The sequence below is a fragment of the Psammomys obesus genome, unplaced genomic scaffold (genome assembly GCF_907164565.1).
Source record: "Psammomys obesus unplaced genomic scaffold, mPsaObe1.curated_primary_1811, whole genome shotgun sequence".
NCBI classification, from domain to species: Eukaryota; Metazoa; Chordata; class Mammalia; order Rodentia; family Muridae; genus Psammomys; species Psammomys obesus.
In genome coordinates, this window is record NW_026589137.1 from 518,714 (window position 1) to 589,763 (window position 71,050).

General features: G+C 39.7%; 2 protein-coding genes across 2 annotated transcripts; one reads left to right on the forward strand and one right to left on the reverse strand.

The window, feature by feature from the left end:
- Window positions 1-4,389: 4,389 nt before the first annotated feature.
- LOC129674837 (A-kinase anchor protein 17B-like) lies at window positions 4,390-46,641 on the forward strand. Its single transcript, XM_055604929.1, is given in 7 exon segments — window positions 4,390-4,622; window positions 12,695-12,796; window positions 28,163-28,931; window positions 33,492-33,622; window positions 40,323-40,557; window positions 42,323-43,781; window positions 43,784-46,641. Coding segments are annotated over 5 exon segments (2,685 nt in total). The 5' UTR covers window positions 4,390-4,622; window positions 12,695-12,796; window positions 28,163-28,178; the 3' UTR covers window positions 43,891-46,641.
- A 2,071-nt stretch (window positions 46,642-48,712) lies between these two features.
- Pgrmc1 (progesterone receptor membrane component 1) lies at window positions 48,713-56,855 on the reverse strand. The gene is made up of 3 exons (XM_055604922.1): window positions 56,434-56,855; window positions 52,807-52,962; window positions 48,713-49,988 (listed from the first exon to the last, which is right to left on the reverse strand). Exons 1-3 carry the CDS (start codon window positions 56,759-56,761, stop codon window positions 49,885-49,887), a joined length of 588 nt encoding a protein of 195 aa, XP_055460897.1. The 5' UTR covers window positions 56,762-56,855; the 3' UTR covers window positions 48,713-49,884.
- Window positions 56,856-71,050: the final 14,195 nt, after the last annotated feature.

Sequence of the window (71,050 nt, forward strand, 5' to 3'; positions counted from 1 at the left end):
GATTCAAAAGTATCCAGTGGTTTTCCACCTTCCTAATGCTGCGACCCCTTAATACAGGTCCTTATGTTGTGACTCCCAACCCTATTTTTTGTTGCTACATCACAACTGTAATTTTGTGACTGTCATGAATCATAACATAAATACCTGTTATGCAGCTGGGATATACAGGTGGTCTTAGTCCACCATGTATGTGAAAAGGTCCTTCAACCCCAAAGAGGTCTCAACCCACAGGCTAAGAATCATAGTTATTGACTCAATTCTCCCTCATTGTACAGATAGAGAAAATGAGCCCAGGGAAGTTAAATTAATCACTGTATGTTACACAGCCTCTGAAGGCAGAACCTTAACCAAAATGTGACTCTCCAGAGTTCTAGGCCACTGTTAAAGAAGACTTGTGAAACCCTTAATATTAATTAAGTAAATCTTGTAAAAACTCAGTGAAGTAGGTTAGCATTATTTATTCTGACTTTAGAGCCATTTACTGCAAAGTGATTAAATGTGTGTAAGCCGGAACTGATTCCACTATAATTAAATGTTTTTAATCACTCTCAAAAGAACAGACTATTAAGTAGGGTTATTATTTCAGGAATTAGCTTTCAGTTTCTAGTCCAACCAGTCTGAAGATCACTTCTCACCTGGTAGCATGGATTCCTTTTATATCAGGCAGAAAGCCTTTTTTTTTTTTAAGATTAAGCAAATACATTGTGTTTGATTAGCTGCATCTTAGAGCTCATACACCCTTCTCAGTAAATGAATGAATGTGGAAAAGGAAGTGCCTATCACTTGGAGACTTACATAAAGTAATATTGACCTACTGATATTCCTGCCAAATGAAGACTTTAGGCTGCAATGCCCTTCTTTTTCTCCTTTCTTTCTTTCTTTCTTTCTTTCTTTCTTTCTTTCTTTCTTTCTTTCATTCTTTCTTTCTTTCTTCTTCAACATTTTCTTGTGTGTGTGTGTGTGTGTGTGTGTGTGTGTGTGTAGGTCAAATGACAACTCATGGGAATGGGTTCTCTCCTTCTTCCATGTGAGTCCTAGGATGGAACCAAGGTCTTCAAGCTAAGGCAGCAAGCAGGCATCTTTAACCCACTGAGCCATCTCAGCAGCCACTTAAGTCCTGATTTCTTTAAAGATGTATTTATTTATTATTTATACAGCATTCTGTCTGCATGTGTGCCTGTGCTCCATAGGAAGGCAACAGATCTCACTATAGGTGGTAACGAGCCACCATGTGGTTGCTGGGAATTGAACTCAAGACCTTTGGAAGAACAGCCAGTGTTCTTAACCTCTGAGCCATCTTTCCAGTCTCTAGGCCCCAATTTCTTACCTGTCTGTACTGCTACACAGAATAAGCAGGGGATGCTTAAGAGATAGTTAAATATAATTTATTTTGGTGACTATTGTCTGAATACGGGCAAATAGTTTGCCAAAGCACTCTTTAATCAAAGTGTGCTTAGAAGGCTTTTCAGTCAGTAAGGCAAAAAAGTTATAGTTTTTTGTTCAGCTCTGCAGTGGTACAGGTGAGTTTTGAATTCAGAGTTTCTTGGCTGATATTCCTATTTTCTTTCCTTTTGCTTTTCACTGTTTCTGTGACATCTGCATTGCCATTCTACCAGAACATGTTCTATCTAGAAGTACTGCTGACACCAGAGTGATTTCCTGTCTCCATTAAAATGCCTAACCTCCTCCCCCACATCCTGTATTTCTCTCTCAGGAAGCAAGAGTAAATTGATTATAGACAAACCTGAAAAGATCCTTGCATAGCTACTGTATTCTAGAATAGCATGGTCACCCTTCCTAAGGTTAATGGCAGAATAATAGTTAAAATACCCTAAGGAATGGTCTTACCTACACAAGTGTTAGCTTTTCTCCTTGTAAAACGAAAAGCAAGATATTTGCATTATATATATATATAATATATACATAAATTATTATTATTATTATTATTATTAGGTTATTATGCTAAAAGAAGCGAAAACACTTTGAAAACTGAGATGTGGTATAAGTACCTTTAATTTTTCCCATGAAGCAATGTTTCTTTCTTTATGCTAGATGTTAATAATTAGCAAATGTAGTATGTGATTTTTGTAAGTGGGATTTGCATTTGGAAAGGAAACATACCAAACTATGGAGAAGAAAAGAATGGACAGAGGAACATCCAGGGCACCTCATAAATTACTCCAGATGTGGCACACTCAGCTCTGTAGATTCCATTTGTTTTAAGAGTAACAACAAAGCATGCTTTTAGAGGCCAAAGAACTAAGAACTTTGGTGGAATGTGAAAATCTGCCCACACAGTGATAGTTCAAGCATCTAAGGTTTGATAAAGTTAATTTTGAAATCCTATTTAATACTAAAGCACTGTGATTTAAGGATTGCAATTGATTCATTTTGACAACGTACACTCCTGTTCATGTGCTTGTTCTTTGGACCATTAACAGCTACAGTATGCTATCAATTTCTTATTTGATCTGATTCACAAAATGAAGTGAGGTAATTAACAAAAAAAACCCCAATTTTAATAACTTGGGGTTTCAAATTTTGGCTGAATATGAAGAAAGGCCATAATCTCTAGCCTTCAAATTGCTAAACTTTGTGAAATGAGTTTACTTATCATTCAGTAGTGTTCAACAAGGGAGAAAGAAAAACTAGTTCTTTTTCCTCACTTCTTCGTTCATTTGGTCATATCTGAAGTCCAAAACAATTTCTCCAGTTAGCTGTCTGGTGTGTGTGTGTGTGTGTGTGTGTGTGTGTGTAGTTGAGTGGTTGGCAGGCATGTGTGAAGCCATGTGTTTAATTCAGCCCCCCACTAACCAAAACCAATAAGAAGCCTTCATGTCTGTTTGCCAATGCTAAGGAAACAGGGTTATTACCTATACCCTACTCAGGAGCTCCTTATGGAGTCACCCACTCTTTCACATTTGTATTTGTTTGTATTTTACAAGAAAATCAGTGCACAACCAAAATCATAACTAAACCATGAAGGTACTCAATTCTAAATCTTATACATTATTTTAATCTTATACATTTTATACCTCCAAGGATTTAACACAGTGAGTTGTCATCTCACATATTTGTATATGTGCACCTATTTGCACAGTGAATAAAAAGATATATCTTTGAGTTGTAGGTCAGGCAGAGGAGAATAGGGATCAAGTTATTCTAGACTTTGCATGAGAAAGAATGTAGCTCACTGGAGAAACAATGGGAATGCTAGTTTATCTGAAATATAGACTCTTTTGAGACTGCAGTAGGATAGCTAGGAATGAGACTGGGCAGATGAGAACAGGTTATCAAGTGTTTTACATTGCAGTGCGTTTGCACATTATTCTAAGAGCAGTGGGGGCAAGTAGGAGTGGGAAAACATTAGCAGCTGTGGTGGGCCTTTAAGTTAGGATGCAGTGTGGGGAACCTATTATATTTGAGAACCAGAGTTGTGGGTTCTGCTGTGAAATGGACAAGGAAAGGAGGGTTGAGAGCTTTCCCAGCTAGGAGCATAAAACTGTAGAGGCAAGTTGGCCAGTTAAGAGGCCCTGTGGCAATTTTGTAGAGAGGGTGGGTGTCTGAACATCAAGTAGAGGTGAAGATTTAGTTAGGACAGAATGAGCAGCAAGGGTCTTCACGCTTGCCCCTCCCCAAGTCCACTGATAGCGGAGGTCCCCCTCGCCTTCCTTCTGATCTTAGTTTATCAGATCTCATTAGGAGTGGCTGCATTGTCATCTTCTGTGGCCTGGTAAGGCTGCTCCCCCCTCAGGGGGAGGTGATCAAAGAGCAGGCCAATCAGTTTATGTCAGAGATAGCCCCTCCTCCCATTACTATGTAACCCACTTGGACACTGAACTTTGGCTAGCTTTCTTAAACTAGTTTCTTTGAAAGAAATAACCCATGGAGCCTGCTTCGGATCCAGCCTGGTCTACAAAGCAAGTCTAGGACAGCCAAGACTACAGAGAAAAACTCTTGTCCAAGAAAGGAAGAAAGGAAGGAAGGAAGGAAGGAAGGAAGGAAGGAAGGAAGGAAGGAAGGAAGGAAGGAAGAAAGAAAAAGAGAAATAGCTTGTGGGATGTCTGCGGTGGTGGTAGTGGTGGTGGTGGTGTGTGCAGTCTCTAAATTACATAATTGGGCAGGGAGGTGGGCGGTGAGTAACCCGGACAAAACGTTGGGCAGGTCTAAACCTCGCAATGGTTGTAACTTTGGCCGTAGCTTTGCAGCATAGGAGGGGCGGGGCTGCATTAATGGTGGTTCAGGAGAAGGTGATTGGCCCTGGGGAAACCCAAGGGGTGTGGCTAGGCGACGGTTGCTATTGGTTCCGCAGGCAAGTTGAGGGATGGCAGGGAACGGGGAGGAGCTCACAAGGGGAGGGGGGCGGTTGCTTCCTCAAGAGCCCACTGAGGGAAGCAAGGGTAGGCACTGGAGCCTACACCCCTGTCGTCCCCAGCCCGGATCCAGGAAGCAGCCACCAGGAAGTCCACCGGGCCTGTAGGGGGCGAGGGCCACACGGGGCGTTGGCGGGCGGGAGCACGCACGCCTGCGTCGCCGTCTCAGATGTGGCGAGGACGCGTCCGTGTCGCGACCTGAGCCATTCAACAGCTGGCCTCGCCCGTAGCAGTCGCAGCGAGGCGATCGTGAGTGTTGACGGTTGACACTGCGGCGGTTGGAGGGAGGCGGCGGCGGCGGGAGCTGTGGTGGTTCCTCTATTCCAGCAGAGCCTAACGTGGAGGTACAGAGGCTGCCGAGGCGCCCGGTAAATGGCCCCCGCTCGGTAATCGACCAGGGGGACAGCGTCCTTCGGCGGCCGAGTTGGTCGGCCGCCCTGGCCTACCTGAGGTGTGGGTGCCTGGCAGGCAGGGCCTCGCTGGACCCTGAGTTAGGACTGGGGAAGGGTTTTGACGACGACCTGGGTAGCCGGGCCTGCTCTATCTGGAGTCAGGTTTTCTAGAGATGCCTCTAGGCTTTCCCCCTTGGGTCCATTCGCTGCTCTCCCGGGTTTTGGGGCCGCACTAGGGGGCGCTGTGGCCACTGCTGCAGCTGAAGTCACTGGAAGCTTTTTCCTTAGAGTGCACCGAGGAAAAAGCCAAAGGATGTCCTTCTGGCAGGATGCAAAAGCCGAGGAGTCTGGTTCTCAACCTTGCTCCCCTTTACCAGTTAAGCACTACCAAGGACTCGCTGCCCTTGGCTGCTGTTGACCACCAGGGCATTGCACAGCTCCTAGCATGGATGGAATGAAAATGTTTCTAATTTAACCAAGAAAGCAGGGTCACCCTCAAAGCCTCTGGAATGCATAGTCTTGAGTTTAGGTAGATGGGCAGAAGTTTCAGGGAAGGAAGCAAGTTGGAAGACTCATGCTGTGGTTACTGCTGTCTCTGAGCATATTGGTCACTGGGACTAGTGCCTGTTTTATATTTATCACCTGCTTATTGTGATTTTATTTGAAGCGAGTCCCTACCTAAGCACTTTTGAAAGCTACTAACTCTAAACTTGTGTGGAATAGAACCCTGGATTCCAGCATGGGGACCACCTGGGCCTTTTATTTGCCACAGGGTCTCAAAGATGGTGCCACATTTTGCCTGGTGTTCTACCTGTCTCAGATCTAACTTTGAGACCTCATACCGTTGAAATAATTATGGTTGTGCAGTATTTTTGATAAGGATGACTTTTCATTTGTGAATATAGTTGGGATCGCTCAAAATTAATTTTTATTTTATTTTATTTATTTTTTTTTGCACATAAGATTCTAGCAGCCACATTTTTCTATGCTCCTTTTTTATTTCTGTGTGTGGAGTATGCCCTTTCAAAAAGATGGGGTAACTTTCGTGAAAGTATTTTTTTTTTTTACTTCAGTTCTTGTAAAGCACACAGAAAAGTAGAATAAGCCTCCAGGCATCAGTGCCCAGGGAATACCAGCTGCTACAAGCATAAGAGGATGGATAGGGCTGACTTGAAGAAGAATCATAAGGTAGAGGGTAGGACACACAGGAATCATTTTCTGCAGTTGGTGGATCCAAGATTTTCTATTTATTCTTAACCAGAGATCAAACAGTATAGCCCACTTGACTATTTTTAGTATCATACGGTCAGGTAAAGTGTAACCTTTTACATGCCACATGTATCATCTCCTATATCAGAAGAGATGGTGAGGCTTGGAGCTTAGAGAATGTGGATTTGAAGATCAGGCAATACAAAATGGTGGTGATGGAGAAAGGGGGAGAGAGTGAGAGACTGAGATTGAAGAAGCTCTCTACTTTTATTTTCCTAGCATGCACCCCTGCCTTTGCCAGAGGAAGAAACCTTTGTTTTCTTCCTCTGGATGGAAGAAAAGCAATATTATTTTAATTACAATTATAGAATCCTTCTAAAGAAATGATATTTCTATTAATCCTTTGAGAATGTCATGCATGCATACAAAGTATTTTAATCATATTTACCCTTATTCTTTCCCTTAATTCTTCTCAGAGCACCCCCCCACACACATCATGTCCTCTTTTAAAAAAATAACCCATCTAGTCCAGTTTGTGCTGCCTGTATGTTCATGGGTAGGGGGCCATCCATTGCAGCATGGTAGACTGTTAAAGAAAACTGACTCTCTTCCTCTATCAGAAGCCATTAATTATCAGTAGCTGAAAGAAGAGGTTTTTTTTTTTTTTTTTTTTTTTTGACAGGGTTTCTCTGTGTAGCCTTGGCTGTCCTGGATTCGCTTTGTAGACCATGCTGTCCTCGAACTTACAGATCCACTTGCCTCTGCCTCTCAAGTGCTATGAATTTTGTTAGTGGTAGTAGTTTAAAAATCCCGATTCAGCTGGCTGTGGTGGCACATGCCTGTACTTTCGGAACTCTGGGAGGCAGAGGTAGGATATCACTGTGAGGCCAGCCTGTTCTACAAAATGAGTCCAGGACAGCCAGGGCTACACTGAGAAACCCTGTCTCAAAAAACCAAAACAAACAAACAAATAAATAAAATAAAGAAAGGAAAAAAGAATTCTGGATTCAGCCAGGCGTGGTGGTGGGAGGCAGAGACAGGCGGGTTGTTGTGAGTTCAATTCCAGTCTGTCTCCTAAGCGAGTCCAGGACAGGCAAAGCTACATAGGGAAATGCTGTCCTTGAAAAACAAAACCCAAAACCAAACCAATTCTGATTCAGTGTTCATTGAGAGCTAAAAATTTGTTGTTTTCAATATACCCCTGGCCTTCTAAGAAGCTTAAAAGCTCAGCTTCAGGTAGAGGCACACTAATACCTGGATCACAGTTGGAGCAAACATGGACTGCATGGAATCCAGGGGGTATTTCTCAGAAGGGGCAGTATAAGGACTGGGACACATAAAGGAAGAAGAGTGAAAACTGAATACCCATAGTATTAATAAGAACTTATATTAATTGAATGCTTACTTGGGGCTAAGTACTTTATCATACAATCACTTCATGTGATTCTTCAGAAATCATACACACACACACACACACACACACACACACACACAAGAACAGACTGGGCATGGTGGCTCATGCCTGTTATTCTGGCACTCAGGTAGAGACTCAGAAAGATTAAGGACATCCTTGGCTAGATAGTTAGAAGCTAGCCTGAGCTACATGAAACCCTGTCTTATACACACATAAAAGGCAAGAGGAAAATCCTTGCAGTATTGGTGCTAGTCACTATTAGGGGTTGAATATCTCAAATCCACAAATCGGAAATCTAAGACACCCCAAAATCTGAAACATTTTGAATATTGTCATGATGACACAAATCAAAAAGTCCACATATGCTGTAAAATGAAGCTGCATTGAAGATATTGTATAACATTACCTTGCATAAAACATGCATGTGAACCACAAATAAGCCCTGTGTTTCTACTTGGGTCTTACCCTCAAGATATATCCTTATATAGAGACACTTATGATCTCAAACATTTTGGATAAAGGTCTACATGGATCTTCTACAGTACAAAGAGGGAACAGACCCAGAAAAACCCTTTAGCTACTTTCCATTTAAACCCAGGAATACTTGAGCTTGAAGGCAGTTTTGTTGTTGATTTTTTTTTCTGTCACAATAAAGGTTTCATGAAAGCTTTGACATGTGGATAAGATTTGTATGAGGGGATTATTTGCTGAGGGGGTCTGCATCCTTTAAAGACCTCAAGGAAATGAGCTTAGAGGTATGATACACATTAGGGCTGTTGAGGTGGGGTGGGTCTTTTTTTTTTTTTAAGGGCCTTTAGGGGAATGTGTGAGTTGCTATGTTAATAAATGGAGGATGCTGAGAAATTATTTATCTTGTGTGTGGACATATGTGCATGTCACCGTAAATGTGTGGAGCCCAGAAAACCACCTCAGTTATTTCCTCACCTCCACCTTGTTTGAGATAGGGTCTTTTTGCTGTTTTAAACCTGGGCATGCCAGACTAGCTAGCCTGGGAGCTTCGGGAGATCATCTGACTACAGGGACACTGGAATTACTGATATGTGCTGCCACACCTGGCTTTATGTAGGTTCTGGAGATCTGAACTCAGGTCCTCACACTTGCCTGACAGATGGCTTTACCCACACACTGAGCCTTCTCTTTGGCCTGGCATGTTGAGAATCTTTGAGCAAGAAAGAATATGACAAAATAAAGTCATTTATCTGGTGTGACTTACCTGGATCCTTGAGCCTATGTCTCCTCCTTTTTTGAGGATCTTGTTCAGGTATGAGTGTACTTAATTACTGGTTTTGATATTCCTAAATCCTTAGGGAATGCCAAAAACACGCAATTGAGTAGATTCTTGGGTCTAGTGGCCCAGAAGAGGAAGCTAGGAACCTTGAAAGCCAACTCTAGCCTATCTGACTTGATTTTTCAGACAGGGTATTGAATTCACAGACATCTATCTGCCTCTGCCTTTACGTGTTGGGATTAAGGGTGTGAGCTATCATGCCCAGCAACATATACTACTTGAAAAAGCAATTGAATTTGGGGGGAAGGTCAACATTGGAAAGATGAAGATCTCAGTAAAAACCAATATCTTTAGCTTATCTTGAAATTCTAGAAGGTTGTGGGTTGTTTCACCCACACAAGACTGAGCTTTGCAGAATGGACTCCTTTAGTTGGGGGAGCTGAGTACAGTTTCTCTTGTCCAGTCTGTGTGCCTCATTTTTGGTGGCCCTGTAGTCCATAGACTTTCACCCATGGGGGAGAAAAACCCATCTAGAAGATTCCAATTCTAGGTTCTCTTTTTGTGTTACTGTGTGATCAGGAAATTGTTGGCTCACCTCCCACAGCACTGTATATGTGAAATGAACATAATCCTGGCATGTAGGGATGCTGCAGATATCACTGTGGAAGAGCTGCCTGCCAGGGACTGAGCGTCATCCAAAGGCAACTGCTCCCCTCAGGCCTGGGACTGAAAGCCTGTTATATTATGACACATTTTGTTGAATCTTTATTCTTTTCTTAGAGTCCATTTTTTTTTCTGTCGCATACTGAATGAATATTGGATCTTGTTCAAAATGTTAAAAAACATAGTTTAGAGTAAAAACAGAAGAAAAACAATTAAAATAGCATGCTAGTTTAGAGGGAGGAAAGGGAAGGGGGAATGATGTAATTATAATATCAAAAAACAAATTTAAAGAATAGCATGCTAAAAATTATTAACCTAGAAATCCCTGAAAGCATTTAAATCTTTTGTGTGTGCGTGTATGTATATGATGATATTTACACATTCATGTGTGTGAGAAGAGAGTATGCATGCCACATCACACGTGTGGCAGTCAGAAGACAACTGCAGGTATCAGTCCTCAGCTTTTACCTTTACTACTACTGCTGCTGCTACTACTACTGCTATTATTATTTGTTTGTTTTTGTTTTTTGAGTCAGGGTTTCTCTCTGTAGCCTTGGATATCCTGGATTCGCTTCTACCTTGTTTTAAGACAGTCTCATGTTATTTACTATTGTATTTGTCAGAATGGCTGGTCCTTGAGCTTTTGAGGAGTCTCTTGCCTCTATCTCCCATCTCACTGTAGGAGTACCAGGCTTATACACACATGGTACTATGTCCAGGTATACATGGGTTATGTGGATCTGAACACACATCATCGCACTTGTGTGATTGCTTCTTATGTGCCTTACCCACTGAACCATCTTCTTATTCCTGAAAGCACTCCATGTTCTAGGTAGTTACAAGCCATTTCTCTGTTGGCATTTGATAACATGGTACAAGTCTGTGTTGGAACTGCAGGGCATTTAGTATTAGTTGGCCCTCCACTTACCAAATAGTGAGGATGTGCCTTTTTAGGGCAATTGTTATGATAACTAAAATTGTTCTTAATGCATATACCATTGCTCTTGATATGCCTTTAAAACCTTGATATGCATTTAAAACCTACAAAGCATATTTTCAAGAAATGTAACATTCATTTCATGGGAACAGATATTAATAGTATCATTGCTAGTCTGCTGTGCAAAGTGTTCTAGTCCTCTTATGGCATTTTCTGCATCAAATGCCACTTACCTGTCCTGATTTATGTCTCTTTTTAGACTCAGTTCTTCGAGGGTAAACTCATTACACCACATCACTGCAGCCCCCAACGTATCTAATGGAATAGGTGATTTGCAGGTATACCAGAATTATTCTCAGTGTTCATTAGTGTTAATAGCTCTAGTCTAAAAGAGCATGCTAGCCTACATTACCATTGCACTATTGGCCTTGAAATGCTGTTTAGGAATAACATCTCTGAGGAGGAGACAACATTTGAGTCAAATCTCAAAAGCAAAGAAGGTAGGCAAAAGCTGTAAGCATTGTGCCTAATGCACCTGTGTCCAGTAAAGAAGACAATGGGACTGGGGTGGAGAGGAATTTCAGGAGGGACAAGGAGGTGATATGCATTGAAAGAAGCAGGCAGAAACCATATTTCAAAGGTGAGAAGCTTTGATTCCCTTTAAAGCATGGTTGGAAGCCACTGGAGGGTTTCGAGCATATATCTGACATGATTTGGCTTAGGGTGTTTTAAGTCAGGCATGGTGGCACATACTGGTAATTCCAGCCCTCAAGAGGCATTACTGTGGATATGAGGATTGCTGTGAGTCTGAGGCCAGCCTGGGTTAAATTATGAATTTTAGGCCAACCTGGGCTATGGTGTGCATGCCTGTCTCGAAAAAAAATATGCAAAAGTTTCTTTTAAATCACATTGGCACTTATCTAGGGTAAGGATGGAAGAAGAAAAGGCTAGTTAAGGAAGCTTCTAAAGTGATTCAAGTTAGGGTGATGGAGGATTAGACTTAGGAGGTAGCAACAAAGGGTGAATGGGTTTAGAATATGTATTAGAGGTGAAGGGATTGAAATGGAGAGGGATGGAGGGCTAACTCATAGGTTCAGCTTGATCTCCTGGGTGGAGGTGCCTATACTTAGGGAAATGAAAATTACTGGGTGAGAAGGAGCTAGTGTGAAGTGGAGGGCAGGTTTAGGAGATGGGAATTAAGAGTTCAAAAGCACTTGTTTGGCCGAGATGAGAAGATAAAATTCCACTGGAGGTAATGAATAGGCAGTTGGATATGAATCTCAGGTTGGCAGAGCTTCAGCTCACATAAAATTAAATGCAAATTAAAGGTGCTTCAGGGTTCCAAAATATACTAGCATAGGCATCATACCTAAAATGATAATGATCCAGTATGAGCAGGGCTGCAAAGGAATCAGGAATGGATTTTGCTGATGGCCTGATTCTTTGGCTTAATGTTCCAGGAGACCAATTTAACAATAGGTAATGCGCTGTTATTATTCCTGACCTTTGACATAGTGTATTTTGAAGAAATAATTTTTAAAAGCTCTATATAGAGCTTTTCACGCTAAGTGTTCATTTTTATAATAATAGTCTAGAGTAACACTCCTAAAGGGGGTAGTGAGATATTTCAGGAGAGAAAAAATGGAGCCAGCCATGATGGTTCTGGCCTGTAATTCCAATAGTTATGAGAGTGAGGCAGGAGGATGGTGAGCTCAAAGCCAGGCTGGGCTGCATAGTGAATTCCAGGATAACCAGGGCTACATAGGGATACATACTCTATCAGGGGAAAAGAAATACACACACACACACACACACACACACACACACACACACACCAATCCTTGATGACAAGGAATAGTTAACCATTCTAGTTTCATTCTGTTGCTGTGATAAAACACTATGACAGAAAACAACTTATGGGAAAAAAGTATTTTTTTGGCCTATATTTCCAGGTCACAATCTATTATTAAGAAAAATTAAGGCAGGAACTGGAAACAGAAACCATAAAGGAATAATGCTTCCTAATTCACTCATAAGCTCCTGCTTTTGTATATAACCAATACCTGTTGCCTAGGCATGGTGCTGCCTGCAGTGGGCTGGGCCCTCCTGCATCAATTAATAATTAAGACAAGCCCTCACAGACACACCCATAGGTTAGTATAATCTAGGCAATTCTTCAGTTGAGGCTCAAGTGACTCTAGGTTATATCAAGTTGACAGTCAAAGATAACTAGGACACTGACCAAAGCTATAGTAACCCCCATACAGAATCTCTCTCTATAATTTTTACACATTACTTTCTGGAATTGTTAACAGAGCAGGTGCAAATCTTGGAGAGTGTTGATGTATAGGTACAACCTTACAAGCTGTCCATGGTAAACATGATAAACAGTTGTGTTATTTATTTGTAAATAACGTCATTCACTTTTGACTTTTTGTACCTGTTTCTCTCTGACAGTGTCCCCTTCTTAGGATGCCACAGAACAATGCTCACCATGAAGAGTTCCCATGAACCGTGGTCTTTGTGATATTGTCTTCTTTGACACATTTTCTGCATAAGGTATTGGGTAATATATCCTATCCCTCGATACTTGGATTTAATAAGTTCACCTTGGGGTTTTGGAAAGGTCGGGATACAGTCTCTCAGAAACCCATGAGTACACTCTCATGTAAAGGTGGCTTTTCCCCTGTAGATGGCGACTGGCAAACAGTAATTGCTGGTAATTTTCAGACTGAAGCTAAAAGCTATAGAATATGCTAATGTGATAATAATTTCCCAAGAATAATACTCAAATTATTCAAAGAGTGAAGCAAGAGTCTAGTACTCAGCCACATTCCTTTAAATCCTCGATGGCTTTCTTTTTTCATGTGAAAGCGACAGAGACAGAGAAAGAAAGTAAGTCTGCAGCATTGTGGTGAATTAATCCAAAGTAGCAGCTTTCTTAGCTGGAGGTGTTTGGAAAAGGTGTTTCCCAATAAAGTGCTAAAGAAGGGGAAAAGCAACTAAAGGACTTGTCAGACAGGTCCGCTGGCTTATTTGAGCGTATAGTTTTTAACTAGCTTCCTCCTTCGCTCTCTTGGGTTCGCACTTCTAACAGCATGCTGAGGCATGGAAACACAGCATTTATTTGTTTCTGTTTGATTACTTGTTTATTTACTTATTTATTGGTTATTTTTTGAGAAATGGTGTCATATATCCCAGGCTGGCTGCAAATGGCCTCAGATTTTCTATGTATTGAAGAATGGCCTTAAACTTCTGGACCTCCTGTCTCCATCTGCATGCCTGGTTTATGTGGTGCTAGGGATGAGACCCAGGGCTTTGTACATAGGGAAACAGAAAATTAATTTGTACTGAGGCAAATTAACAGATCTGTTTTTCTCCCATCCTGGGTTCCCTCCTTTCCCATCCCTTCTTATTCCAATTTGTTTGTGTTTGTGTTTTGGTTTAGAGACAGAATCTTGCTTTATAGCCCATGCTGGCCTTGAACTAGAGTTTTTTCTGTGTCTACTTCCAGATCACTGAGATTACGTGGTGTGTGCTACTATGCCTGGTCAGTTTTCTTTGTTCAAAGGTTATAATTTCCCATACTGAAGTCTGCCTTGCAGCTGAGTCTGAATAGTGGTAGAAGAGATTCTCTCTTAATATTTCATTATTGCAAATCTGTCATTCCTGGATGGCTTTGGGGTCTCTAAAATTCTCATATTTTCTTTCCAGAAAGGCTAAGTTTCTTATATGAGTTCTTTCAAACCATCAGAATCTGGGAATTCCACAGAAGGCTATTATTGCAAAACTGAGTGCTGTTTAGATTAATGATGTGATTTTGATATCATTCAAAGATCAGACAGTATAGTCAGCCTCAGTTTGAGTGTGTGTGTGTGTGTGTGTGTGTGAAAGTAGCAGCAGAGATTTATTTTTGTATTTTACTGCACCAAATAGGGAAAACATTAATATGCCAGTCTGCAGGTTTCCAAGCAGCTGCTCATGTAACCTGACAATATAACAACTCTCAGTAAAGTGTATCAAACCTCATAGTTACAAATGTAGCAAACATGCCAATTTCTAGACTAATCCACTATGTTGGCTGACCATTTACCACCATAATTCTTCCTGATTTCCAGTGGCCCAATGAGCTTAATGGCTTACTCTCCTTATATCTTTCTAATGGGTCTCTCTCTGGCCTTGTTCAGCCCCTCCATTCACATTCAGCTAAGACTCTAAAGGCTCAAACTGACCCTGTCCATATCTCCAGAGATCTCTACTCCCTAAACTCTGATCATTTCCCCCTCGTGCACAGACTGATCAACTCTGCTTATATCTCCAAGTCCTTTGGACTAAAGACTGTCCCCTGACTGCTGGAGAAACCACAGGACACATATAGTTTGTTTCTACCCTCAGTACTTACTATCCTCGGGTGCTTATCCAGTGTTTGACACAATTTATTCCTATTATCCAATTTTATGATTTTTCTTTGTGGAAAATCTAGCAGCTTTGCTCCATCTTGGCTGAAACAAGCATTTCTCCATCTCATACAAAGATAGACACAGAAGATGCTGTGTCTAGAAACAGAGATGAAGATCTGTGATTGGGTTGAAAACAATGATAACAAGGAAAGATAGGTCTATGAATTTACTCAAGAGTTTGATGGATTTTTTGATATATGTATGTATGTACTTATTTAAATTTTTAGTATCTTTTTAATTTTTTTTAATTAACAACACTTTATTCACTTTGTATTCCCCTGTAAACTCCTCCCTCCCCCTTCTCCACGCATGCCCCTGCCCAAGTCAGCTGATAGGGGAGGTCTTCCTCTCATTCCTTCTGATCCTAGGCTATCAGATCTCATCAGGAGTGGCTGCATTGTCTTCCTCTGTGGCCTGGTAAGGCTGCTCCCCCCTCAGGGGGAGGTGATCAAAGAGCAGGCCAATCAGTTCATGTCAGAGACAGTCCCTGTTCACCTTACTAGGAAACCCACTTGGACACTGAACTGTCATGGGCTACGTCTGTGCAGGGGTTCTAGGTTATCTCCATCAATGGTCCTTGGTTGGAGTATCAGAAAAGACCACTGTGCCCAGATTTTTTGGTTCTGTTGCTCTCCTTGTGGAGCTTCTGTCCTCTCCAGCACTTACTATTTCCCATTTGTTTCATAAGATTCCCTGCATTCTGCCCAAAGATTGGCCATAAGTCTCAGCATCTGCTTTGATACCCTTCAGGGTAGAGCCTTTCAGAGCCCCTCTGTGGCAGGCTCTTGTCCTGTTCCCTGTTTTCTCCTTCTTCTGATGTCTATCCTCTTTTCCTTTCTGAATGGGATTAAGCATTTTAGCCAGAGTCCTCTTTCTTGATTAGTTTCTTTAGGTGTACAGATTTTAGTAGGTTTATCCTATATTTTATGTCTAATATCCACTTATGAGTGAGTATATGCCGTGTTTGTCTTTCTGCTTCTGGGATACCTCATTGAGGATGATCTTTTCCAGTTTCTACCATTTACCTGCAAATTTCATGATTTCCTTGTTTTTTTTATTGCTGGGTAATATTCCATTTTATAGACGTACCATAATTTCTGTATCCATTCCTCAGTTGAGGGGTATCTGGTTGTTTCCAACTTCTGGCTATTACAACTAAAGCTGCTACAACCATGGTTGAACAAATGTCCTTGTTGTATACTTGAGCATCCTTGTTGTATACTTGAGTGGTATAGCTGGATCTTGAGGAAGCGCTATTCCTAATTGTCTGAGAAATCACCAGATTGATTTCCAGAGTGGTTGTACAAGTTTACATTCCCACCATCAGTAAATGAGGGTTCCCCTTTCTCCACAACCTCTCCCGCATGTGTTGTCACTTGAGCTTTTTTTAAATTTTTTTATTTTTTTTGCATTTTTTTATTTTATTAATTACATTTTATTCATTTTGTATCCCCCCATAAGCCCCTCCCTCCTCCCCTCCTGATCCTACCCTCCCTCCCCTTTCTGCATGCATGCCACTCCCCAAGTCCACTGATAGGGGAGGTTCTCCTCTCCTTTCTGATCTTAGTCTATCAGTTCTCATCAAAATTTTGATCTTAGCTATTCTGATGGGTGGAAGGTGAGATCTCAGTGTCGTTTTGATTTGCATTTCCCTGATGACTAAGGATGCTGAACGTTTCTTTAAGTGTTTTTCGGCCATTCGATATTCCTCTATTGAGAATTCATTGTTTAGCTCTATTCCCCATTTTTTAATTGGATTGCTTCATTTGTTGCTTTTTAACTTCTTGAGTTCTTTATATATACTGGATATTAGCCCTCTGTCAGATATAGGGTTTGTAAAGATCCTTTCCCAATTAGCCCTCTGTCAGATATAGGGTTTTTCCCAATCTGGAGGCTGTTGTTTTGTTTTGATGACAGTGTCCTATGCTTTACAGAAGCTTTTCAGTTTCATGAGGTCCCATTTACTGACTGTTGATCTTAGAGCCTGTGCTGTTGGTGTTCTGTTCAGGAAGTTGTCTCCTGTGCCAATGAGTTCAAGGCTCTTCCCCACTTTTTCTCTTAAGTGGTTTAGTTTGTCTGGTTTTTTATTGAGGTCTTTGATCCACTTGGACTTTAGTTTTGTGCAGGGTGATAAGGTATGGCTCTATTTGCATTTTTCTACATGTAGACCTCTAGTTAGACCAGCACCATTTGTTGAAGATGCTGTCTTTTTTTCCATTGAATGGTTTTGTCAACTTTGTCAAAGAGCCTCAGTTTTTGAAATGATGTTTAGGTTAACTTTTCTAGGTACGTGAGCATCTTGACTGAAAAGCTGTGGAATGTTTCTATTTGATGAAGATTTACTGTCAGAAGATTGGAGGTTGGCTAGGTCGGTTTGACCCAAATAAATGTTGGCTGCCTTGTGGACTTCCATAACGTGTTGGTATAATTTTATATGTCTTAGATGCTTTCAAAATGACAACTTTAAGTTTCAAAAGCCTGGAGAAGAAAGAAAGGCAACAAAGAATTACTTTAAGAGAGGATCTAAGTTGTGTAAATTGTTCTTTTTTTCCCTGCTGTTGCTTTTCTCATGTATTTCATTCAAATGTCCTTGCTGATATTCTTATTGGAAATGACTGAGAGTGAGAAAAAAAACAAGTGCCCGTTGATGGATACTTTTTCTATGACACAAGTGCTTTCAATCTTTCAAAGCCAATTAAAAAATAATCCTTGAAGTGGCCAATTAATTTCTTCACTCTATCCTAAAATTAGAGAAAGTATCGTAGTGAGATTGAATGTTGACTCTACAGAATTTATTGAGTTGGCCTTGCAATTTAAAAACCTTTTTAAGGCTGTGAACATCTCTTATCTGTTTCCTTATCCCTAAGCTCTTATTCTGCTGTTATTTAGGCAGCTTTGCAACAAAGTAGAGAAGCAAGAAAGAGCAAATGATGGAAGATCAGATGGCTTGATGAGTAGAGAAAACAGCCTTGTTTCCTAGGAATCTCTCAGAAACATTTTGACGTTGGAAGCATATTGTGTGAAATATTCTAATAAAGCTCTGGATCCAAGATCCTGGTAACGCCAGGTGGTGGTGGCATACACCTTTAATCCCAGGACTTGGGAGGCAGAGGCAGGAGGATCTCTGTAAGTTTGAGGCCAGCCTAGTCTATATTAGCGAATTCTAGGACAGCTAGAACTACATTGTGAAGCCCTGTCTCAAAACATAAAACAAACAAACAACAAGAAAAGGATACTGGTAGAAAGCATGCTGTGTTAGCAATGTTGAGCAATCAGAAGGGTTTTTTTTATTTTAATAAAATCATTTAATTCTAATTAGCTCACAAATGAAAACATTGTACAGCTGGTTTAAGTTACTGCCCTGACTTCGCTCAATGATGGATTATGACTGGGAAGTGTCAGCAAACAAACTTTTTCCTCCACAAGTTGTTTTGGTTAGTGATTTATCATAGCAACAGAAAAGCAAACTAAAACAGATATTAGTATCAGGAGTTGTATTGTACTCGTTACGAACCTGACCATATCGCATTTTATGCCTTCAGGCTATTTTGTTAGAGTATTGATGAGGATTTGGGCACTTTAAACTGAAAGAAATATTGAGTTCTTAAAGCTTAATGGGTTGCTTTAGTGGGAACTTGGAATATAGAGACATGCAGACAATGGAGGCTTGGATTGTGGGGTTTCAGAAGGAAGAAAGACTATTGAGGCCATTTGTGTGATACTTTGGCTTAAGAATCTGTGATTTTTGGTCAGCTGAGGCTGAGGAGTCAGCTGTAACCAACTAGAGAACAGCATCTCTAAGGGGAAACTTTATGTTCCACTGAGACAATGGATGTTAATCAGCTGGTGCTGGAGAATCAGTTATGATTAATAAGAGATCAGCATAACTTCAGGTGAAATCTTCTGGGAAGTATTTTCTCACACTCAGAACACAAAAACTGTGAATCAGGGGAGCCATGTTGGCATGTCAGTCTGGCAGTTGAACTCGTCAATGTGTGGTTCTGGTTTGAAGGCATGAATGGGCCATGGAGAGGAGTGGAGGCTTGGTGCCTTGTGGCAGGTTTGGAGTTACTCCAGAAAGGCTCTGAGAGGCCACTGGTGAAGGGGAAACCTCAGAGGCAGAGGAGACTCCAGGATTTTAGAGATTCCAGGATTGCAGGGTTTCTACCAAGGACAGTGGAAAGTGTGAAGTGGAGCCTAAGTCTATGAGTCAACGTGTGTGTTCTGCAGACAGCAGAGCTGAAGTGGAGTTACCTAAGCCCTTTGAAGCCCAGACGATGGCGTCCCAGATTTCAGATGTTGAGCTATACTGTGGCTTATAGTATTGCCTAAGCATCATTGCACCCATGCAGTGGTTCTTCCTTTTTGGAATAAGTTTTTAACTTATCTTTAATTTTACGAGAGCACACAGAAGAGAGACCTTGAACTTTTTTAAAAAGATTTTATTTATTTATTTTATGTATATGAATGCACTATCTGCATGTACACCTGCATACCAGAAGAGGGCATCAGATCACGTTATAAATGGTTGTGAGCCACCATGTGGTTGTGGGGAATTGAACTCAGGACCTCTGGAAAAGCAGCCAGTGCTCTTAACTGCTGAGCCATCTCTCCAGCCCCGACCTTGAACTTTTAAAGCATTGGGATTTTTAAAGATTAGGGTACTTTTAAAGTTGTACTGTATTTTATGTTATGATGTTAACATGAGATCTTGGAGACAAACAAGAAGGAACTGTTATGGTCTAACAGTAATGTGTTCATGTGTCAAACTGAACAAGGAGTAGAGTATGCTGAGTAATTTTGATTGTCAGATCATCATAACCTAGAGTCACCTGGAAAGACAGAACCTCCATTAAAGAATTACCTTGATTAGACAGGTCTGTGCATGTGTCTCCAGGGCATTGTCTTGATTACCAATTAATGTAGAAGGGCCAAGACCTCTGTGCACTGTACCATTCCTGGGCTATGTAAACAAAATAAAACAAACAAACAAACAAACAAACAAAAAACCTAGCATAGTATAAGCAAATGAGCAAGCCAGTAAGCACCATTATCCCATGGTTTCTGCTTGAGTTCTTGCTGGAGTTTCTGCCCTGACTTCCCTCAATGATGTACTATGACCTGGAAGTGTAAGCCAAATAAACCCTTTCTGTGTGGTTATATTTTTATCATAACAGCAAAAAAGCAAATTAGAGCAATGAGAATAGTTTAAAAATTTTAAAGTTTGAACTTTTGATAATTTACAGAGACCCTAACTACAGTGTTCTTTGCATGAGTATTTAGTTTATACTATAACCTTTTTTGAGTAAATTGGTTTATGAATATGACAATGAATGATGAAAATAGTTTAATTCTACTGTTACTGTCAATTGAAGCAAGGCTTCTTTTTTGTTCAACAAATTCATTTTTAAATTTAATTTTTATGTTTTACAAAGGTAAATCATCAAGTCTACCCCCATCCTCTATTCCTTTCCCCTCTGATTTCTTCCCCCAAATCTCCCATCAATATTCCCTCCCAACTTCATGTGTTTTTTATAAATTACCTAAGCAACTGAGTCTACCTTGTGCTTTCAGTATGTGCATGGGTTTAGGAGCATCTGTTGGATCATGAGTAACCTCTCAGGAGCTACATCTCTTAAGAAAACTGACTACCATCTCCTAGCAACTATCAATTGCTATTAGCTCCTTAGTAATGGAGTTAATGATAGCTTACTGACAACCTCCCCACTTCATGCAGGGATTTTGTTCGGCTTGGTCTTGTGCAAGTTTTTTGTGTGCTATCACAATGGCTGTGAGTTCATGTGTGCAATAAAACTGCCACGTACAGAAAATACTGTTTCACTGCAAACATCCACTACATCTAGCTTTTGGAGTCTTTCCACTTCCCTTCTATGATTATTCCTGAGCCTTGGGAGAAGGGAATATGAGATAGATACGCCATTTAGAGCTGAACATACAAGTTTCTTCCCTGTGTGTTAACTATTTGTAAGTCTCTGCATTAATCACCATCCACTGCAAAAAGAAGCTTTTCTGATGAGGGTTGAGAGATGCACTATATCTATGGGTATAAACATAAGAACTTAGGCAGTTTATTTTATGGTTATTTAGCAAACAGCAGTAATTCTCCCCCAAGTACTATGATCTACCCAGCTATAGTTTCTTAGTCCAGTTAACACTACCAAGAATGCATTTCATCTTACTGAGCCAATCTTAAATGCAATTGGGAAGCAGTAGAATAATTTTAGAATACTCAGAAGCAGGACCCGCTTAAACACAAAATTGGAAGGCAAATTTGGCTTTTAGAGTCCGTTTTAAACCATAGACAATTAACTTGATCTCAGACTTGTTTTGGTATCTATATTTTGGTTAATATATAACCAACTCTTTCTCATATATGTGTATATATATATATATGTTATACTTAGTTATGCTTATTTGATTTAAACAAGGTTAAAATAGAGATCATCAAATTGGGCGTGATGGCCTTTGATCTCAACACTTGGGAGGGTAGATCCCTGAGTCCCAGCCCAGCCTGGTTTACAAGGCAAGTTCCAGGAAAGCCAGTGCTACACAGAGAAACCCTGCTCAACAAAAACAAAAACAAACAAAAAACGAAAATAAATAAAAATAAATAAATAAGAAAACAAAGCCCAAAACTCACAAAAAATAGAGATTATTAAAAACAAAACAAAACCCAGACCATGTGGAGAGAAAACTAAAAATGTTTTTTAGACCTATTTTCAAGAATAAAGTAGGGTTTTCTAACAGATTTAATTAAATAAGGGTTTGCATATTGCTCTTGATTTAGAAGAAAGCATCTGCTAGTTTATTAATAGATAAGTATTTTTTAGAAATTTCAGTTATTAAATGGGTTGTGAATTAAATGCTTTGCAGATAAATGAGTGATTGCCAGAAGGCAGGAGGTTTAAAAAGAGGCAAAAGAAAATTTGTGAATTTAATGGTTATTTCCACTATCTTGATCATGGTGATAGTTTTTCTGCAGGTGTGTATACATGTGGTAAGACTTATCAAAATGTTCAATGTTGACATTTGTTCAGTTTATCTTATAAGATGGATATTATAGATCAAACATGTCTCAATAAAGCAGTCTCTTTGTTTGGTTTTTTTGAGACAGGGTTTCTCTTTGTAGCATTGACTGTCCTGAACTCACGTTGTAGACCAGGCTGGCCTTGAACTCATAGAGATCCACCTGCTTTTGGCTCCCAGAGGGTTGGAATTACAGGCATGCGCCACCACTGCAGGGTAATAGAAAGCAGTCTTTATGGTACAGGGGATGGAAGCCAGGAACACCTCCATGCTGGACAAGCTTTCTACCACATTTCCAACCCAAATAAATAAATCAATAAAGCAGTTTTCTAAAAATGACCTCTGTAACCTGTGATATAGCTGACACCACAGTTGCCAGGTGAGCCTCTAGTTCTCAAAATTTTATTCCAATCTCCCAGGCTTCAGACATTACTTATATAACCTTCAGTTATGGAGTCAGCTGCTGGTGATGGCACACAGAGGGCTGCATGGGTGGTGCCAGGGGACTGTTGTATTAATTCACTGGGACCCTTGCATAGAAAAGTTTGTGTAAGCAGTTTTCAATTGCTTCTCAGAAATAGCTCTGTGAGGGGTTTGCTTGCCTAGCATGTATGAGATTGTGGGTTGTACTGCTAGCACATATAAATGAACAAATAATAAGTGGATAAAGTATGCAGGGCAAAAAGGGGAAGTTATTTTCTTCTACTCTCAACCGACTTCATAGAGGAAATATTGTTAGCAGTTTGTAGACATACATACGTGTTTACATAATTTTATGAGTTTATTATATTGCTTTTATGAAAATACAAATTATTCTGCAACTTTTTTTCCTCTTAAAAACTGTCATGGGTACTCTTATCAGCAAGTATTCCTTCCTTCTTTCTTTCTTTTTTTCATTCCATCTTCTTTTTGTTTTTTTCTCCCCCCTTCTTGGTTATTTTTCCTTGTTTTTTTATAAAATTAAAGGTTATTTCATACAATATATTTTGATTGTTTATCTCGTTCTTTTTAAAAATTTTTACTTATTATTATCATTTATTACAATTTATTCAATTGTATCCCAGCTGTGGCCTCCTCCCAATCCCACCATTCATCCCTCTTCTCCCCCATGCCCCTCCCCTAGCCCACTGATAGAGGAGGGCCTCCTCCCCTTCTATTTGACCCTAGCCTATCAGGTCTCATCAAGACTGGTTGCATTGTCTTCCTCTGTGGCCTGGCAAGGCTGCACCCTCTAGGGGGAGGTGATCAGATAGCTTGTCCTTAAGTTCATGCCAGAGAAAGCCCTTGCTTCCCTTACTAGGGACCCCACTTAGATATTGAGTCTATTGGCTACATCTGAGCCTGGGTTTTATGTCCTCTCCATGCATTGTCATTGGTTGGGGTATCAGTCTCTGCAGGACCCCCAGGGCTCAGGTTTTTTGTTGTTTTTTTTTTTTTTTGACTCTGTTGGTCTTCTTTTGGAGCTCCTGTTCCCTCCAGGTCTTTCTATCTTCCCCTTCTTTCATAAGACTCCCTGCACTCTGCCCAAAGTTTGGATGAGTCTCAGCTTCTGCTTTGATACCTCGATCAGGTTTGCCTTGTTCTTAACTACCCAACTTTATGATCTCTCTCTCTGCCTGTCTGACTATCTCTTTCTGTATGTGTGTGTGTGTATCCTTTGCTTTGTCTCTCTGTGTCTGTCTCCTGCCTCTATTTCTCTATGTGTGTCTCTCTCTTTCTCTGCTCTCTGCACCTCATGTCTGAGGCATCCTTGAGGAACAGGTGCCACAATGGAATTGTCTGAAGCTATGTGCCAGGTGTTAAACTAATTTCCCATGGCATTGCTGTAGCACTGAAACTGATATATGCAAAAATCCAATTACTTGTTATGTACTAGGTCCTTGATGGTTTTTGAAATAAGAATTGAAAATTAACTCTATTCCTGGAAAGTAATTGAAAATGTATTTGATTTTAAGATCTAAAGACTATGAATAACTAAATAAGGTAGAAAAACAACTGTTTTTGTTATTGCTGTCATAGCAAAATTGGAATTTGAGTTGTGATGGTTTGAAAGGAGGCATTTAAAAAATTAAAAATTTTAATTGGCACTTAGTTTTAAAACTGAAAGTATGATTACATGTGTTCAAGGGACACAATTTGACATTGCATTATATGTATGCAATGTGTAATGATCAAATCAGGGTATGATTTGTCCATCTCCTAGAGATGCATCATTTCTTTGGGTGGAGAATATTTAAAACTAGAGCTATTGGATATTTTTTAATTTTAATTTTTAATATTAATTATAGATTATTCACTTTGTATACCAGCTGTAGCTCCATCCCTTACTCTGTCCCATTCCCACCCTCCCTCCCTCTTCTCCTTCCCTATCAGGTCTCATCAGCACTGGCTACATTGTTTTCCTCTGTGGCCTGGTAAGGCTGCTCCCCTGTCAGGGGGAGGTGATCAAAGAGCCAGCCACTGAATTCATGCCAAAGACAGTCCCTGTTCTTGAACCCACTTGGATACTGAGCTGCCATGGGCTACATCTGAGCAGGGGTTCTAGTTTATCTCCATGCATGGTCCTTGGTTGGAGTGTCGGTCTCATAAAAAGACCCCTGGGCCCAGATTTCTTGGTTCTCTTGCTCTCCTTGTGGAGGTCCTGTCCCCTCCAGTTCTTTCTGTCTTTTTTTTTTCATAAGATCCCCTGCACCAAATTTTCTTCCCTATAGTTGCCCTAGTGTTCTGTAGAACAGTAGCAAATACTGTGCATTGCTGACTGCAGTATATGTACACTAACCAGTTTCTCTCCAGTCCCTCTTCCTCTGTACCTTTCAGCCTTTGCTAACTGCCATTCCACTCCCTATTTTTCTTCTTCCTCTTCTTTTTTCTTTTCTTCTTTTTCTTCCTTCTTTCTTTTTTCTTTTTTCTTCTCTTCCTCTTCCCCCTTCTTATTGTTGTTCTTCCTCCTCCTCTTCTACCTCCATACAGTTCTATACAGTTTCATACAGATTTTAAGAGTATTTTCTCTTGTTCCTGTGAAGGATGTCATTGGTATGTTGATGGATGCTATACCAAATCTGTAGATTATGTAGAGTAGTATAGCTAAGTCAACAATATTAATTTTTCCAGTCCAGGAGCATGAGGCATCATTCCAAGCTCTCATTATCTGTCTATTTTTCTGTCTGTCTGTCTCTGTCTCTTTGTGTATGTGTTTTAATTTCTTTCATCAGGATTTTATAGATTTTATTGTGGTTTTTCAAGCTCTATGGTTAATTAAGTTCTAAGTACCTTTAAGGTGTTGCAAATGAGATCATCTTCTTGATTTCTTTTTCTATTAGTTCAATGTTGTATAGGAATGTAAGACAGATATGTTGGTAGTCTTTAATTTCAGCATTCAGGAGGCAGGAGCTAGTATATCTCTTTAAGCTCAAGGAGTTCAAGGCCAGTCTGGTCTACATAATGAGTTCCAGGCCAGCCTGGCCTACAACAGTGAGCCCATACCTCAAAAAAAAGACTTATTTTTATTTTATGTGTGTGTATTTTGCATGCATGTATGTCTGTGTACCACATGCATGTCTGGGTTAGTGGAAGCCAGAAAGGGCACCAGATCACCTGTTACTGGAGTTCCAGATGGTTGTGAGCTGCCATGTGGGTACTGAGGGCCAAGCCCCTAGTCTTCTACAGGAGCAGCAAGTATTCTAAATTGCTGAGCAATCTCTTTAGCCTCCAGTACTAGCTTTTGTATATTGACTTTGTATTTTGTAACTTGCCTATCAACATATTTTTGGTAGTCTTTAGGCTTTTCTGTATATAAGATAATGTTATCTACCAATGAGTGATTTGACTTCCTCTTTTCCCACTGGATGTTTATCTCTTTCTCTTGCTTCATTGCTTCATTGCTCTGAGATTTTCAGAGGCCATTTAAAAACTGATGGACAGAGCTGGAGAAATGGCTTCAGGTAAGAAGAGTGGCTGCTCTTCCAGAGGACCCAGGTTTGATTCTCAGACTTACATGATGGCTCACAACTATTTGTAAATCCAATTGCAGGGGATATAACACTATATTTTGGGATCCATGGGTACTGCAAACACATGGTACAATAGACTACATGCAGGCAAAACACCCATACACATAAAGTAATGAAATAAAATTTAAAATATTTATTGATAATCAGGTCTTCTTGAGAAAATCTTCTTGAGCTTGTTCTTTATAGTCATTCATCTTTTTTTGAAATCATTCTTGATTATAGATCATTTTAATGATTTCTGAATATCAAATCCAAGGACTGGAATGTAGTTCAATGGTAAAGTACTAGTCTAGCATGTGCAATGGCTTGGGTTTATTTCCCCCAGCAAGATCTGTACTAAAAGAAGTTAGTAATTAATCTCCACTCAGCTATTTAGAAGAAATAATGGAGTCTAGAATAGTGAGACTTTTAAATTAATCTATGAGAGGCACTATTTAATTTTTTTTCTCCATCAGAATAATCTGGGGGAGATGTCTGTTAGGATCTATTGTCCATTTTTCTGTTATTGGGATCAAATTTAAGGTCATACACATGGTAGGAAAATGCTCTGTCTCTTAGCTACGTCTCCAAACCTGTTTGGTTGGCCCATTTGAAATTGTTTTAAATTGTAAATGTGTGCATGTGTGGCGATGTATATACAGGAGTCCAGCTGCCTGGAGAGGCCAGAGGGGGTGCAATAGCTCCTTCAGTTGGAGATATAGGGCATTTTGAGCCAACTGAACTAGGTGCTGGGAACCAAACTTGGGTCCTCTGCAAGAGCAATGCATGTTCTTGATATCTGAACCATCTCTCTAGCCTAGTTTGGACCATATTTAAATTAGATATTTGTATGTCTATTGTTCCAGCACTGGTCATTGAAAAGATTATCTTGACTAATTTCTTCATATACTCATAGATTACATGTGAAATCTATTTCTGAGTTTTCTCTCTTATTCCATAAATCTATTTGTTTTTTATCTTTGATGTGTATGATTTTATCTTAATGACTATGGTGTTACATAACTTTTGAAGTCAGAGAGTGTTACTCTAACACTGTCCTCCCTCTCTTTCAATACTGAGTTGGTTATTTTTGGGTCTTTTTAAATATAATGTTGACCTTGATTTTTTAACAAACGTACTTTATTTAGAATTATTAAACACATCTATCTCCTTTCAATCCCCCAACACTGAGTAGAAGGGAAAGAAAGTTAGTGGGGACAAGGGGCAAAGTTCTCTCTACTATTTTCTGCTGGGTAGGGTCATAGGTTTGGGGGGGGGGGGGGGGGCAATACTAATATCAGTCGTCCAGAAGTCCAGATGGCTGGGTAACTGGCAAATCAGCAGACAGCAAATGCAGCAGCAGGACGAACCAGGAGCAAGCAGTCGTCCTCCAAGCAGCTGCATCATCTTTCTGTGGGCTATCATATTTATACCCTTCAAAGTCCTCAGTATTCAACTAAATCCAGCTGGCAAAGACCATGCTCCGCAAGAGACACTTAACAGGTGTGGACAAAATAAAACCTTCAACTTGGAGTTGAAAAAAAAAAAAAAGATATGTTTACATATCATAAATCAAAATGTCCCCAAACAATATAAACTTTGGCATTTTTATTTTTGAGACAGGGTCTCATTATATAGCCCTAGTTGGCCTAGAACCATCTGTGTAAACCAGGCTGGCTTGAACTTACAGAGTTCTGCCTGCTTCTGCCTCTAGAATGCTGGGATTAAAGGCATGCACCACCATGTGCTGGCCTCAGAATTTATATTTGATCCAGAAAACAACTTGTTGAGATTTCTGTTGGAATTATGTTTAATATGCCTAACTAGTTGGAAAGAACTGAAATACTGAGCTTTCTTATTGATTTACTGCACATAGTTAGTTCTTTGATATTTTACATCAGAGTTTTGTAGTTTCCTTTATGTAGATCTTATGCATATTTTTGTCAGATTTCTACCTAAGCATTTCATAGATTTGGTGCTAATGTAAATGCATCATGGGTTTTGTTGTTGTTATTGGGGGAAGGGGAAAGCTAAGACAGGGTCCATTGTGTAGTTCAGGATGACCTGGAATTATTTAGCTCAAGATGGATGCAAAGTCATAGCAATCCTTGTGCCTCTGTTTCCTGAGTGCTGGAATTCCAGGCATGAACCCCCATACTTGAATGGGCATTGTGTTTTAAATCTCTAATTCAGTGTGTTTGTTGCTGGCATACAGGCATTCCATTGGCTGTCTTGGTTAACCTTATATACTATAACCCTACTATAATTGCTTACTAGTTTCAAGAGCTATAAGATAGCATTTTAATTCTACTCATAGTTTATTTTCCTTCTATCAGTTGGATCTAAGTCTAGCAATGGTAACACCATTTCACAGTCCAAATCTGTGTTTTGCTCCATCCATATTAAATTTTTCTCTTTTGTCCTCTAAGGTGGTGTGAGGACACCATGACAGTCACAGTGGTTTATGATAACTCTGAGGCCACAGAGCTCTGTGCTGCCCAGCACCTCTACCTCAAGCCTATAGCAAAGTTAATGATCAACGTATTGCTCCCAGAATGTATAGAACCTGTGAGGCCCTTCTTTAACTGGGAAGTTCTTGACCAACTGAAAAGTCTGATTTGCCCTGACCAGTTCACCACAGTGCGACTCTCCAAGAGTACAAAAGACTTCATCCGATTTGAAGGTGAGGCTGAAACTCGAAGTTTGATTCAGATCCTGAAAGCAAAGTTACATGGGAAGATCATCAAGCTAAATGGTTTGAAAACTGACTTAAAAGTAGTAGCTACAGATGCCCAGGGAGAGTGGGAACACTTCCCCAAGGCAAAAGAGGCCTCAGTGATTGAGGGAGCTGAAGAACAAAACCATGATAAGAGCCCAGATTCCATCTATTTTGAAGGCTTGCCCTGTAAGTGGTTTGCACCTAAAGGTTCCAGTGGAGAGAAGCCCTGTGAAGAGATCCTTCGAGTAGTCTTTGAGAGTTTTGGGAAAATCAAGAATGTGGATATTCCCATGCTTGACCCCTACAGAGAGGTGATGACAGGTGGGAGCTTTGGGGGTTTTAACTTCGGCTTGCAAACATTTGAAGCCTTTATACAATACCAGGAGTCAACTGACTTTATAAAAGCCATGGAATCTCTTCGAGGAATGAAGCTGATGCTTAAAGGAGATGATGGCAAAGCTCTGGCATGTAACATTAAGGTAAGAAGGATCAAGACTTCAGTTTTCACTGTTCCAGTAATCCTGAGCCAGAGTTGGAGAGAAGCATCTAAATTAAATGTTTTTAGATTCTACTAGGCTCTGCCCAACCAGTGATGCAGAGATGCATGTTATCATTTATACATGTATGTTTAGGAAGAAAACCAGTCTTAATGGGAACACCTAAACTTCTGAAATCAGGTAGCCCACCCTCTGTGATTTAAAAGTGGTGGTTCTTACCATCTGGGTCTCTGCTCAAGCTTTGTGAGGGCACTAAAGGATTATTCATGCCTCCTATGGAACTATTTCATATGTTTATTGTACGCTTGGCAAGTGGCTGTGAGAGGGAGTCATGAAGTCTGAAACCAGAAGGAGAGCAGTTCCCTTGAATCAGAATCCTAAAGGCCTGTTTGCTTTGCTTTCAAAACCAGCCTGTCTATCTAGGCATGTCACTTCATTGATGTCTGGAATTGCTTTGGTCATCTTCATGTTTTTTTTGCACTCATCAAGATTTATTTCAAGGCCTGGAAACATTTAGACTTCTGAAAACTGTAATTTTTAATAATATATAAGCACAATATAAAAACTTTGAAAATGTACATAATTAGCTAATATCTAAATAATATACTTTTTAAAAAAGCAATGGCTGCTTAATAAAATATAAGGCTCCAATAAAATATCAAATCACTGAAGCTGGAGACACATCTTCTCAGCAGTTAAGAGCACTGACTGCTCTTGTAGAGGACCAAGGACTCAGGTTTGATTCCCTGCACCCACATGATGGTTCACAAGCATCTGAAATACAGTTCCAGGGGATCTGAAACTCTCCTGGCCTCTGTGGTTACTAGGCATGCAGGTGGTACACAAACATACATGCAAGCAAAATACACCTAAAATAAAATAACAAAAGTGCCACATGGTAAATGATAACATAGTAACAAACAAAACGGCTTTATCCATTCTGAGTATGGTTTCTAATTTTGTCACACAAAGCCACTAATAGTTGAGCTTTCTTTTAGATATGAGATTTGTAACTTAAATACTATGTTTGCAGGTAGGTATGGCAGTATGTCTCTTTTATCTCAGCACTTATGATATGAAAGCAGAAAGTATCAGGATTCACAGACAGCTTGAACTCTATGAGACTCAAGTCTCCAAGAAAATAGTAACTGGTACTGTGGATTTAACTGAGCTGGTGGAGTGCTTGCCTGGTATCAAACCCCTAGGTTCCATGGAGAAATTTGGGTGGATTGTTATACTTTTTGGTATATGGACTTAGATGATGCAGCTTGTTGCTTTTTCACCTCTTTTATATTTAAAATACATAGATACAAAACAAACATGTACATATATACATAGTCAAAGTTTACTTTATATGTATGTGTGTGTAGAGAGAGTATATAAATCGATACAAATTTCTCCATGACTTCATTCCTGGTCTCTGACAGTTTTAATATTCTTCTACAGACTTTATAAGTGCTTATTTCCACAGTAATTATAATTAATTTCTGCATCTCAGAAGTAATTTATAATAAGGTATCTTTAAAATGATATTCTGTATACTTCACTCTCTACCATCCCCTTGTGCCTTTTCACCAGAAAATCTGTGGCTGAAATGAAAAAGAGTATAGGAAACCACCTGATGGGGCCCAGAGCAATTTGAATCAAAGTGCCTAAATACTCCAAGATTTTAACTTTCTGTCTATAAAAACCAAAGGACCCAATTGACTAAAAGTTATAGTTAGTACAGGAAAAACACAAGGTTTTTAACTAAAACTATATCTCAAGACACAAAAAAATTCTAGTCTAGCATTAAATTATGTTGGGCATGTACAGCCTAAATAGCTTAGGGTTGCTCTGAAACATAAGCATATCTAAGAAATAACCTTCTAATTCTTTCCCAGTTTAAGTAGTTATTAATAATTTTAGGGGAGAAATAAATAATTTGTGTTAAGAAACTAGTACATACAAATGGATGGCTATTTTATTTTTGCATACATATATACATACAAGCAAAATACCCATACAAATAAAATAACAAAAATATAATGCATTATGTTAAATACAATTTAAAAAAACATACATTTATGTAACTTTAATTTTTATCTATTTTGTTTTGTAATGGGCTAGTCTGAAGCTAACTCTGTTGTAGCTCAGGTCTGGCCTCAAGCTTTTGATTCTCCTGCCTCAGTCTCCTAAATGCTAGGTTTTCAGCCATGTGTCACCACACCTTGGCCTGAGTACTCATTTAAATCCTGAAGAACCCAGAGAGTGAAATACAGGCACACACTTGGTCACGATTCATATTGTGATGGAATAAAACAGTATGGATGCAATCTCTTACATGTGCAATTGCAAGCCATTCATAATGGGAAAAAAAATGACAGTCCTTTCAAAGCTGGAATAAAAGCAAAGACAAGAACAATATGGAAGGAAAAGAATATCTACTGTTTTGAAAAGGAGAAAAATGTGTTATAAAGGACAAAAACAAGATCTGTGGAATAGAAAAAACACCGTCTTAAACAAACAAAAAAACCCTGATAAGCATAGGGAATCTAGGTCACTTGGAATTGAGGAGGCACCACACAGATACAGAGACAGTACAATGAACTGTCCTTATCCTCTGAGCCGTCTCTCCAGCCCACGACGAACTGTCCTTACATGGGAAATCAGTAAAACAAAATTCATAAAAGTCCTCATACCTGCAATTTTATAATAATGTACAATATAACAAAAAATTACAGTTTTGTTTTTTTTTTCTCCTTAGGCTTAGAATGAAATATCAAACTTCTGTTAGTACATTTACTTTTCAAGCTCTCTCTGTTCAGTCACATATGCTAAATAGCTACATACATGCTGGTATAAGAATCTTGGTTCTTGTCTCAAATCACTGATGTGGTTTTTGTATATACCATCTTATTTCCATTATAATGTGTTTACTATATTTCCAGTGATTCATTTTAACCAACTTACTGCATTAAAAACCTCTTAATTTTAAATGAATATTTTAGTACTATAGTAGGATGCATCCAACTTAGCAACTGAAGCATAGCAGAGTAGCTACAACATATTGTTTAATTCACAGCTATAGAAAAATATTTGCCTTTTAAAGTACAATCAAGAATGAGATTACATAGATTTATGAACAGCGAACTACTAATAAACAGTGGGTGAAGAAATAAGGTCATTTTTTTTATCCATGGCCATTCATAATTTTGTCTTTAGAAACCTGGAAGAAATGTTCATCTTTGAGTTGTAAATAGTCTGGTAAATCTAGTCATTTAGTTGTTTTTTCAATCTCATGAGATAAGGAAATAAATGGTGCTAAAGAATCCAAGTTCTTTTCTGGGCCAAGGTAGGCAACACTGGCCACAATGAGGATTTCCTCATAAAAGTCCTCTTTGAAGGTATGTACGATATGTATGTCTATGGACCTTTTTCATATTCTTGTGTTATGGATTCCAGCCTTGTGTTCATCACCATCTTACAGGCTTTCCCACTCGCAATACTAGAGAAACTATAATAAGTGCCAGTGGCCCACAGAAACTAGAAATTTGTTCTGGAAAAAGTAGCTGTGGTGATACCCACCTGCTTGGAGCTACAGCTGAAGCTTATTTCCAAGCTACGGCATCACTTGGTGTAGGTAGAAATATAGCAGCCTTTAGTCATTCAGCAGGTTTCCAGTAGGTTTATTGTAAACCATCATCTGGGAACAAGGGCTATGGCCTGATCCATATATCCTGTGGAACCACTAAGCTCAGTCCCCTGGATCAGCTGTGGTACTCAAGCAAGAACTCTGCATTTCCGGGTTGGTTGTACACTTGCCTGGCAGCACAGGCATCAGCATATGCTGAACTGAGTAGGTATCACTAGGAAACACATCAATTATCACACTGAAAGCCTAACCTATCAATGGAAAAGACACAGCTAAATCATTCTTCTCTAAACCATTCTTTGGCATGATTTTGCATTTTCAGTTTCATGAATGTGTGTATGTGTGTGTGTAGCTACTTGTGTTAAAATGCACCATATGATTTCATGCATATTTACTCATTTACTTCTTATAGCACTGGAGTTGCAACCCAGGTTTTGCTAATGCCAAACAAGTATTCTACCAGTGAGCCACATCTCCAAGCCTCTTGTGTATATTTCAATACCTAATTTTCAATCTCTTTATTTATTTTTATTTTCTGTTGTGTTGGGGATCAAACTGGAGATCCTCCCATATATTGATGAGCTAACCCAGTATCTGCCTCTTTTTCAGTCTATGAGCATATATCTCTATCCCCCTTATTCATATTTCAAGATATGAAATCTGATATCTCTTTAGGCTAGTTTCCTTGTCTCTTTTCTGCCCACCCCATTCCTATCCGTACTTATTATTTTTATCTCTGCTGACTATAAAAAAAAAAAAAAAAAAAAAACCAAACACCCAACTACAACACAATGATTTGGTTGACTTTTCTGGCTTACTAGAAGTAATATCTTTCTTCTCTCTGGTCTGGGATCCATCCAGCCCATTGACAAATCTTTCTAAGAAACCTTTAATTTGTTTGGGAGCAGGTTATGTTTGATACAACCAAACATTTCAGTGAAGGAGCTATACAGAAGAGGAACCAGGAAAGGCTGAAATTACAAGAGCTGGAGGAAGAGAGGAAAAAAGAAAAAAAGAGAGAAGAGGAAGTTGCTGAAAGGTAAGTAAAGTGTTAACAATGAAGAGGTTTCTGCTTTTGATTTTTGGACTAATTCATTTGGCTGAATAGCTAGTTTCAATAGACAATATGGAAGTAGGGGCAGGCTTTGGCACAGATGCATGGAAAGGTCTACCAAAGACAGTCTTACAAAGTGCAGATGACAAAATAGATGAAAGCAAGAAATCAGAAAGGCATGTCTGGAAACAAGAACACATAATAGGTGATAATGGGGCTAGCGAGATTAAAGAAGTCTGGGGGAAAGAGATTTTAAAAGAGAATGAGAAACTTTTGTTATTGCAGTGCTTTGGTTTGAACCCAGGGCCATGTACTTGCTAGGCAAGCATTCCACCTGTGGGCTACAGTCAGGAACTGAAGCTTCTGGTGATCATCCTGACCTAAGTTAGAAATTTTATTAGTTTGCCAATATTTTCTAGCCTACCAATTTAAAATAAAAAAAGTAGTCTGGAAAAGCTTTTCTTCTCTAAAATGAAGACTCAAAGTAACAGTTGTGGATTTGTGGAACCATTTTTCTTGTTGGGAAGAATTCTTACTGTGAATTTGAGGTGCTTCCATTTTCTTTGTTTAGTCTAATCATTCTTGAAGCCTGATCCTGGCTAGATTATTTGTGTACCTAGACCAATGCCAAACATTTGCCAAGAAAGGACAGATAAAAGCTTTATAGGACTCTGATAACCCAGTTTGTACCTCCTGCCTCTCCTTTTATGTAAACCATACGATTAAAAAAAATTAAGGATACCTTTCGATGTATCCTTCACATTTTTGGCTAGTTACATCTAGGAAACTTGGCTAGAGCTTCAGGGTACTGTTCTTTCTCAAATCCTAGGCTGAACGTCCCATTGAGATAGTCCTTTGTCCTCTGGCTAAATCCTGATCCAGGTCATAGCCATTTATTTCTTCCCACATTTTTATGAGGATCTAACTGAATTTATAGGGTTCCTTTAGCTCCTACAGCCTTTCTACCATTTGTTGTTTTCTTTAGAATAGCTATTCTGATAGAGGGGAAATGGAATCTTGTGGAGTCTTGTGGAGTCTTAAGATATATTTAAAAAATTTTATGTTTGCATTTTGATTACATGCATGTATATGTAATATGTGAATGCCTAGTATCTGTGGAGGCCAAAAAGAATGTCCAGTGCCCTTGAGCTGGAGTTATAGGCAGTTGTGAGCTGCCATGTGGATACTGGGAACTGAACCTGGGTCCTTTGCAAGAACAGCCAGTGCTCTTAACTGCTGAGCCATCTCTTTATCCTACTTCTAGTGTAGTTTTAATTTGCATAATGATGGCTATTTGACAGTGTTTCATATACTTATTTTCCATTTGTACTTCTTTTGAAAACTGTCTATTAATTCATTTGTCCACTTACTAATTGGATAACTTGATTTTTTTTTCCAAGACAGGATTTCTCTGTGTAACAAGAGCCCTGGCTGTCCTGGACTCATTTGGTAGACCAGCCTGGCCTGGAACCCACAGAGACCTACCTGCCTCTGCCTCCCAAGTGCTGGGATTAAAGGTGTGTGCCACCCAATGACAAACAAGTTCAGTGTTCTGAAGAAAACATTGAGCCTGTGACTTACGGAATAAGTGAAGGTCCTTGAGCCGAGATCTGAAGGAAAAACTATAGTGGAATAGATATGAGGGGAGTGGAAAGGGACAGTGCTGAGCATACAGGGCAGTCATTACAGTCAGCTTGAGGAAGGCTTCCATGGCTAGAATAGAGACAGTGAAAAGGAGGGGTGAGATGGAGCTAAAGGGAAGGCCAAGAACAGACTCTACATGGGGACTGGAAACTCTTGCTTGTCATCTTTTTAGCATTGTTATTATTAGATATTGTTCATGGTCTTCTGATCTCTGCTGTGATCAGTTAGCTGTATACCCTAATGTAGTTAGGCCAACCAGGTCTCTGAAGTGGCTGACAAGGTCAGTGGTAAATTTAGTCATTGCTCTCTTAAAATGAGTACAGCTTTTCTGGCTGCTTTCAAGACTTTTTCTTAAATATATCTGATTATAATATGTCTATGTATGATAATTTAAAAATTAATCTTATTTGGTGATCTATAGATTTTTTAATTTAACTGTATGATTTTCAGCATGTTTGAGGAAATTTTCTCCTCTGAGAGACAATATACATATGTAAAAGCTTTGTTTTATTTTTTTCATGGCTGTATAAAACTTTGTGTACATGTGTGTGGTGCTGGGGATTTAATTCTGACCTCATACAAGGTAGGTGAGTATGCTATACCAGTGGACCATAACTCTAGTTTGTTTGTAAGATTAGATAATTTATATCGATTATGTTTTTTTACATTTGCTAACTTTTTCCCCAGTCATTTCATTCTGTAGTTAAGGCTATCCAATATATTTTAAAATTTAGATGCTATATTTTTCAGTTATTGAGTTTCCATATTGTCCTCATAAATACCTTCTAGGTCTTTTTTCTTTAAATCTTTTTTCTTTAGAATTTTTTGCCTTTTTATTTTTATAATAATATTATCAATTTCATTGAGTATAACAACAATAGCTAATTAAAGTCCTTGAATTAAAAAAAAAAAAGTGTGTCACCACACCCAGCTGGATAATTTGATTGGATAATTCTGTATATTTTATATATTCAGTCATTCAGATACATAACTGGAAATGCTTTTCTTCTGTAGGCTCTCTCTCCGTTGAGAAACATACACATGCAATCTTAGAATAAAAAGGGAAAACACAAAGTTAAAATTTTAAAATGAGGAGGTTGTAGAGATGGCTCAGTGGTTAAGAGCACTGGCTCCTCTGTTCTGGGTTTAATTCCCAGGAGCCATGTGGCAGCTTAAACTGTAGTGAGAATTTTGGGATTTTGGTTTCTTTAAAAAATGCAGAAATAGTATAAAATTTAATCCCTGGTTTGGAGAGTTTCTGAATTGTGTGATGTTTGGAATTCTGGGAAATTTTCAGAAGGTATATAAATACTAGGGCCCTAAGAGATGGGTTGGTGGTTGGTGGTCATTCAGGGGGGTTGGTTGTGGTTCCTTAATAGTTGTACTCAAAGAAGAAACAAAGAAATTAGATTCAGGTATCCCTCATTTTCCCCCTCTATCCTTCTTTCTCTCCTATCTACTGATAGCGATTAACCTGGGGGTTGGAGATAAAGGATGGGGGAAAGAAACCACAAAGTAGCAAAGACTAGCCACACATAACTGTAACTGCACCAGTCAGACAGGTAGTTCAGACATACATGCGGACCAAACACCCATACACATTAAATAAGTGAGTAAATAATGATGACCTATTGGGGCACTTTCTAAGTCCTCTTGAATCAGAGTTGCTAGATGGATGAGAGTGGTCAGTTAAAATCTCCTGTCTTCATACCATTCAAAATGTTTATTTTCAATCTTTCTTTTTTCTTAATTATTATTGTTATTTATTACAATTTATTAAGTTTGTATCCCATCTGTTTTCCTCTCTCCCATCTCCTCCTTTCCCATTTTCTCTCCCTCTTCCTTCTCGTGTTCCTCCCCTAGTCTATTGATAGACAATCTTTAGAAAAAAATCTAGAGGCCGCATATTATCTAGTTTCAAAATATACCGTAAAGCCATAGAAACAAATATTGTATAGTGCTGTTATGCAAACAAATTAATCTACTCAGCTGTACAGAGAACCTAGAATTAAAGAAGACATTCCCTTTTTTCGTTTTTTAAAGAAGTATTTATTTATACATATAAGCACTCTATTTGCACATGTGCCTTCATGACAGAAGAGAGCTTCAGATCCCATTATAGATGGATGTCAGCTACCATATGATTGCTGAGAATTGAACTCAAGGACCTCTGGAAGAGCAGACTGTACTCTTAATCACTGAGCCATCTCTCCAGCCCAACAGAGACATTTTCACTTGTTAATTTTCTTTTTTTTAATTTTTATTTTTTTTTAATATTAGTTACAGTTTGTTAACTTTGTATCCCCGCTGTATCCCTCTCCCTCTTTCCCTCCCAATCCCACCCCCCCAACCCCACCTCCGCCTTCATCATCTACTCCCTGCCCCTTTCCAAGTCCACTGATAGGGGAGAATCTCATCCCCTTTCATTTGATACTGGTTTATCAGGTATCTTTCAGGACTGGCTGCAAAGTCCTCCTCTGTGGCCTAGCAGAGCTGCTCCTCCCTCGGGGAGGGGGGGAAAGGGGAGGTCAGAGAGCTTGCCATTGAGTTCATGTCAGAAACAATCCCTGTTCCCCTTATTAGGGTACCCACTTGGATACTGAGCTACCAAGGGCTACATCTGAGCAAAGGTTTTAGGTTATATCCATATATGGTCCTTGGTTGGAGAAACAGTCTCATATAAGACCCCTGTGCCCAGATATATTTGGTCCTTGTGGAGCTCCTGTCCTCTCCAGGTCATATTAACTCCTCCCTTTTTTATGATTCCCTGTACTCTGCCAAAGATTTGGTTGTGAGTCTTAATATCTGCTTTGAAAATGTTTAAGCCCAGAGCTGTCAAGGCTCAGTTGGTCATTGAATTTACATTCACTTTAGGGGCTTCCCTTTTTTTCATACCAGGAGCCATTTCTGTCTACTTCACAGCATGTGGCTAGGCAAAGTCTCACTGGTTGCAGAAACTCCTAATTGTTTTGTTGTTGTTGTTATTATTATTATTATCTATCTATCTACTCTACAGCCTGATTACAGCCTCCCCCTCCTCTTTTCCCAGTCCCACCCTCGTGCCCCCTCCTCAGTCTCAAAGACGAGGAGGCTCTTAAGGGGTACCAGCCCACCCTGGCACCTCAAGTAGCAGCAGGACTAAGTGTTTTCTCTCCCACTGAAGACAGACAAGGCAACCCAGCTAATGGAAAGAGATCTAAAGACAGGCAACAGAGTCAGAGATAGTACTCCCATTGTTAGGGGACCCACATGATGACCATGCTGCACATCTGCTACATATGTGTAGGGGTCAAGGTCCAGCCCATGCATACTCTTTGGTTGGTGGTTCAGTCTCTGTGAGGCCCCATGGGCCCAGGGTAGTTTATTCTGTAGGTCTTCTTGTGGTGTCCTTGATCCCGTTGGTTCCCTCTATTCTTCCTCACACTCTTCCAGAGAACTCCCTGAGATTGGCCTAGTGGTTGGCTGTGGGTCTCTGCATCTGTTTCCATCAGCTGCTGGATGAAGCCTTTCAGAAGATAGTTATGCTAGGCTCCTGTCTGCAAGCATAGTACACTATCATTAATAGTGTAAAGGGTTGGCTCTCTCTCATGGGGTGCATTTCAAATTGGGCCGGTCATTGGTTTGCCATTCCTTCAGTCTCTGCCCTGTCTTAATCCTTCTTATTTGTATACCCTGTGGGAGTAATATCCAAGCTAAGGAATGTCTTCTGAGTGTATTGCCCAGTGGAGAAGCAATCAGAGTGTTGAGCTTCTTACTGAAGTTGTATGGGTCTGGGTGCTTTCAAGTCATGTATAGCATTAAATAACTTGTAAGAGGAAGGATGCTGTAGAAATTGAGAGAAGCCCACTAGACCTGAGCTTTCAGCGTTCTCAGCCTCCACTGACTGAAACCCATGGGAGAAAGAGGTGCTACCCACTGCTCTGGGCCTTGAGTTTCCATGGTTATTTCTAGGTGATGGAGTCTATCCCTTTTCACAAAGGGTAGGGCCCACCCCTCACTATGTTTTACCCAGTCTGAGCCTTGTGCTGCCTGGCATGTCTAGTCTCAAATGGTCATCCTTCACTCAACATGTAAGTAAGGAGTAAGGAGCATGGCAATATGGATTTTGTCTTTAATGTAGATCTAGCATGCAGGAGGAATCAGTGTCACACTAAATCACCACCTAGACATAAGGCTTGTGTAGCCTTCTGTAGTTGGGACTACCATCCCCATTTTACTAAGGCATACTATGTTTGAGACTCCAGGTTCTTTTCCCCTGCCAGGGATCTGGTTTCATGACCTGTTTGATTTTCTGAGCTTTTCAGCTATCCCAGAATTAGTTTTGTGGTTCAGACCATAGCCCCTTTTTCTGCCTTCAGAATAGAATCCGCTGTTCATTTTCTTGCCTGTTCACCTTTGACATCACATCAAAGTGCCAAAGCTATCTTTCCTCCTCTTCTTTCTGTCCTTCCTTTTGTGTCCACAAGGTATCTTTTACACATTTGTTTTTACCCACATTTTTTAAAAATTTTATTTTAGGGGACACATTTTTTTTTTCTTTTGTACATATGTCCTTACGCGAGTGGATACCTGTGTGTATGTGTGTTTGTGTATATGTGTGTGTTTAGACCAGAAGATCTCAAGTGTCATTCCTCTGATGGTATCTACCAGTTTGTGTTTTTTATTTATTAATATTTATTTATTTATTTGAGAGAGGATCTTTTACTTGCCTGTAACTTGCTAAATACTCTATACTATGTGGTCAGTGTGTCCTAGGGACCCACCTTCCCAGCACTGGGATCAAAGGTATGCATATCACATCAACTCAGGTCCTTGTATGTACAAGGGAATCTGATTGAGCTATCTCCCCAGCCCCTGGTTGTTGTTGTTATTGTTATTATTTACCATGAATTGTCAATTCTAGGTCCCAAGCTTATCAGTCATAGGTTTATGGAAGCCTAAATTAAATGATTATTAGTCTTCCAGGGTCGGGGGATGGGTGTAAGACCAAATGGCTAATAATTATTGCTTGAGTAAATCACGAATCTTCATTGTTGTGCAGGAAAAGAAAAGATGAAATAAGGAAAGCCCAAGAAAAGAGAAGGAAGGCCAGGGAGAGGAGGCGAGCTCTGAAGGAAAGAGACAGACACCAGCAAAGAAAGGAGAAGGTGAAAGCCAAGGCTGAGGCTCAGCAGGAGCTGGACTCTTTGGAAGAGTGGGAGGAGCGGAAGTACTTGCTGGCTCAGAGGCGGGTTGAGGCCCTTCGTTTGCTCCGGGTCCTCCTGAAGAAGATTGAAGTAAGGCTGTTTGCTAATTATTCTCTTCTGTTTGGGCAGGCACTATTCTTTCTGAAGCCCAGCCTTCAGCTTTAAGTACTGTCCCACCAACCAGTGGCAGACTCCTGGCATTCATAGGGGTTTCCATTCATTGGGCTTTCACATAAGCCCAACCATGGATTTCCAGAGCAGTCTCTAAAACAGTCCTGTCTCAACTCTGCCCTCACTTTGTGCTTCTAAACTTCAGAACACTTTAGCTACTTCATCTTCTTTTCTGAGTTCCTTATGGTTATGACAGGAATCAAAGGGTGGGTGTGGCATGAGTGTTAGATCTCTAGCCTTCTATTAAGTGTATTTATCCCTCTATCTGTAGTAGGTTTGGGTGAAAAGGGAAAAGAACATTGAGCCTTGTAAAACTCATAATAGCCTTCTCTTGAACTATCTGGTAAGAAATTTATTAACTCACAGATTAATTATTTTCGTTAGACATTTTCATTTCGCCAAGATATTTCTCTCCCTTTATGGGGTCCTAGAGATAGGCAGAATCACAGATACTTTGGAATAATAGAGATGTTTCTAAAATATGCATTTAAAAGTCCATATGCAATGTTTTAAACTTTGCGGAATGATTGCTGCCACTATTCTATCAAGTGAATTTTATTTCTGTTTGCCATGTTGATCTCTTGCTCATTACTATAGATAACTAAACTTGGTGAAAACAGGATCAGGAAAAACAATCTCACAATTGGATTATTGATAGCAATCCCAGTTAGACTGGTTTTTAGTTTACCTTAATGGTGTCCAAGTGTGACTCTTTTTGTAGAATCTACCTCTTTAAATGGGTATGGAGCATAATTCTGGAACCCATTAATACTTAAATTGATTACAAGGCACTAGGGAGGTGCTGTGCCCTGATGTGTGGCAGACATCAGTGGGAATTATAGCATACTGTCCTAGGGATGGGTATGGAGGCATCTTCTCTCCCTTACTCTGCATCCAACTTGACGAAAGGCAAATCCGTGGACACAGCTCTGTTTTCCACTTGGTGTTACACTTTTCTTTTCTGACTTTGTAAGGTGTATCTCTGTTGCACCTGTCTTCCATCTTAACAGGGCAGGCCAGGTGGCTCAAGTCTGAGACAGCCTCAACTGGCAATCCATAGAAAAAGATTAGAATATGAAATAGAGGGACAGTTTATTTATTAAACCAGTTGACCTCGTTGGAAACTTTTCACCCATTTATCTTTTCTGGTATTAGGGTTTCCTGTGAGGGCTATAGAGCATTCTTTATTCCTCTTTCTTTATCTAGCACCTGTTGTAAGGCAATTTTTGAGCAAATAAAAAGAGCAACGTACTTTAAATGCTGTAGCATAAGAATGGTCACAAATTTTATAAAAGCAGGTCATATTAGACAAAAACATTTAATTTAGTACTGTTTCCTCAGTACAGTATTGAGCTATATCAGCTATGTTTTTGGAAAATTTCAATGTCTTTGTGTTTAGTTTTGAATTTTTGTTTACATTTATTTGTTTACACTTATTTGTTACATTTGTTTGTTTATTTATTTTGTGTGTGAGTGGAGAGGGGCTGCATGCCATGGTGGTAGTGTGTGTGGTGGTCATAGGACAAACTTGCAGAGGTCATCTTTCTCCTCTCTCACATATGGGGCACTGGGTTAGAACTCAGGTTGTCAGGCTTAGCTGCAGGCACTTTTATCTGCTGAGCCATCTTGCTGACCCCATTTGTGTTTTCATGAAAGATCATGAAATCTTTTTTTTTCTTTAAAGGGATCCACACAGTGTAACACACAGGAAGTTAATGTTATGAAACCTGAAGTTCATCACACCCTAGGGACTACAATGAAATCTCCAGAGGAAGAAGAATTAAACACTCAGCATCTTCTAGATTGGGAAGAAATGTCAAGCAATCAGGTTTCCAAGCCTGACAGTAAACAAAAACAAAAAGTAAAGAAAAGAACTCAGTTACAGAAATCTTTCCACAGTTCTAACACTAAACAAATAAGATGGTCGACTAGAAAAGAGGAAATTGGAAAAGTGTTAACTAATGAGTATGATTACAGTTTGATCTCTGACCAGAATTCCTCATGGAGTACAATAATTCTGGATCATTCTCTTGATACAGAAGATGAGGACAGTTTTAATGAATCATATTCTTCTAGACAAACTGTGATAAACCATGGCAGGAAACAGAAGATCTACGAAACAGATGAATTTATTCACTATTTATTAAATTACTATCAGACTCCAGAGTATGCCCGATTCTGTCTTGAAACAAGTCACTCAACAAGCATGTATCAGTGGCAGAGAAATGTCTACACTAAGGGGGATGGCTTTCAGATCAATTTAAGAAAACATAGGTGCCACTCAGACAGTCTGAGTGAGGTGGAGAGCCTGGAAGGGAAAGAAGAGGATCAAGAGCAAGGCTGGTCAGAGGTGTATATGAAAGATCCTGAGAGTAAGTCACAGAAGACAAGCAAAATCAGTGATGTCAAAAATTTTACTAAGAAATTAAAAGACCATTACAAGGATATAGCAAGTGAAACTGATAATCACCTGTCCAAAACTGATGAAGAGAGCTATCCTGTGGAAAAGATTCACAGTCACAGAGTCAAAGATCCTCAACACACAGGAAAAAGTCCAGTTTTTTCATCAGTAAGGTCAGTAGATATAGGTTTGCCATTGGCAGACTTCTTGGAGGAAATTAGTAGTGATTCTGAGTGCTTCAGTGAAAATCTTAGCATAAATGAAGAAGAGGAAGAAAGGTCTGTGGCTGTCTATTCTAGCTCCCCAGACAAAAGACCTCATGGTACTGACAAAACCATTACTTGCAAACAACGGAAAAGTAGGTCAGCAGAGTGGAAACATGACAGTGAGGAGAGATCCTCCAAACACAAAGTTAGGGCGCCTGGTAAAAGGTCCAAGTACGAACTGAGCTATTCGTGGCATGAGGATGAATGTGATTCTGTTCAAGTTGACAAGAACATGAGAAAAACTAGGGAAAACCTACCCCCCAGATACATGTTTGATGAAGGCTACTACTATGAATCCATTTTCAACAATGAGGTTGAGAACAGCACAAGAAAGAGGAGGAGAGTTATTAGTATGATTGACCAGAATGTGAAATATAGGCCCCTACATCTGTCGTTAATACCGCCAAAACATGCTAGAGCTTTCCATTTGGGATATTTCTCCAGAAAAAGACAGAATCCCTGGATGTCAGAATATAACAGAATGTAAGAAGGCATAAAAGATTTGAAAGTACTGAAGATTACATGCTTGATTCTGATAATTATTATGACAGTCATGATTACAACCAGGAGCACATTGAGTTATGAGTTATGGACGCTACTTAGGAGACATTCTCTGGCTTTCTGTATTTTAAACTGTTCTAATGGCTACTTGGATCAGAAACACCCTTATTTACAAGAAACAATTGATGAAAAGACAAACTTCAAACCAAATATAGCTGTTTTAACAACCACAGAGCAAAAACTAGAACAGGGTCAAGTGTAAAAGTTGTTCCTCCTGCCAAAGTTTAAAGTATGAATTAAAGTATGACTGCAGGTATGTCAGCAATTTTGGAAGTAAAAAACCCTGTATATTCTGAAGCTTGGTGAAATAATGTAATTGCAAAACTTCATTATTCAAGGACAGACTTTATTTTAAGCTTTAATTTGGTGCCAGTGAAGGAGAAGATTCGCATTAAGAAGGCTGACTTAGCTTTCTATTGCTCTTACGCTGTCATAACATTCATCATCTATCTTCAAAGAGGACAAATAGACATCTTTTGATGTGTTTATAGATTTGGTCAGAAGTACTATGTATGGTAACAATCTTTGCTAAAATTTACTTCATAATTCTAAATAAAGAAGAAATCCAGAGGTTAGAACACATGATAGATTTCATGAAGACCCGTCAGAAGGAAATGAGTATGTTCATAGCACTCAATGAGTTATTCATTTACACACAGTTTTAGAAGAAGAATCTAAAAGGGGCTGATTACCCTTTGATGGTTAAGTAGATGGGACTGTTAGAATTTTTCTTGTTTGTTTTATGAATCCCATATCTTTCCATCAAAGCACCAGGATTGAATTCATAAAACCAGAGGGATTTGCAAAAAGAAATATCAAAAGAAAAAAAAATCCTGGTGCATTGATAATGGCACTTGGGAAGAAAAGTTGTGACAGTATTCTACTTCAGGCTTTGTAATCCTTTCACTCAGGGTTGGGTGACATCAGTTTGTAAAAAGTCACTGACTATCCCCCAAACTGACTTTTATAAAACAGTAACAAGTGCCTCCTCAATCCTTATCAATGCCATGGAGTTAGGAAGAGTTGAAAGAAAAGCCCACAATTTTGCAGCTGTGGAAAAATTTTATGTGCGCAGAATTTGTAAACGATGTTAAATACGTGATTTATCTTTTTGCCAACTCGTTTTGGACTTCTTAAATATGTTTTTAAATTGAGATGTTTGTAGATTCCTGAAGACGTACCCCTTAGTGCAGTGCATGTTCTTGTAGCAAGCTTGGCCGACTCTTCTGCCTTACACTGGATTCAGGACCTCAGGGCAGTTAGTTGACCTTCATTTTCCCAATAGACCATCTGCAACAGGAAGAGTTATTTAGAATCCACAGAACCCACGAAGGGCAGCATTTTCATGGCACTTTTCATTTCAGTCTCAATTTGACGTTCTGCAGAAAAGCATGTGCTAGTGGAGGCAGGTAGGATGCCAGGCTGTGGGGCTCCCTCCTATCATGACCGGTGTGTCCATAAACTGCCCCATGAGCAGCAACCTGGCATCCACAGTGCTTACAGTTCATCTGAAGCAAAAGCCACAGGCTATTTCATTGAATATATATGTCCAATCACTTAAAAGTTCATAAAGGAATGTAACGATCCACGTGCATTACTAAGAAACAAGTGAATAGTATGCTGCTTCTCATGTTCAATTCCACTTTCAAGCTAGTGGTTGGTTTCACTTTTAAAACTAGGTTTGACTTGTTGAATCTGAGAGACTGCTCATGTGGCCAGAGTGCCTTTTTTTTGTTTTGTTTTTGAGGACTCGCAGTGACTATTCATGTTCAAAGTACTGTTGCCCAAAGTAGCCTTTAAAAGTACTAACAGCTCATATTTTGTCAGAGAGTTTTCTGGAAACATACTATTCTCCTCCAAGAAAAAAATCTGCCTCTTTTTCCTCCTTCACATCTTATTCCATTGAAACAAAAAACCATTATGAATTTGTAATAGAAAGCAGCTGATTGTTTTGAAACAAACAAACAAAAAACACTCAATTTCTTTCCTTATTTGATAATTTTCTTGTGAGACTTTAGGCATTTTTGCTCAGTAAAAATAAATAAGATTACAGATTTCAGCAGCATGTGCAAAGTTTTTTTGTGTTTTTTTTTTTTTTTTCTGTAATAGACGTGGTGCTAAGTCATTTTGATGCAGCACTTTTGTCTTATTTTTTTGTTTGCTGAATGCTCTCCTGGGGCCTACAAGTAAAACTACTGCTTTTGGTGAACCCTGGAGTCTTGTGCCTGTCTGTGGTAATGCATTGTAGATTTGTGTCAGCCCCTTTTTGGTGTAGGCCTTCCATGAGAAAGGTAATATCTTCCTCTGTGCTTGTCACTCAGTGACTTAGTAAAGAATGTAATGGAACAAAATGTTATGACCACTTTTGTTCTTAATATTGTTGTGAAGAGTATTTTCTCATATCTTTTTGTTTTATCAAAGGCCTGAACTTGTTTTATTTAAATAGGGGTTTCGTATGCTTTCCTTGTATGTGCTGCTAATCCTGTAAAGGAAAAGTCTGTTAATGTGCTTTGATCATTTGTTTGAATTTCTCAGGTAGAAAGCCATGTAATCTAGGCATTTTGAAAACGCAACCAAATCAATGTGTTTTTGTTGCAAAACTGTCTAATGTGTTAATTTTAAAATAAATGCTGATTGATTCCATTTTGGGGAGAAGTTTCTGTCTGTAGTAGGATATGTTGCACAAATGTAGTTCTTTGCTTATTTGCATTGTTAGAACAGTGATATACATTTAATTTTCATATATTTAAAAATAAAATTGTCAATAGTGACAATAGTGCCTATTGACTGATCATTGCATTGGGTGTATCAATACATACCCATAACATTTCCAACTCATTTCAATATTTTAATTCTACTTCTTTCTCCTTTATGATAGGAACTGACTGTCAGAGTTAAAGGAACCAAAAGCCAGTTTATTTTTCATTTTGGATAAACTAAAATTGCACTTAGACTCAAAATTATCCTTCTTTAGGTACTCTAAAAATTATTTTTGAGAATTTTATACAAGTGTACAATGAAATATGGTCTTATCTGTCCCCTACTTCTTTTTTCTATTTCCCCTTGTATTTCTTTTTTTCCTTTTATTGTTTTTTTTTTGTTGTTGTTGTTTGTTTGTTTTGAAACTGGGTTTCTTTGTGTAGTACTGGCTGTCCTGGAGCTCTTTGTAGAACAGGCTTGCCTCAAACTCACAGAGATCCATCTGCCTCTGCCTTCTGAGTGCTGGGATTAAAGGCATGCACCAACACTGCCCAGCTAATTTATTTTTTATTTTATGCATATTGGTGTTTTGCCTACATGTGTGAGCAAGTTGGATCCCCTGGAACAAGAATTACAGGCAGTTGTGAGCTGCTATGTGGGTGCTGGGAATTTAGCCTGGGTCCTCTGGAAGAGGAGCCAGTGTTCTTAACCTCTGAGCCATCTCTCTAGCCCCTCCCCTGGTATTTCTAACATGCCCCCCTCCAACTTAATCTCTTTCTCTCTCTTTTTTTTAATAATCCACTAAGTCTAGTGCTGTCTGTATGTACATATGTGTGGAGGTCATCCATTGGAGTATGGGAAATCTATGGTAACGACACCTTCAAAGAATAATTTCCCCTCCCAAAGCAACTATCTCTGCCAAAAGCTCATCAATATAGGGTGGAACCTGGAGATCCTTTACACCATTTGTACTGGGATTTTGGCTGGCTTGATCTTGGGCAGGTAACTACAGCTGCTGTGAATGCCTATGATAGCTATGCATGCCCAGAAGACAGCATGTCACAGCATTCTTCCTTATCCTCCGGTTTCTGTTTTCTGCCTCCTCTTAAGTGATGACCCTTGAGCCTTAGTGGTGGTGGTGGGTGGGATTATAGATATCATGTTTAGGGCTAAACACTCAGTACATCTTTGTGAGACAGGGTCTCACTTGTGGCCTGGGCTGGCTTTGAACTCCTGATCCTCTTGCTTAAGACTCCCGAGTGCTGGGATTACAGATATATTCTCCCCCCCCCCATTGTTTGTCATAATATACTTAATCAGTGCTGTTAAATGGTAGCAAAATGACTCTATGGAATTTCATTTCATCTCATTCTCTCAGTTGCATGTTAAACTTAAAGTTTGCAGATGTCCAAAAATATATGAGTGTGGAATGGGGAGCCTAGTCCAAGGAGCTTAGAACCATAATTGGTCTTTGATCATTCAAGAGTTAACTCTATTTACTCAGCTCACTATTTCTCCACTTGTTTCCTTTCTTCCTCCTCACTATGTACCTCAGGCAGGCCTTTAACTTACTGTCTTCCTGCCTCAGTTTTCCAGTGCTGGGATTACATGGTGGTTCCTCTTAGCACACATAGAAGTCCAACACCCAAGTTAAACTCAATTTTAAGCTAAAGTCAAATGACTAAATCAGATTTAACTATTACATTTTAAAATTTAATCTTTTGAGAATTTTAATACTATGTATTATGATCGTATCTAAACATTACCTCTCCTGGACTCTCCCCAACATGTCCCCACTAGTCTTTAAAAGAATACCTCACTACATCTAATTAGGGCTGCCTGTATGTCCATATGGGTACAAGGTACTGCAACATGAGTAACCTACTAGTGGCCACGCCTTCAAAGAAAAATTGACTATCCCTACCTTAGTTACCATTAACTACCAGTAGCTCTTCAATGGGGAGAGAGTATGAGCTCCTCTTCAATTGGTGCTTGAATTTTGGCTGGTTTGATCTTGAGGTCACCACCCCGGTGCTGTTAGTTTATTAGTGCAACAACCATGTCATGTCCAAAAGACGGCTATTGCACAGCACTACCCATACCCCAGGCCTTAGGTTTAAAAATTTAAAACAAGCTAGCCGGACTATACTGGGTAAAACCTTTTTTATTAACTGATCCAAGCACTTTGTTTTTTTTTTTTTTCTGATTTCAGATAAAACCGTTAAACACAGCTCACAAGAAAATACAATGACTAACTAAAATTACAAGAGTTTGAAACCTCACTAGTTCATATAATACTTTTACAAATTTATACAACTGTAGCTACTTATCTACAGTTAAGCTAGGTTTAATATTAAAAGAGAATTCTCCAAGACCTAGACACTTGACTACTTTCCAAGTGACTACAGGTTTGTAACAACAGAAGGATTTGACTGTTACCTTAGGAATGTATTTTCCTTTCAAAATCACTCAGCTAGTGCCATGTAGTGTTTTCTCATTCTTCAGAGATGACGGTGAAAGTCTTTGGAAAAGCACACACTTGTTCCTGCCCTGTATGTCCCTCTCAAAATTTGCATTTGGTCAATAACCACATAGCCATTGCTCTGCTACAAGCAACAGAATTTTATTTTTTAAATTTTTATTTTTTGCAAAGCCCTACTTTGTATTTTCAGATGCTGTTTTAGTTCCAATTGCTAATTATTGTGTGTGAGTTACCATATGTGGGAGTGTATCCACATGGGGACAAGGTTGATAAATCAGCCCACCAACACAGGCAATATGTTTGCCCCAACTGAGACCATTATTGAATTTTCATTTTGTTACTGGACATCTTTCTATGGACATCCATAGATTTATGGAACACTGCAGATTTGCTTTAGAGGTAGATAAAACAATAATCATGCAGTTAAGTCAATTGAGTAAAATGGGCTTGTTTTCAGAGAACAACATGATTAGAAGTTGATCCTTTTTCATTCTCAGTACATTTACCATTTTGAGCAGTTTGTGGAAATACCCAAGTTTTCTCTTTCTCTCAGAAAAATCAAATTGCAATTCAGCTTGTTCTAACTACAGATAGAAGAAAAACAGCTTTAACATTTGCATTACAGCACTGCAGTTGACTTTCTGGATTTGTGACACACACATCATGCATTCTAAGACAAGTTGATTTTACCTGTGTCACTAGTAATGTTAATTTAAAAAATTTACAGCAAGTTCAAAACTTTTCTAAATAGTGAAATCACCATGTTTTAAAGACAGACTAGAATGTTACAAATGATTTTGCAAAATACAAAAATAGATATGCTTCCACTGAATGCTTCAATCATTTTTCCGAGCATTCTCATCTTTTGCTTCTTCATCATCTGAGTACACAGTTGGTTCCTCCCCTTCCTTCAGCAGTTTGCCCACATGATGATACTTGACTGGGGGTAAAGAAAGAACCACAAATAGTCATTCTCATGCTTTACACACATAAAAAAAAATCACTGTTTCATTTTAAAACGTTTATGAGAGGTCCACACATTATACTCAGCAATGTGTTAGGTTTCTTGAAGGGTCTAAAAGGATTCTATCATATTCTTTGTGAAAACTGAAACTGAGTTTTGTTCAAAAGACAGAAATATAAAGCAGCAAGCAATGTCAAATGGTATCAAAGTGAACTGAGCACTCTGTTGAGAGTATTTATAGTAAGACTTGACTGTGAATTTGGGGGTTGTAGAGTACTTCATGGAAGAAATGCTTTGGGAAATGTATGGACAGACTTTGGGTAAGAAACATTTCCAGAAAAAGGAAAACACATTCAAAGGTACAGAGGCAAGACTAGGCATATCTGGGAAACAGTAAGAACATGTAGGTCAGGAGTAGAATTGGCATTTTGAAATAGTAGGAGATAAGTCTGACTAATGTGTGTGGGAATATTATGAAAGACCTGATTAGCCGGCCTGAGAAATCTGAACTTCACCTATAGGTGGCAAAGGCACTGAAAGTTTATAACAGAGAGAATGACACAGCAAAATAGTACTCTGGCATCATTCTCATCAAGATATGTAGGGCAGATTTCAGTAAAAGCAGTTAAGCCGGGTAACCAGGAGACTGGTATGGAGAGCCAGGTGTGAAGAAAACATCGATGAGTAGGGTAAGATCATTAGGAGGTAAAGGAAAGGATATGAGATAGCTTCAAAGAAAACTGGAAACATTGTTAATGAAGCGGCAACTGGACAGCCTGTGAGCCAAAATGAGGACTGCAAAAAGGGAGCCTGGAGAACCACATGACAAGAGACCTACAGCATAAACCAGAGTTGAGAAATTAGTACCAGACAGGAATCAAGTCTAGTACAGCTGTGGACAGGTTACTTTAGGAGGAAAAGGCGACAGAAAGCTGAAGCAGTGCTTAGGTGCAAGTTGGAGAGTATGTTAAGATAGTGATGGAGTAGAACAATGGTTAAGTAGATAAGCAGGACAGCCAGCAGGAGAGAGACTTCCCAGCTTGGGGGACAAGCTATGGGTAATTAAAGGGTCATTCTCATGCTTTACACACACACACACAAAATTCACTGTTTCATTTTAAAACATTTATGAGAGGTCCACAGAATATACTCAGCAATGTGTTAGGTTTCTTGAAGGGTCTAAAAGGATTCTATCATATTCTTTGTAAAAACTGAAACTGAGTTTTGTTCAAAAGACAGAAATATAAAGCAGCAAGCAATGTCAAATGGTATCAAAATGAACTGAGCACTCTGTTGAGAGTATTTATAGTAAGACCTGACTGTTAATTTGGGAGTAGGAAGTAGGAAGGGATTGAAGATGTTGGAATAAAGAGGTTCAGATGTGAAATCAGAATTTGCAAGCTCCATTATAACCAAGTGAATACAGGGTTAATGCATATTTCCTCTGAAATGGGGAGGAATGAGAGGAATAACCAATCTGTTTAAACAGGTAACTAAAGATGCTTTTATGTGAAATAAGATTTGGTAACAACAAAAACTTCCCTATTTGAACACTGCATAAAGGTGTATGTTGGGGGTGGCTTGGGACAGTGGAAGATAAATAAAAGCCAAGTGGCACCTGTGAAACCTGCTTTAAGGGGAATGACTTTGAGTGCAGCTGAGGTGTTGGGGAGTCCTAAGTGAATGGGGTGGTGGGTAAAAGAAAACAATCACTTGTTTCCCTCTGATGCCAGAAAGCCCTAGAACACAGAACTTTGGGGGTTATAAATTATAACTCATTAGTTTCATATAGAAGACTATGATCACAAAGGCATCTTGGGATGCAAATGTTAGTGACTATGTTCATCAGCTGGACTGTCTTCAAAGTCCAAAGATTTGTGTCCTGACCCGAGAGCTCTATTTGGTCTGTTCAGGATCCAAACTCAAAAGTTAGTGTCACATCTGGCTAATCATTAACCAAGAACTCTCTCAGGTTATTCTTTAAAAGATAGATATAGTCAAAAAAGCATGTACTACTTGACTGTGGAGATCAGAAAATAAAAAGTTTCTCCTATACCCCAAAACATCTTCCTCAAACTAAGTGGCCATGGTCTTCACACACAGTTCATAAAATCTGGAAAAAAATTATGGTTCAAATCTGTGCCAGGGAAGTAATCACAAAATGATCACTTAACCCTTGGGACTTTTTGGCCAAAGCCAGTTCCTGCATTCTCATGATCTGAATTTCACCCCTTATTTCTACCTCAACTCTAAAGAATTTACCCTTCTCCGATACGTAAGCCTGAAACAAGTGCTTCTTTTTTTCTTTAAAAAACAATGCAGACACCATTATTGCTGATCAGATTATAAGTAGCACTTATAGATGAGGCCTAATTTGTAGTTCAGCTAAATTAGATTCAGTGAGAAGCTGTTTGGCAGAACACAAGTCTCCCATTCTTCAATGGAGCTGTGGGCTGCTTTGAAACATTAAGTGTGAGAAGAGAGGGCTTATGAAAATCCCTCTGTTCCTTCCCCTATCGCCCAAATGCCAGTATGGAATCTATAGACCTTTATGCAAAAACTTACACATCAAAATCAGAAGCTGTAGAGGACAAACTAAAAATTGGTGTGCCATTATTGCAAGTGACTCAGCACTGCTATCATTATTCTATGCCACAAATGCGGTCCATGCAAGATTCAGGAGCCTATCAAGATGCATGAAAGTTTCAGGGTGCTTAGTAATAATTATTGTTTGATGGTAAATCTGCATTACTTGTAGAAATTTGATCCGGGCAAAATATAAAGAAATGCTTACAAGTGAACTGAGAGTCCCAGTCACTCAGAGTCTCCTGCTGGGCAGGTGTGAGGTCAGAAAGGTCATCATATTCATCCTTCAGCGCTTCTTTGTCCAGGCAAAATGTAGCAAGGCCCCTGGATGCATCTCTTCCAGCAAAGACCCCGTATGGCCCCTCTTTAAAAACAAAATGAAACCAAAGATAGAGTTTTTACTACATAGTAACTTCTCTGTGGCTCACATACTGAAAGCCTCCTTTTAAATTTCAAATTCCATCTTTCTTTTTCTTTTCTTTTCTTTTCTTTGAGACAGGGTTTCTCTGTGCAGCTCTGGCTGTCCCAAAACTCACTCTGTAGACCAGGCTGGCCTCAAACTTACAGTGATCCACTTGCCTCTGCCTCCTGAGTGGTGGGAGTAAGTGAGTGTACCACCACTGCCTGGCTTCATATTCCATTCTTAAACTACATGTATACTGACACTTTGATTATTGCACTGAAAGACATACGGTCACTTCAATAAGTACAATGTCATAAAAGTCATTTGCAATCTCCTATGACCTGTACAATATAAGCATAAATGGTTCTTTTTGGGGTGGCCTTGATAGGGAATGACTGATTATATACAGTCCATGGGTTAGAAATCAGCTCAAAGACTTTGTATCTATAAGTTGGCTCTATTCTAGGTGCTTGAGCCAAGCCAGTCAAATTATAGTTTCTTAACCACTAATGTGTAAATGAAAACATTTCTTTATCAACATATTCCTATAAGTTTTAAGTGATCTTTGGTTGCAAGACTTGAACCCTAAGGCATCTGCAGGAGAAATCTTTTTACAAATATCAGTGTTTCAAAACCTACCCACATGTTATATAATCTTCACTATCAATAAAGAACTAACAGTAAAGGAGGTCAGTTTTTGGTACTGTTTTTAACTATAAGAATAAAGATAAGCATAAACAGTTGTGAAAACACTAAAATTTTCACCAAAAGGGCTGCAATCAGTGCCTTCAAATAATCCCATAAAACCTGGAAAATGCTATTATGTTTCACATCATACCAAGCTTTTGTCTTAGAGCTCTGGATCATTCTGTATTCACTTAAAGTGGTTGTTTAGTTATTTAAATATTGCACAAGCAAATGAAAAGAATTCAGTGTACTTTAAACAATGCCTTGTTTTTCCAAAAGTAGGCTGGATAGCAACTCTGACATTAAAATCATTATACCAACTAGAAGATTGAATCATATTTCATTACAGTGTGGCCATCTGAAACCTCAATCCACCCAACTGTTTTTCTTTCTTACTTTTCTGATTTTTTTTTTTTTTTTGTAGGACTAGGTAAGCACTCTACTGCTGAGATATACTTCATCCTTAGGATCAACTTTTAAATGCAATTAAGAGTCTAAAATAAAGGCTTTTTAAAAAAGTTATCATTACATGCTGCCACTAGCAAAGGTTAAAAAAGAAAAAAACTTCATATGCTTTTCACAAATATATACTGCTAATGGAATAGTAGCATCTAGTGCTTAAAAACAGGCAAATTATTTTGTTTAGACACTACTATTTTAGAAATTATGGTCCTTGGACTGCTAATGAATACTTAAACAAGATCTAAAACAACTATTAATGATCCTTAGAGAATATATTTTGTTCACTACAAAGCCTATTAACTAGATGCTTAGTAAGCAGAGGTTTGTGTGTTTTGCTTACTGTTACTTGCTAGCACCTACAACAGTTCTGCGTATATAGTACCAGACACTCAAATGAATAATTTCTAGGTGTACTCTGTATAACAGAAAATATTTGCAAATATGGTATCATCACTGTTTCTGAGCCTACTCAATAATGGAGAACAGCTGCTTGGAGACCTCACACTGGGCTGTGTTTGCTTTTTTTTCCAGAGGGAAAACTAAGGCCCTGAGACAACAATGCATTGTAACAGGTCAAACAGCTGGTCAGTGACAACAGGCTAGAATGTAGAATGCAGGTTGACTCGTATTTGTAGTTACTCCTGTACACACGATGATATTCCTCAGGATGCCCCTGCAAACTCTAACCTACCTGGTATAGAATGGAGACAGCTTGACTCCAGTTGTGCTCTCTGAAAGCACAACCATATGACAATGCCTTGTGCATTTGTTCTGACTACCTTATGGTTTAGCTCAATAATTATGGGTATTTACATGGTTGTTTATGGATAATGTGATACTATAGTGGCAAATAATATGTAGATTTCATATTATTTTGCAGTTACATGCCTACAGAAAATAATTTTTCTAAAATGTCTGAAAGCAAAAATGAAAGGTGAGAGTTCGCTCAAACCCTCTGCACATGTGATTTTGATTGGCTGTACTCTGGAGACCTAATGGAGTGGGTTATGTCTGGTTTGGATTAGTGCTGGCTATTCTTCCCTCTCAGACCAATGAGCATGTGAACACACCCCGAGTTTCTAGTGCTTAGGGGAATCATATTGGAGGCAGTAAAACCTCTTCTTCCTCTCCAAATATTCTAGAAAGCTCTGTTGATTCCCAACTTCAACTACAGGAGTGTATATTAAAATATAGATTTTTTTTTTCGGCCCTTCCTCTATGGATGGTCAGGCCAGGAATCTGTATTTTTCACAAGCATCAGGTGATTCTGATAGGCAATCCGCTTTGTAAAAACCTCATCTCTAGGGATCCTTTCCAACAGTTCAGCAGTCATCTGTCCATTTCTTGTTTTCTCTCTGGTTGGCTTTTCCTGACACCCCCCACCCATCGGGATTCACAGCCTCACCCTATTGTTTCCCAGGACCCCCTCTCCTCTCCCTTCCACCTTGGTTTCGTTTAATTTTATTTTTTTAAGTTTTTTATTTGCCTCCCAGTTCCCCCACCCCACTAAATATGGTGTTTCTGATCATCTCACCACGTTACCATGGTCCACCACACTATGCCTTTAATGTCCCCCCAACTAGCCTCCTTCCCTCCATCAAGCTTGTTCTGCTTCCAGCTTCTCAGTCCACCCCATACAGCGAGCACATACACATACCAAATACATACCTGATACATGCCACATTCCAAACGCCCCCCCCCAAACGGTGCACACCAAACACGCACACACCGCGCATGCACACACTGTACACAACACACACACAATCTCTCTCTCTCTTTCTCCCCCCCTCCCCAACCAGGAACAGTGTTTCAACCTGACACTAATCCCCTTCTCCACTTTCTCTCTCCACACACCCTTACATTCCACCATGGCTCCTCCGGCGTCATCGGCCTCCACGTCTTCTCAGGAGTCCGGGCTTCTCTGGAGACACCTTCATTTCTTTTCCTCAAATCCGAAACCCCCCCTCCCTTTTCATGACCCCCGCCCCAAATCCCGATACCTTTGAAAACTTCCTCAACATCCTGGGCCTTCGAGCCTCGCTGTCCCTCCCATCCGCGGCTTCCAAGCTTCAGTCTAATTCGGGCACCCCATCCCCCCCGCCCATACACAACTCTCCTACCGCCCCCAGCGCCTGTTGCCCCTGGCCCATTCTGGCAGCTGCCCGCCTTTCCTCTGACCCTCCCTCCCTCTGGGGCGCCCAACCTCCCTTGGCCTCTCTCTGGCCCTCTTCATGCCAGGGTCCCTTCTTTTGTCTCCAGGGTTCCCTGGCCCTGACTCCGTACCCGGCCCGTAGAATTTGCGGCCTTTGGTCACGTCGAACACCTTGCCATTAATGGCCATAAGAATGCGCGGGTCCTGGACGCCGTCAAAACGTCTCAGCTCAGCAGGGGTGAAGTCGCGCCGCTTGAGGCGAGGCAGCGGGGGTGGCTCGTCGTCGTCGTTGTCGCCACCAGCCCCGAGCTGGTCCCCGCGTACGATCTTGTAGAGCAGAAAGATGCAGAGGCCGAGAAGCAGCAGGTTGAGGGGAGACGTGAAGATCTCATGCAGCAGCCCGCCGCTCTCCAGGTCGCTCGGGTCGGCGCCAGTCGCCACCACATCCTCGGCAGCCATGATCTCTGGAGCAAAGGTTGGGCCGGGCTAGGCAAGAGCTCCCGAACACTCTGATTTCTCCTCCCTCTCTGCAAATGCGAACAGTAGAGCGCTCGGCGGCTGGCGGAGGAAGGAAAGCATAGCGAGGGGGCGGGGCCTGCACGCCACGCCCTTCGTGGCCACCTAAGCATTCTGCCCTGCTCGGACTGGCTTGGCCTAGGCTCAGGGTCCCTACGTAGCTTCGGGGTCTGGGTGTCGCTCGTCCAGTGGCTCTGGCGTTCCAGGCCCTAGAGCCCAGTCCACCTCTCACTTTTACCTGCTGGGCCCCTGCCCCAGTTTCATGGCACAGTGCAGCTCAACGCCCCACGGCACAGTCTCTCGGGTGTACAGTGGGTAACTTCCAACCGACCCTGTGGGAGAGCCTTGCTTCTAGGGTCGTTGCTTGCGGCAAATGACAGTCGGTTAAAATGGGGTCGTATTTATTTTGCTTCTTGTTTTTCTCCCATTTAAAAGCCCCTCATATTCAGCTGGCCCTACTCTCAGGATCAGGAAGCTGTCTTAAGATACCGAAAACTCATGCCTTCAACTCTTTTTTTACCTTACAGCCCCAGACTACTAGTTTTCAACTTGAGAACATCCATTTTGGGATGGCTTTCCTCCAATTCTTGCCCCCAAACGGCAGGACTGATAACCAAAGGACAGCCAGTCAGATCAGAGGCCTGTCTACTCTTCAAAATCTGGGGCTCAAATCGCCAGAATTTGCATTTGTTCTTTTTTTTTTTCTTTTGAAATCATCGATTATGCTTAGTCACAAGGCATCAGCGAATGGCATTCTCTTGTTTAGCCTTCTTTTTTTTTTCTATAAACATACCAGAATACCGTTCAAAGTTTCTTTGCTTGGCAGTATTTTTTCTATTTGAAGTCTGTGGAAGCTACCCTTGGCAATCATGGTAACCCTGAGCATAGTCCCTGACAAATGCTGGAGTTTGGAAGGATCCCAGGTATTATATTCTTAGCTACCTAGGCCTTTGATGTGCTAACAGGCTACATGGGAGCAGGCCTCTGTGGAACAAGGGTTGCTCCTACTCTTCAGAGCCCTAATCTGGCTGCTCTTTTTATTGTTGTTGGGAGAGGGTAACAGAAGAAAGAGAAGAATAATTAAAACCAAACCATGCAGACATGTGCAGACCAGAGCAGTACTTTTCCATAGAATCCTCTTCCCTTGTTTACCAACACCACTAACATCTAAGAGATTTGGGCAGAGAATTGGCTAAATTCTGAAAAAAATTGGCAAATACTGCTTTAATCCCTGCCCCCCCCCCATCTTCTTAAAGTGTAATGAGCCAAACAATCTTTATATCCAGCCCACATGTTTTTCCCCACAGCTAAATATAGGATTAGCTGAACCGGCCCCTCCAGAGCTTTTGTCAAAACTCAACTTAATCATCACGAAACAAACTCAAACTGAGAGCACTCAGCTACAGTTAGAATCCAATTATGTCTTTTAAAAAGTACTGTGAGCAGCAAAGACATTTCTAAAAATATAAAAAAAAAATTGTGAAAATATTTTCTTTTGAAACCAATATGACAAAGTATTTTATCTTTAAGTGTTCATTTTAATTGATAAGCACTTTAATTGATAAGTCTCTTTAAGAGACTAAAGAGATGGCTGAGTGGGCAGAACCTGTTGCATGCAAGTGTGAGGACCAGATTTCCAATCCCCAGCACCCAGGAGGTTTTGGTTTGGCACTTGCCTTTAATGCCAGAGCTGGAGAGTGAGGGACAGGTTAGTTAGACTATCCTTTGCTCTATATCTAAGGAGGCAGTAATCAAGGAAGACACTACTCTTCTGGCATCCATACATACATGTGGGATAAAAAAGAAATAAAAAATCATTAGTCAAATCCTCTAGTCGAAATAAGAAAATTTAGGAAATATCAGTGGTGAAGAAGCATATAAAATGTTCAGTTTTGCTAATAATTAAAAATACTTGGAAATGACGTTGTCTCCTACCACCTTTCTATAGGGTGTAAAGAGCTGCTAAAAAAGTGGGGATACTCCCATACGTCAATGAGAGAGTAGACATTGGCGTAAGTTTTTGTTATCCGTGTTTTCTATTTATGAAACCCATTGCTAGAAATAGAATTTTTGTCCCAGTAATCCCACTTCTAGGAGGTTATCTGCTTAGAATGAAGACAAATATTTCATTAAGAAGATGTTCATGAATATTCGCATTCATTTTTAGTATGGAAACTCTGGAAACAACCCAAATGTCCAAGTTCAAATAAAGTGGCTTTGTATTGTGGTAAAATCATAGCTGGACCATTCAAAACCATAACAACATAGAAAAATATTTCCATTTCAGTGTTTTGTTTTGTTTTTTGGCTTTGAACTCACAAAGATCTACCTGCCTCTGCCTCCTGAGTGCTGGGATTAAAGTTATGGGCCACCATACCTAGCCTTTGTTTCAGTCTTAGGAGAGAAAATAGCATGCAACACTATATATAGTGTGAATTTGATGGTATAGCTGAAAAAACATAAAGGAAATGCTAAAAGGAAGCAAGATGATGTTATTCTTAATTCTTCACAAGCTGCACATGTCATCTTTCCTTCCTTCCTTCCTTCCTTCCTTCCTTCCTTCCTTCCTTCCTTCCTTCCTTTCCTCTTATTTTTGTTTGTTTTTTTTTTATACAGGATTTCTCTGTGTAGCCCTGGCTATCCTGGAACTCAATCTGTGGATCAGGCTGGCCTCAACTCAGAGAGATCTGCCTGCCTCTGCCTCCTGAGTACTGGGATTACTGGCATGCACTGCCACTGTCTGGTCGCACAAGTAATTTTAAGCGCTGGGGAAAATATTTTATTTAAAAAAATAAATAAATAAGAAAGAATGCTTATACATGTTCACTATAACAATACCTAAGTATATACAGTAAAAACAATAACAAAAATGAAACTCAGGCACACACAAATTTTATCATACTAGAAGTAATTTCAAATAGCACAATATTGGTCTATTCTTTTCTAATACAAATACTATTTTTTAGAAGAAAAAAGAGAAAGTCATTAGGTCCCCCAGACAACTCCTGCTCAAACTTTTTGAAGTTATATTTATTCAAGGTTAAATATCATGGAACAGTGTTGGTGGCATATACCTTTAATCCCAGCAGTCTTTAGGTTAGAAACAGGAGGATCTCAGTTCAAGACAAGCTATATAACAAAACTGTTAAAGTTCAAACTATGGGGAAACATAGAAGAAAATTAAATCCTCTCTCCCCACTCTTCATTCTCCTTCCTCCAAGGTAACTATTATTAAAGTTTGCATGTTTGCATGGAGGGCCAGAGATTTGCTATTCAGCTCAATGTCTTGCTGGAAGGGGAATGGATCTAATAAAGGAAGCTTTTCAATGTAAACACATTTAATTATTTTATGTGTATAAATACTCTGACCACATTTACGGATGTACACCATGTGCATGCCTAGTACCCACAGACACCAGTAGGTGGCGTTGGAAGACACCCTGGAACTGGAATTATGTGAGTCACTATGTGGGTGTTGGGAACTGAACTAAGGTCCTCCGGAAGAACAACTGCTTTTAACCTCAGAGCCATCTTTCCAGACCCAGCAAAAAAGTTTTGCTTTATGTGGAGGGTAGAAAATATGCACTCTAAAATCCTCAAGTGGTACAGTTTAAAAATACATGCTTTGATTTAATGTTAATGGTCTACTGATGAAATGAGCTACTGTGACACTAAGAATGTTCAAAAGTGTCCTAGCTTTCTGGCTTTTGTTAGAATCCATGCTGAATGGGCAGGTATTATCCAGGATGGCAGTTCTTAAGTTACCTATAAATAACCAAGAATGCTTGTTACTTAAAACCCCTCCACATAACATCAGACTTTCATTGTGCATGCCTGTGGCTGGGAAGCAATCCCTAGATCCTAGGTACTTGTCCTAAGACACAGACTAAGTCTTTGGCGATTTCAAACTGCCTCCTTTAAATAATCTTCAGTGGTTCTAAAAGGCTTTTCAAGAAAGCTAGGACTATTGGATGATCAGCTAGAAAATGTATAGGAAACAATTCAACCACAACACTAATCAAATCCAATGGAGCAGTGTACCAATTTTCCTTGTTCAAATTATTGGTACAGTCTTTTTTCTCTCCTTGGAAGTTTTAAAAGCAGAAATACTTCGAGTTTTCAGGCATAAACATGACAACAAGTATTCTGACACATGCTGGCAAGAAGGAAATTGCTCTAATACAAGATTTTGTTGTTGTTGTTATTTACTAACCTATTTCAAATCCCTAGACCATGTCTGATACACAGCAGACACTCAAATATTTATTGAACTCACTTATTTATTGAACTCAATATATTGTAACTGGGCATAGGCTTTCTATGAAGACACTCACTTCTAGAAATTTTCTTAGGGACATTTTCAGAAATATGGAAGCAGATTAATGTAGGGAAATTAGAAAGCATGATACATGATAGGAAAAACACGGAAATCACCTAAACATTCCCAAATGTTTATTTGTCTCATACTAAACCCAAACAAAGCCCTGACAGTATCCTCTAAGGCTAAGGAGAATCTTCTCTATCCCATCCACTCTTACCTTTAGAGCTTTAGGCCCTCACTTAACCACTGCCTCCCCTGATGCTTGTGCCCCTGCTGCAGTGCCTTCCTCAATAACCATTAAGCAACTAGGCATATTTTCAAGTCAGAGATCCTACTTATGATGCCTATTGCCCAGCATGTTCTTCTCAGATTCCATCACAGGTCACACCCTCCTCTTTCACCCTGGAAATATTCCGTTCCACTCCTTCTCTCTTTTCTCTAGTCACTCACTCACTCACTCATTCATTTTGGAACTGAATCTTACTATGTAGCCAAGGCTAGCCTGGAACTCATTATGTAATCCAGACTGATCTTGCATTCTTTAGCCTTCTGCTCCGGCCTCTGCAGTGCTGGAATTAGACGTGTCCTCCATCACCTCTGGCTTCTGTTTTACTTTTTTGTCATCACATTTACTGTTTCCTAATAAGTATCGTTTCTCACTTTTGTTAATTTCATTGAATTTAATATAAGTTATACAAGAACAGATATCGTGTCTATTTTCTTTATTGCTGTGTCTCTTGGATTTAGAACAGTACCTGGGGACTGAAAAAATCGCTCAGTGGTTAAAAGAATGGCTTGCTCTTCCAGACAACCTGGGTTGGATTCCCAGAACACACATGGTGGCTCATAACCACGGTATCTAATGCCCTTTTCTGGCCTCCTCTGGTACCAGGGACACAAGTAGTGCATAGATATACATGCAGGCAATACACCCATACTCATAAAATAAAATTAGTAAAATTTAGAAACTAGAACAGGACCTGAAAGAAGAGAGTAGGTACTCAGTAAATATTTGTGGAATTGAACATATCTGACTGTGGACCCGCATTATGCTAAATATACATGTTAAGAGAAAAAGTCTGAAGGAAATACGCCTAAATGTTAATAATTGTTATCTTTGAGTATGAGATTATGGTAATTTTTTCTTTCTTCTTTTATGAGTGAGGATGAATTTATTATTATTATTATTATTATTATTATTATTATTATTATTATTATTGCTTCTTTGAGACAGAGTTTCTCTGTGTAGCCTTGGCTGTCCTGGTCTCACTCTGTAGACCAGGCTGGCCTTGAAATCAGAGATCTACCTGACTCTACCTCCCAAGTGCTGGGAATAAAAGCATGCACCACTCTGCTATGAATTATTTTTATTATTGTAAAAAAAAAAAAAGAAAAGAAATGTTTACAATGTAAAAAACAGAAAAAAAAATGGCACAGCTGCCAATTAGGTATTGAGCCTCTAGACAGGAGCAGTAATTCCTGCTTCCATGATGGAGGCCCAAAAAGTTCTGCCCAACTCTTTCCACTTGGTTAGCCTCTGTTGAGTTCCAGCTCCTTGTGAGACTCTGTGTTCTGGCAGGGAATGGAAAGCCCTTCCCTCTTAAAGGAAGACCTCATGGCACAGGCGTGTTATGGAAATAGTAAAGGGGAGGTGGACATACCATTGGGGAAAGTGTGACCTAGGGAGATTTTACACAGAAAAGTACATTTGGGTAGACATCATTTTTTATCAGGTCGATAAAGGTGGAGACTCTAGGAAACTGGTGCTTCAATCTTTATCAAGGACCAGCATAATCTGCAGAAGAGGAGACTTATTATTGAAATCTATTCCCTTCAAGGATGGGATTCTATGGGTGTTGTTTAAAGCCTATTGCTGGTTAGGGGTGTTTTATTTTATTTTATTTTATCTTTTTAACAACTGTTTCAGTAGAGATAACCTCAACTGAGAAAATACTTCCATCAAAATTGGCTTATAGGCAAATTTATGGTTCAGTTCCTTGATTGATGATTGATGTGGGAGGTTGCAGCCTAAAGTAGGTAATGCTGCCCCCTGGGTAGGAGGTCCTGCATTGTGTAAGAAAGCAGGCTGAGCAAGCCATGGAGAGCAAGCAAGAAAGCAGTGTTCCTCCACATTTTTTGCTTCAGGTCCTGTTGCCAGGCCTTTGCCTGGAGCTCTTGTCCTGACTTCCCTTTTGGAAGTTGTAAAATGAAATAATCCCTTCCCTTAAGTTGATTATGGTCAATGATTTGTCACAGCAACAGATAAGCAAACTATGGCACCCTGGGAATCTCAAATCTTTAATAATAGCTAACATTATCTGGACATAGATTATGTGTGATGTAATATTCTAAATACATTGTGGATTAGCCCCATGTACTATTCATGAAACACCATAAGGGTATCAGTTATTTTATCTCCATTTCATAATTGAGGAAAACTAGGTAGAGAGGAAAGGAGGAACTTCCTTAATGTTACTCGGCTAGTAAGGAATCAGATCAGAATTCACAGTCATCCTGAATCTAAATGTTAGCTGTTTACCATTAAGCTATTGTATCTCTATTCTAACAATCGCACAAACACCCCAACATGATTCCAAGTTGGTTCCAAAGAAATTAGGTATTTAAGCAAAGGCATAGAGAAATCACATAGCTTTCCCCATCTGGAAAAACCTTGTAATTACTCCCTGTTGACAGCAAAAGTAAGTCCAAAGTCTGAAGCAAGGTTTACCTAACTGGTGCACTATTCAGATTTCACCTTCAACCTCCAGTCGGGATCCAAGCACTAAGAGTCTGGTTGCTCAACTGCTCCAAGGGTTAGCAGCTGAGAGTTTGGAAGTAGATCCTCTGAGTTTGCACTGGGTTAAAGAGACCTTCCTCCCCAAGTCACACCTCCTTATCAGTACAGCCTGCAGGTAGTGAATGCTTTATACAGGGGCATAAAGCCTATTTCTCTTGCCCCACTCCTTGAGAGAGGAGTGGAAGTTTTCCTGAGAACACACGGCAGGCTAGCTTCTTCCACGGCCTAGTATTTTCTTTCCTTCACCTTTGGGCATAGACGCCAAAGGCATCAGTAAACTTCCTATATGCTGTTTTCCATCAGTATCCCAGGAAACCCAGCTTTTCCTGATCTGGCCCGTTTGCTTATCTCTCCTACTTCCTCTTTGCACTCAATACTCCAACCATACTGCAGCTAGGAATGACCCAACATCTAGAGAATATGTCGTTTCTGAGTTTTATAAGCACTCTGTTTCTTTAATTCCCTTTCACATTATCATTGTCTTCTGCATAAGTAAGAAAATTATACAAGGATGAGTTTCTCATCCAAAATCACATAATTAGTGAGAGGCAGGTGGGATATAACTTTAGCAGTCTGGACACAGAGACAGTGTTCGCTCTGTGAGCATATTTTTGTTGTTCCCTTTTGGAAGTATCATGCTGGCAGGAGCAGTAATGCTTCAATCAGAGAGGTGGATATTGGACAGTGATATTAGTGAGAAGCCTTCCCACAGGAGGAAGTAGGTTGTGATAATGAGGCCCTATATTCCAAGACAGCTAAGGTACATGTTACAGAGCTGGGTAGATGGGACTTAGAAAGTACAGGAGAGGAAGAACAAAATTGAAGAAAATACTTCATGTTTAATTGGAGCTATGTCTCAAAGTATGGGACCTGGACCACCAATGTCATTGGCTTTATCTGGGAGCTCACTAGAGATGCAAGACCTTGGTGTAAGTATATCTGACATACTGAGTCAGAATCCGCACTTTAACCAGGTGTTGAGATGAATCACATATAAACTCGCACTTTCACAAGTACAGACAGCAGGAACATCCTGGTGAAGATATCCAGTAATGTTCCCACGCAGATATTTGAGTTTTTGTCTCAGGTACAGGCCTAATTTGGAGAAACAAAGCTAGGTGATAGGAGCCTGTGTAGGTGGTGGCTGAAATCAATGGTGTTGAACTAGATCACTAAGAGAACATAGGGCAGAGGTCTCTCCAAGGCTCGTTGCACTGTGTGCTAAGTCAAGGGTGAAAACTGTTGGCCTGCGTGGTTAGAATCAAACACATGTTTATTTGACTTTCAAATTATTTTAATTAAAAAAGGTTCAATTTTAAAATAGGGGACACAAAGATCCTCTATACTTCTTAGTTCTTTTTATGGGCCCTTTTGAGCTATATCTAGAGAAACTAATTAACACAGTGCTGATTAACACGGAAAAGTTCAAAACTTTTAATTTAAAATTTTTAGACTACATTTTATTCACTTTATTTTTATTTCTCAATCACTCATACAGTGTGTGTGAGAGACAAAGAGAGAGAGAGAACGAGAGAGAGAGAGAGAGAGAGAGAGAGAGAGAGAGATCCTTCCATGTGTGTGAAGGTGACCACAGGGACTAGAATCAGGTGTTGATCCTCAGGCACAGGTGGTTGTAAGTTGCGTGATGCAGGTGCTAAAAACTGTACCCTGTTTTCTTAGAAGACCAGTAGGCACTCTTAATCTTCAAGCCAAACCTCCTGCCCAGGAACTTTTTGTTTACTTTTGAAATTATTTAATGACAACACTTCTCCCTTCACTTTCCTCCCTCCAAACCTCTACTTCAAACTCATGGACTGTTTCTTCACTAATTTTTATAGCATGCACATATGTATTTGTATATACATAAATATAGCCTCCATAATGTTACTTATATGTATGTTTTCTGAGCTGACTGTTTATCACTGGAAAAATAATTGGTGTGCTCTTCCCTGGGGCAGACCACCGCTCCTGCTCCCAGATTTACTCAGTTTTCTGTAGCTCTTTGTGTAGGGTTAAGGCCTTACAGGCTTTTTGTCATCCAGTTTGGTATGTCCACTGATGTTATCTTTGTTCAGCTCAGAAGTGTTTTGTAGATCCATCAGTTGGGACTGGGTTTCACAACTCTGTATTTTGATTGATTGTGGTTTTCTGTAATGCTCTCTGTCTATCATAAAGAGATATTTTTATTGATAAGGGGAAAAGACTACACTTACCTGTGGGTATAAGTATAAATGCTTAGGTTGTAGTTTGGGATTATGCTGGTTTAGTAAATTAGTTGTATGTTCTCCTCCAATAACCGTGATTTCATTAGCACTGAGTAGTTAGTTATATTTCCAGTATTAAGTATGATATTCCTCTTGTTGAGCAGGTCTTAAGTCCAATTAAAGAGCTGTTGGTTACTGCCTAGGTCTGTGGGCCAGAACCGCACTCTTAGAGTTATCATGGCATTCTGGTCATTGATGTGGTTCATAGGCATTGTGATTTGGTAGGGCTGTTGTTGCCTCCCTCTTTTAAAAGCTTTCATGATGCTTTTTGGTACCACAAAAACTAGTTCTCCGGGATGGGACATTCAGGTCTGTTTCAGCTTAGAGAATTGTTAATGAGGACCATTACAAGGGTGAGTACCAGAAAACTGTATTTTCCCGCCAGAAAGAATAAATGGAATAAATGGGTGACAGCATGGCAGATAAAGTGGATCTCTGAGATAGGATAGTAAATTCTAGGGCTCTTACTGCCGATATATGGGGTGTGAAAGATAAGGGTTACTTTAATTTTTTTTTTCCAAGTTACTGAAGACCCAACGACCAGTCTCTTGGTGACCAGGGCTATTTTATGACTGTGATATGGGAAGAACATCATTCTGGAAAGATTTTTTTTCTTCTCTATTTAAAAATATTTTATTTTATGTATATGGATATTTTATAGTGGAATTTTAATTCAGAACATGGCTGCTCTGGCAAGAGATCATATTTGAAGACCTTCTAGGTCTGTGTGATTCAGCTGGAATACAAACACACCTTTAATCTAGGAGACTGAGGCAAGCAGATCTCTGAGTTCAAGGTAAGCCTGGTGTAGAGCAAGTTTTAGGTCCAGGAGTGGTGGTACACGTCTTTAATCAAAAACAGTGAAAGTAAAGTTAGTTTGTAGATGGAAGCACCCATGTTTGAAAGTGATGTTTGAGTGGCAGGAAAAGTGATGAATCAGAGAAAACTTTGACAGAATAGTATACACCCAACTCTCAGGAGAAGAGAGGAAAGGGAAGCTGCTTAAGGGAGCAACATAGAAAATGAGGAGAGAGGAGGCAGTTTTACTAGGAAAGTTTTACAGAGAAAAGTTGAATGAGATAACAAGCTAGACACAGGTGAACACAGAATGAGCCAGAGAATGAGAATGAGCGAGAAGGTTAGAAAAGATTGGTGGAGTTAGTTTGAGGCCAAGCAGAACAATTCAGAGGCTGGAAGAAAAGACAGATTGAATAAATTAGCTGGGAGAGGAGTTTGAGCCAGGACAGGTGAGTTGAACCAGCCAGCCCAGAGCTCAGTAAGACAAGAAAACATGAGCTTATTCAGCAGTAAGTCTCAGAGACTGAAAACATTCTAGGCCTATGTTAGATAGTATGGAGGCTGGATGCCTCCAGGACTAGGCCTAGGTTAGCAGAAGGAGGCAGTAAGCCTCAAAGACAGTTACCTCAGGAGAATAAAATTTCCTTTTACAGTGTTTTGCCTGCATTTATGTCTATGCATGATTTGCATGTGTGGTGTCAGATCCCCTAGAAGTGGAGTTATAAGCTGTTGTTAGTCATCACATGTGTGCTAGGAATTGAACCTGGGTCCTCTGGAAGAGCAGCCAGTGCTCTTAACTCCTAAGCAATATCCCTAGGCCCTGCTTTTGTTTTTCTGAGACAAAGTTTCATTCTAGCCTTGGGTGGCCTTGAACTCTGTGCACAGACCAAAGTGGCTTTAAACTTACCACCATCCTCCTGCCTCTGCCTTCTGAGTACTGGGATCACGTGCCCAGTATCCTCAAAGAATATTTATGGCCTGCAGCATGAAGGAAAACAAATGGCCAAATAACCCTTTCTGAACTTACAGTTTTCAAACACTTTTCCTTTTCAAATAATACACACGTGTTGCATACATTGCAATGGCACATCTTTACACAGACATGTAAAGACCGGATCTTTTCAGAAAACCTGGATTTCTGTCATGTCTTAAAAATGAAGCTGCAGCACTTGGGAAACTGGAGCAGAGGACTATTTATCACTTTCCTGGACTACAACACAGCAAACCCCTGTCTCCTTTGGACCAAAAACAGAGGCCCTGATGTTCTATTACTGTATGGCAACCACTGACTCGAGTTGATTAGCAGTTGCCTCCTTTCCCATGTTCACCTAAAAGAATCTCACTTATGCCCAGTGTCTTTTATTGCATTTTCTTTTTCTTTTTTTGTTAATATTATAATTAAGTGGAGGCTCAAATGTTTTGTTTTGTTTTTGTACTCAGGACTGTTAGAAATGGAAAAATGAAAGAGAACAGGATTAGTATCTCAAAAGACAGGTTTATTTCTTTGTGATATCCAGTACATACTATATCATAACTGCATTATTCATCCACATTATCAGCCATTTCTTGGTTTCTAGTGGGCTCTAAACAGAACGAAAGAACCAAGATGATAATGATATCTTGTTTTAAGGATGTATCTATCTGTCTGTCTATCTATTCATTTATTTTGTTTTCAGGGACAAGGTTTCTTTGTATAGCCATGGCTGTCTTAGACTCACTCTATAGACCAGGCTGGCCTCAAACTCATAGATATTTGCCTGCTTCTTCCTCCAGAGTGCTGGGATTAAAGGCATGTGACCCCACTTTCCTGCTTTAAGAATTTATTTATTTTCATTTCAATTTTATGTGTATGGATATTTAGCCTGCATATTTGTCTGTGTACCCTCTGCACACAGTGACCATGGAGGCTAGAACAGGGTGTTGGATTCTTGGGTGTAAGTTAGCACATAGGAAAATGAAACTCAAACTCAAGGCTTTTGCAAAAGCAGCAAGTACTCTAAAACTATTGAGCCATCTCCACAATATGTAGTTTGACAGAAGCAAAGGAAAAAGGAAAAGGTTCACAGTGTTGTGCAAATAAAGCAGGAAGGATGGCCACGAAAAAGTTGTTCTAGGTATTTAAGAAGCCCAGGTTACTTGTGTCTGGGTCCAGTTTTCATGCGACATGCGAAGGACAAAAAAGCCTGGTACTGAGGGGCTCAGGAGTGAGTAGGATGTAAAATTTGAGATCTGGTCTCTAAAATTTATGTTTGAGAAGTCTGATACTGTAGCTTTTAAAAATAATCTTGTTACTGTTACATTCTTTGGTAATGTCATTCAGAAACATGATGTATTTAGATTGCATTCACTCTTCCCAATTCCTCCCTGACCTCCCATCTTCCTTATAACATCATGCCTCCTACTTCTTTTTCAAAAATAGTCTACTGCGTCCAATTAGTACTGTATGTATATGGCTGTGGGGATCACTGGCCATCTGCTTTGGGCCATATCACTGAAGAAAACTGACTTGCCTTTCCTCAGATGTTCATTACTTGCCAACAAGCTCCTCAGTTCAGAGTGGTGTCTTGTGAGCACCTCCCCTATATCCATGCTGGAGTATTGCCTGGCTTGATATTGTAGGAAACTGTAGCTGCTGTGAGTTCATGAGGGTATTAGTTACATAAGATCCCATTTGTTAATTTTTGGTCTTAATTCCTGTCATGTTCAGAAGATATTAGTTCATGATGCTTTGGTTTTAATGTGTGCCCCATATTAGTCCCCAGCGTAGTGGCAAGGGATGGTGGGGTTTAGTGGGAAGCAATTTGGCCCCCACAGTGCCATTCTCATGAATGGACTAATGTTACCACAAGGGTGAATTTCTTATCAAAGGCTTCTCCTTCATTCCCTTCTGCCCTGGGATGACTCAGAGCTTTTCTATCTTGGACTTCTCAGCGTTCAGAATCTCAGTTATTTATGCATTACCCTGTCTGCAGTTTTCTGTTATAACAGCATAAATGAACAAAATCCTTAACTAGAGGAGGTGCAGTGAGTAGAGCTGAGAGTGAAGATATATTTGTGGTTTGATTTTTGTTTTTCTGAAAGCTGTAATAGATTAGGCCACAGCAAAAGAGCTTCTAGATGCTTAGAGACTGAATACACAGGAAACAGGGAGGGGGTATTGTTGAGCCCTATGGTGTGAAATGAGACAGGAGAGGATGAAATCAAAAGATGAGACAAAGGATCATAGATCATCCTTTAATGAAGGGGAGACCCCTAAGGTTTACAGAATTCACACTTCACTGCCTAAACATTTTCTGTGCAGTAGGAGACAAAGGTCAAGTGCAAGAGGAGGGGGAAGGGAAGAGCAAGGACTTGAATGGTGGCCAATGTTAATATTTTCACCATTCTCTCCATAGGGACTTCTGTGAACAAGAGCAAACAGGAGAGATGCAGGCATTGTGTTGCCTAGGAAACACAGCAGTTTGCTAAAGCAATACTGGGCCTTTTCGAATCATATTAACCCGTTCATATCCATTGACATCCAAATAGATCTGGTACGTAGTGAGATTTCTGCACCACAGGGCACACAGTAGGCATCTTCTGTAGTCTGGAGGAAAGAGACAGGTATGAATAGCCTAGAAAAAGGTGTCTGAAATAAAACAAGAGAGAACACCAAAGAAGTAGCAGGCAGTATGCTATCAAAGACCAATTTCTCAGTTCCTAGTGCTTCTGTGGGTTTCTACACACACACACACACACACACACACACACACACACACACACACACCATGCCTCTGTAACATAAACATATATATGATGCTGCAATATCACTGCTATGTATTGTAAACAATTTGAGTGTCTCCAGGGGTTTAATTGTTGAAATTTAATTCCCAGGTTAAGGTATTTAAGAGGATAGAAACTTAATCTGCCCATGATGTTTAGAAAGCAATTAATGTAAGGTCATTGAGATGGAACTCCAATAACTGAAACCTGATGGCTCCATGAGGAGAGACCACACCACACCACACACACACACACACACACACACACACACACACACACACACACACACA

Coding starts and splice junctions, on each gene's coding strand:
- Pgrmc1 (XM_055604922.1), bottom strand. CDS start 56,761: ATGGCTGCCGAGGATGTGGTGGCGACTGGCGCCGACCCGAGCGACCTG. Junction 52,963..56,433: donor CCGCAAATTCTACGGGCCGG/GTACGGAGTCAG, acceptor TTGTTTTTAAAG/AGGGGCCATACGGGGTCTTT. Junction 49,989..52,806: donor CTGGGACTCTCAGTTCACTT/GTAAGCATTTCT, acceptor CTTTACCCCCAG/TCAAGTATCATCATGTGGGC.